Source organism: Ruditapes philippinarum, unplaced genomic scaffold, assembly GCF_026571515.1.
Source record: "Ruditapes philippinarum isolate M1 unplaced genomic scaffold, ASM2657151v2 ctg3064_1_1_1_1, whole genome shotgun sequence".
NCBI classification, from domain to species: domain Eukaryota; kingdom Metazoa; phylum Mollusca; class Bivalvia; order Venerida; family Veneridae; genus Ruditapes; species Ruditapes philippinarum.
This window is the reverse complement of record NW_026864571.1, coordinates 337,360-409,448: the sequence shown is the minus strand read 5'-3', so window position 1 is coordinate 409,448 and position 72,089 is coordinate 337,360. Positions and strand designations below refer to the sequence as shown.

At 31.7% G+C, this 72,089-nt stretch overlaps 1 protein-coding gene and 1 long non-coding RNA gene across 2 annotated transcripts; one reads left to right on the top strand and one right to left on the bottom strand.

Moving 5' to 3' along the window:
- Window positions 1-34,259: 34,259 nt before the first annotated feature.
- On the bottom strand, window positions 34,260-45,872 carry LOC132726116 (sulfotransferase 1B1-like). The gene is made up of 7 exons (XM_060711387.1): window positions 45,837-45,872; window positions 44,117-44,415; window positions 43,409-43,607; window positions 42,689-43,015; window positions 41,207-41,310; window positions 35,875-36,052; window positions 34,260-34,786 (listed from the first exon to the last, which is right to left on the bottom strand). The coding sequence occupies exons 4-7, from the start codon at window positions 42,903-42,905 to the stop codon at window positions 34,674-34,676; spliced, it is 612 nt and encodes a 203-aa protein (XP_060567370.1). The 5' UTR covers window positions 42,906-43,015; window positions 43,409-43,607; window positions 44,117-44,415; window positions 45,837-45,872; the 3' UTR covers window positions 34,260-34,673.
- A 4,283-nt stretch (window positions 45,873-50,155) lies between these two features.
- LOC132726118 (uncharacterized) lies at window positions 50,156-55,124 on the top strand. The gene is made up of 4 exons (XR_009625146.1): window positions 50,156-50,347; window positions 52,536-53,233; window positions 53,604-53,783; window positions 53,917-55,124. It is a non-coding gene; the product is annotated as an uncharacterized LOC132726118 (long non-coding RNA).
- Window positions 55,125-72,089: the final 16,965 nt, after the last annotated feature.

Sequence of the window (72,089 nt, the reverse complement as noted above, 5' to 3'; positions counted from 1 at the left end):
GCAATATTCTATTTTAACGCTAAAATTCATATTTTTAAAGTCACTTTCGCTCACTTTTGTCAAAAAGTCACTTTGTAATTTAGGCACACCGTAGTACATACTTCTACAGAGTACACACTACCTTTTATTTGCTTTCATCCATGCGTAATCTTATAATTTACACGTGTTCTGCAAAAGAGTGAAATTGAATCATATATCAAATATAATTACACATTTACATTAAAATACTGCAGTTAAGAATCGGAACAAGAAACTTAACCTCCAGACACTTCACGCCTCAAAAAGTGCAGACGCTCTACCCCTAAAGACACTTCAATATTGAATACAGATAACGTTTTCCACATTACCTATTGTTCAACACACATAATATTAAAAAATGGAAGATGAAAAAATATTGAGGAAAAAAATGATATCATAAGCGATACACAGTTTTTCTCAAAGTTATATCAAAGGTTTCAATTCATATTCTGACAATTTTGAGTGTGTTGTAGGTTTAAAACAAGGAGAAGTTATGTCCCCGTTATTGTTTCTTATTATTTGTTGATGATATTGACCTATTTCTACAGAGGACAGTGGTTTACCCCTAGATGATATTACTTTATTCAAATAATTTTTGCAGACGACATGATTAATTTTAGTGAAACCGTTTGCGGTCTCCAAAATAGTCTAGGTTTATTTTATACATATTGTAACAAATGAGCACCCTAAAAAAATAGTTCTCTATAGGAAAAGAGGTCCAATAAATCAAAATGAGAAATAAACATATAAAAATGAAAAAGTAGAAAGAGTTGGAACTTTAATTACCTGGGGAATGTTTTCAGTTATAAGATATATTGATGCATACTATAAAGGGACTAAAACTAAAACATAGTGTTATATGGCAAAAGTTAGTAAATATAAAAATCTTGTAGTACAAATATGGGTGTGTATGGTGATTTAGGGTGATATCCGCTTTACATCAACAGATATGTACGCATAATTAAGTCCTTGCGTAAAATTGTATCGTTTACTTAAAATATTGTTAAAAGATTATATGATAATTTTAAAAAATTAAATGTTATAAAAAATAACTGGGCATATTAAGAAAAATATCTGTTGGACTTTAATGGGTTTTCATATGTTTGGAACAACCCATCTTGTGTTAAATATAGGTAAATTTAATCTACTTGGCTTATAGATACTTTAAATCGAAACTTGTTCCAACATTGCAGGAATGTGAAATACTATTTAATATTAAGCAATTTAACACATAATTTAGATTCGAGCCATATTTAGATTTATTGCCATTCAAGTTTAGAAATGCTTTATCAAAATTAAGATTATCTTTACATAACCTTGCTATTGAAACTGGAGGCTATGCTTAAAACAGATTAAAAAGGAATTAGCATTTTTTGTACTTTTTGTCAACATAAGAGATATTAGAGTAAAGTACCATTTTGCATACATATCACGTTTGTTGTACGAACATTTAAAAAATACACAATATATTAAGGCTATTATTATAGAAAATCAAGTGTTATAAAGTGTACAGAGCTCAAAAGTGCAAAATTGTCAAAATGGACACACTGTTATAATAATGTTTTAGACTGTTTATCACACACAACAAGCAAAATTTTATACAAATATAACAGTATCCAATAATTCTATATGAAAGACACTATAATTTGAACATATTTCTTAAAAATGTGATTTTTTCATGTTTCTTAACTCAATGGGAAAAAAATGATAAAATTAACATGAATTTTGTAAATAATTAAAGATATCGAAAAATTTATTTCATAGAACTTTCTACATTTTTTAAATATCTTGGACTAGTGAAATTTTATGGTGAAATTAAAAATAAAAATAAAACTATAAGTTGACGTGTTTTTTTTTTTTTTTGGTAAACGGGTAGTTTCCATGGTTACCGCATATGACAACGATGAAAATAACCCCGTTGTCCTAAAACATATCAGTGTTATACCTGATGTATATACAACAAAAACATGTTGATTTTTATTTCTTTTGATGTTATATGAAGTAAATGATACTAAAATGTTTATTATTTCTTCACTCGAACTGACATACGAGAACAGTAGGCAAGTATTCAAGTGGCTACTCACTTTCGTCCATACCACTAGTGGGGTAAGGTAACGCGCGTGGAATCATCATGAATGTTGTCATATTAATGGTAGGAGACATATTTTATCTGGTGTTGTCTAAACGACCCTGTTATTATTTTGACCCGATCTCCTCCTTAACATTTAGAAATATTTATTCTGTCACAGTAGTAATTACACGTTATTTGTTTTGTAGCCGAAGTTTAATACAGTTATCCGAGTACTATTCAACAATTTGTTTTCTTTTTGAATAGTTAGTATCAGTGATTATGTCCCTTGGATGTACATTACGATGCGCACAAAATACTACCGAAAACGTCTTTAACTTGTAACAAATTAAATAGGTAAGCATTCGAATAAGGAAACAGCGGCAATAGTTAAAACTAATTTCATCGCAGGAATGTATTTCTCCTTCTTTTTGTAAAAGATTCCGGGCCAAAAGGGCCTATAAAACTTTAACATGCAACTCGAAATAGACGCATGATTTACACTCATACCTGTACTTCATGAACCGGAAAATTTATAACAGATTACCAACGATCCCCGCCTAAGGGAAATTTTACAAGAAACACAAAATTGTGCCATTTCAAAAGATTGAGGTATGGATCTGGACTTTAAGTGTAAAGGAAAACTTCAAGGAAGGAGTGAAAAGTGAAAAACATATATCAGAGGTAAACAGAATTATAACAGTAGGCCCAAAACAACAAAATTGAAAATGTTGCAGGTCCGACGTTTCTGACCGTACTGGAAAATGCACAACATCCCCCCCCCCAAGCCCCGGTTTAAGCAGAATAAAACATCTTACTATGAAAAAGGTGAAATTTTTAATGAAGAAACATTCGCAGATGTATTCGTACGGCATATTGTATAATTGATCTTTACGTCAACACTAAACACGCCAAAAATAGTGACGATATAATAAACACCGTTAATCCTTTGTTCAAGGATTATAAAAAATTTCAATACCAAAAGTCTTCAAAATAACTTCACATGACAGTTTCTAGGGAAATATAAGAAATAATTAACTTCTATCAATATGGTGGCTGATGTGGAACGCTTTTACGCGTCGTGTTGTCAGAGCGCCAAACGGCGCGTTGTCGGACTTAAGTCTTGTCGTCCTGTCGCTTCCGATATACACCACACGGTGCGTTATCGTGCAGCGTGTTGTTGTGATGTCGTTTCGCTAGCGTCATGACGACAAGACCATAGTGCGACAAGGCGCCGTTCTGTGCGTTTCGTTTTCGATAAGGCAATACCGATATTTGTTGTGTAGATGCTATCGACAACGTTACACGCAAAGTGTAATCAGCCACCATATATAAACGCTAATTTCACTTTATCAATAATATAGTGAACATCCGCCCGGACACATTTTTATGCCACCGCAATCTGCGATGCGGTGGCATATAGCGATTTACCTGTGTGTGTGTGTGTGTGTGTGTGCGTGCGTGCGTGCGTGCGTGCGTGCGTGCGCGTGTGTGTGTTATATAGATTATATAGTGAACTTAAAAAACCTTCTTGTGAAAAACTACTAGTCCAATTTCAACCAAACTTGGCAGGTTTGTTCCTTGGGTGAAGGGCTTCCAAAGTTGTTCAAAGAATTTCATTCCATGCAGAAATCTGGTTGCCATGGCAACCAAAAGGAATTATAAGAATAAAATCAAAAAATCTTCTTGTAAAGACCCAAAAGGCATAGAGCTTAGATATTTTGCATAAGGCATTGTCTGGTAGACCTCTAACAAGATTGTTCAAATTATAGCCCTGGGGTCAAAATTGGCCCCGCCCCGGGGGTCATTGATTTTCACTATGTACATGTAGTAAAAAATTTAAATACCTTCTTGTAAAAACCCAAAAGTCCTAGAGCTTAGATATTTTGCATAAGGCATCATCTGGTAGACCCTTACCAAGATTGTTCAAATTATAGCCCTTGGGTCAAAGTCGGCCCCACCCCGGGGTCATTGATTTTCGCTATATGTACATATAGTAAAAACTTAAAACACCTTCTTGTAAAGACCCAAAAGGTCTAGAGCTTAGATATTTTGCATAAGGCATTGTCTGGTAGACCTCTACCCAGATTGTTCAAATTATAGCCCTGGGGTCAAAATCGGCCCCGACCCAGGGGTCATTGGTTTTCCTTATATGTATATAGTAAAAATTAAAAAAAATTTCTACTAGCAATTGACAAATGCTAGAGGTGAGATATCTTGCATGAAACATTGTGTTGTAAACCTCTAGCTAGATTGTTCAAATTATAGCCCTTGGGTCAAAATTGCCCCCCCCTGGGGGTCATTGATTTCAATATATACATATAGTAAAAAATCAAAAAAAATCTTATTGTCTGAAGGTACAAGGCTTAGAGCTTAATATTTGTTAAATAATATCATCTAAAGGTACTCTACCAAAGTTGTTCAAATTTTGCCTCTTGTGTCAAAATTAGCCCCGCCCCTGGGAGCCATAGGTTTATCTTATATGTTAAAACTTAAAAAATCATCTTCTCTAAATTTACAAAGGATAGAGTTAAGATATTTTGCATGAAACATTGTGTAGTGAACCTCTAGCAAGATTGTTTAAATTATAGCCCTGGGGTCAAAATTGGTTCTGCCCCGGGGGTCATTGATTTTCATTATGTTCATATAGTGAAAAAAAATATATTTTTGTCTGAAGGTTCAAGGCATAGAGCTTTGATATTTGATATATAATATCATCTATAGTTCCTCTACCAAAGTTGTTCAAATGTCAAAAATTTGCACTTTTCGGGGGCAGTGATTCTCATTATGTACTCATATTAAAAACAGAAAATAAAACAAATGTTTTTTGAATGGGAGAAAGCTATAGCCTAGATATTTGACTTGAAATGTTGTTTGGCGGACCTGTATCAAGATTGTTATTAAACCCTTGGGTCAAAATTATGCCTTGCCCAAGGAGACAGTGACCTACTCTCTTGTCCTTTGATGCACAGCTATGAAATTTGAACCATGCGGTGGCATAGCATTTTTCGCAAATGCAATCTTGTTTAACAATGCCGTCCGGTCGGAAAAATGAAACTCAATAATAAATAAATATAATTATTATTAATTCCAAATACTCAACAAGAAACAGATATAAACGTGCGATTTGTCTTAAGTGACATACCAAACATTAACTTCCTACTTTTGTATTTTTTTTAAACTTGGTTTTACGCATTACAAAAGCCAAAAAGCCAGTTTGTCACCTTTTAAACATTTTTTGTACTGTAATAATCTCACTCGATTTGCATGGAGCGAAACTTGTCAAAAGAAATATTCTAATCAAAATTCTTGTAAGACCAATGAAATCAGAATGATTAGATTTTCTTAATATTCTATTTAATATAATTGTATCGAATTGTTAATAAAACATTTGATGCCTTTCTGAATTCTCATCAAGACATGAAGATTGAAGAAAAACCAAATATTAAAATTAATTAAAGATCATCGAGACTAAAGCGGTCTGCTAGGAACACAAAATTTCAAAAAAAATCTATTTGGTGAATCTTTAAAACAGATGATATTATTACAATTCATTTATTTATAACGGAACAAAGTGAGTTCGTGCAAGTAATACGCAAACTAATTTCCTTTCATTTTATGCTTAAATACCATTTTAAACGAAAATTCCCCAATATTAATTTTAGTATTAAATCTGTGTTAACTGAATTTCAGACGAATTTCTCATAAAAACAAGCTTTGAGCTAAAACATCTGTTTAAAATAACGTTAAATGGTAATGATATCATTTATTTTATTTAAAAGCTCTTTTAATAATAAAAAGAACAAAAAACAAAGCATTCCAGCTGAAGAAAAAATCACACCATTTGACCTTATTTCCGTTATTTTTGGCGGAAGTTACCAGGCTATGTCTAATATAGGCGGCGCCAATTTTAAAAATTGTGGTTTTCACAGGAGAAAAAAGTGTTTTATTCAGAGAGATTTCATTTGGATTTGTTAGCCATACATCTGTTTATAACAAAGCAAACTTTTTTGAGGATTGTTAAAGACATAATAATTGTTGACAGGTGTGTGTAAACATATAAAGCGACTAGGAATTAGGAAAACATGGACTTGTTGAACGACTGTCTTACGAACTTATTCTTCGGGCTGGTGACTGTCATTGTTTTTCGCATTGCATAAGACAGTTAAATATGCCTAGATATTATCAAGAGCAGTTGTGTACGGAATGTGGAAGAAAGTTTTTTTTTCAAACTGTATAAAATGAAACAAAACAATCATAGACGAGACGATATTTGGTAATTTGAATCAATTGAGGGAAGATTTTTAATTACTTTTGACATTTAAATTATTTATCTATTTCAGCTTTGCTGTTTCCTAAACAGCCCGTTCATGTTCATTTGTAAATATAACTTATCTCAAATTATTTTCAAACAAAAAAAGAAACACATATTCTGTCAAGACAAACAATAAAAAAGCAGTAATGAAAAGAAAAATTTGCTCCCAGTAGGGCTTCAACCCACATTTCATGCAAGGGACAATGGAAACTATTCAGAAAGATTAAAACACATACAGCTGATATTTTAGTTCTCAGCTTTACGGAAGCCAAAGCCGTGACAAATCAGTGTTAGACAAAAAATGGAGTCACAACACAACAATACCACGTTTATGATATGTCATGTTTTGTGCTGCACTGAATCTGAAGTGCAGATATGGCACGTGGTCTGTTCCGCATCGCTTTTATTTCCGTTAAATGGTTTTAAATGTTATTTGAATAAAAAGAGTGCTGAGGTCTACTGTTGAATAAAGAAAAAAAATCAGCATAACAATCGTCATAATGTGAGGTGCGAACAACCGCCCATGTCCATAGCACCGGCTTAAGCAGTATTCAACATTTCATCATCATGATGGTAATGGTGAAATTTTGAATTCAGAATAATCCGCAGATGTGTTCATACGGCGGTTATCATGATATCTTCAATGTGACACTTCAACGCCATTCCATGCAAAGTGACGTGTGGTCGTCTTTAATTAAATAAATGCGTGTCCCCTGAACGAAAAACAACGGGCGGAACTTAATAAAATGGAAAGTGGAAATGTGGTTATGAAACCTGCACATCACAGACAATGCGTCGAAAGACAGAATTAAAAAGCAAGCAACATATAAGGATGACTCAATATTATTCAATTAAGAATATTGGAATCAACAAACTAGAAGAGGCCAAAAAAGTAACAATTAAAAGAACCACAAACAAAGCAATAAAGTTGTGCTGAACTATATTTAAGGATCGGAAATATATCATCTCTGATTGGATGTTTTGGATGACTTTTTACTGCCTCCACTAGGCACAGAAACGCTGATGTGGCGATCAAGTACAGGAATATAAAAACCCCTAAAGAAAGTCCAAAACGCACGTATATATGAGGATGCCAATGATGTTTCAGTACATGCTCACTGGTTTAAAATAGAAAAAATACTTCATGTTTGTGACAATAAACGTTTAACTTTAGTTTAATTAAAACAAAGAAGCAAATAAGCGACATAACTATAATAGCAATAACATGGAATGAAGTATATTTCAAAAATCTCGCAAACATTCGTTTAAACTTTCATTGCAACCTATTTCATCAACTGTACAGATATAAAGATGCAGATATCCAGCAAACAGAGCATTGTTCGTTAAATATATGGCAGTTTAATATCAATTTAACCTGATACTAATATTTCATATGTATATGGATATTATTTCAACTGGTATATTTCTTTAAAATAAATCATTTTGAAGTAGCCGTCGACATTTAACAAGAATTATTTTTGTGGGTGTATTACTGAAGACAAAACTAATTTTAATGATATCTAGTTAAACAAAGGGAACATCAGACACAGAAAATATTTACAAATTTATCAAAATATGTTGAGTCTTCTTTTTATCCACATACATGTTTATTCTGATAAAAGATTATGTTATATTATGAGTCTAAGGAGAAAATTTAAACAGTTATTATGTAACAACTTGAGACAAAAATATAAAGATTGTTATATGTTTATGTAAAAATAGTTGTTTTCACACAAACTATGCTAAGTATATGTAAGTTTAAATGAATGAATGAATCAATCAATGAATGAATAGAATTATGAGAAGATTTGGCGATACTTAATTAATTAAAATGATCGCTTTTGATCTTTTACGGCACAATGTCATGAATTCATAAACGAAAAAGTGCATGTATTTGATTTCAATACAGGTTATACACTGACGAGTTAATGTCTTATTCTGAGATTCGCTATCATTACCAAAATAAAGTTAAAAATTAAAGCCTTGTTTGTCTTTGAATTAGAAACTACCTTTGTGTCCTTAAAAGGTCCAGAATCTTCAATGCAAACCCTGACACGTTCATTTTGAAATTCGTTATTAACTATTAATTCAAATTCATGGTTATAAAACATAATCCGCTGAGTTTGAATATTAAACAAAGCCGCCTTATATTTGCTTAAAATGAATTCAGAAGAATTTAACTCAATTTGGTTACAAAAATCCATGCGTGTTATTAACTTTGGCACAGAATATCTTCGAGATGAGCTAAGCATTGCTTGGCTAGAAGAAACTGTTAGTTGACTAGGTAAATTAATTATATGCTTTCGATTGTCGATATAGAGGAAGTCAGGCTTTCTCAAATTTCTAGACCTGAAGTCCCAAGTTGCAATATTTGACTCGAATGTGTATGTTTTGTTACCGTCTGTGAAAGTCCATGTTTGTCTGATATATTTTCTTATAGTTTCCATTATGCTAGTTATGTTAGTATACTGTGCAGCCGGTGTTTCTAAATATATCACTAAGTGTGTACAGTTCATATTAAACCGAGATACGATTCTATCTATAGAACGAATATACCACCTGTCTGGCCATGGTGACTTCAATACTTCCAATAGTCTCTGTTGTATTACAGTCACGTCAATATAAAATTCAGACGTAAGATTTACATACAAATAAAATATTTGATCGCGCCAAATGCTGATAGAATGTTTACAATTCCCACGTCGGTCAAACAATTGTCCCAATGGGCAGTGGATTTGCCGGCAGTCTGTTTCCTAGAATTTAAATAAAACTGTCATGGTTATTCATATTAAACGACATGTCAATTTTAGAAAATAGTGTACATGTGATTAAAAAAACTTGATGTTTACAAACTGTTAATATACTATTCAATTAAAATGTGAAAATGTAGTTATTTTGTTCACGGTCAAATCCACTCATTTGGGTCAAAACTGATTCTTCAATTGCAAATTAATCACAAATAAATATACAATGTTATTAAAGAGGAAACATTCGGGATTTGTATTAGAACTTAAGAAATAAACGGTTGAAATAAGTATAAGCAATTATATCTTATGTCAGGCTGATACGTGTTTTGATATACAAAAGTATTATTAAACAAAAAGTAAACAACAGTCATGACATTTTAAAAGAATAACGTCTCAATGTTATTCTTCGATGCTGACCTGTTTAACATGTGTTACAAGATTAGAAATTGACAACATTATAGCAAGTTTAGTTTAAGTAAGATTGGATGAAAAAAGTACAATTTTCATAATTACTTGTAAAAACGATAATAGATGTACATATAATATTAGAGGAGTTTAGGCTATGTAAAAGTTAATAACATCCTGAAGAATTAAAAATGTACGGATGGTGTTTGTTAGACTGTAATAAAACCGTTTACTCTCTATTATTTGTCGTTCATTTTGGCAATAGACAATATAATCCAAATTGTTTTAATCTCTACAAATCAGTAAATAAAGTAAAATGAAAAATAATGCTCATATGATTATTCCTTATCAGATGGTGGACATCTCATTCAGTTCAAAATATTTTTAATATGATGATGTTCCGCTTTCAAAGACATAGAAAGTACACATAAACCGATTTCTCAGTCTGGTCAAGTTACCTTCTAAGTTCAATGCATAATCGAAATACATCATGATGGTATTTACAGAAAAACGCAACTTACTGAGATACTTACATCTTGATTGCTACAAACGATACGTGTTTTCGTTTGTTTCGCAGAATTTGATTTAAACTCTTCCTTTAAAAACGAGTATGGGTCTATCAATCCATAGAAACTCGTATCATATTCTCTTCCGCCGTGTAAAATTGTATCAGGAGACACACTCTCGCAAAACATATCCTGTCCATACATGTATGGGTTATTACATATAAAACAAAATACATTTGCATACATTTTCCCTTCTCTGAAAGGTGACAATAACCCAGACGAACATGCATCAATTATTTCTTCTGCAGAAAGGTTAATCTTTTCTGGTATAATGATCAATTCTGAGACAGGACATGTATCGACAACATCTATATAACACTTCAGGGATTTTAGGTTGTATTTTTCAACCATGAAATTTACGTGACAATTATTCCAATTACCGTTATCATTACTCGACTCAATGTTAAGGAAATGCCTTTCCGAATATAAGTTCAAGGTCGTTGCCTGAGTTTTGCACGTGATAAAACTGTCAAAAGCTATACCATCTGTGGCTTTGTCAGCCATGGCACAAACAGTATTCTTGTAAATCTTATTTTGACTTGCCGAGTACACCGGAAATAAGCTGCCCCATAAGGCTATGTTTGTATCGCCACATTTTGGATTTCCAGGAACAGATGTTATCATAAAGTAAGGTTGATTAAGTAGTTGTTCTTCTTCTTTAAGTTGGTAAGTTGTTGTATAAAGACATTCATACCTATATCGAGATGTGATTTTAATGTTGTCTGCTGTGTATTTAGAGTTTGACGGATAGCAACAGTTACTGCTAATTTCACAATCTGGGTCACAGGAACAATCTGAAAAAAGTGTACACTTAAATGCATATATCATTAAAGATTCTATATCAAATAATAAAATAAAATTAGTATACACATTGTTAATACTGTCTACACTTGTCTTTTTGTTTCACTATTTAAGTCAAGAAATAGGAATAAATAATTCTAGCTGAGTTTTATTGAGTATCTCAGTGAAAGCTAAAACATAGCGAATTTTTAAAACTATTTTTTGCTGTTTGAACTCCTCTTTTTAAAGACTATCCAGTATAACTACTGTTGTGTTACGCATGTACTCTACACCGAATTTGTAGACCTTTGTTTGTTTCTATAATTGTTTATGTATTTGTTTATACACCGGCTTTTGTATATTTCCGTCATATCTCGGCAGGTAAGTTAAGGCACTTAGACCCCTTGACTTCTCGGCCCCTTATTATATTAAGATTACTTCTAGACTCCTTGACTCTGAGACCCATTTTTACATGACTTTTCGAACTCTAATGGGTAAGCTATTTCGAGCCCTTTATATCAATTTATGTACGTAAGCAGGCCAGTAAGTTACTAAGAAAACTAATTTAAAGCGAGTAGCAAATATCTGAATTATTTTCGTCACAAGATCCGACAAAATATTGAAAAGGTAATAAAATAACATTGTTTTTAATTCATATAATGTTTTGTTACATAGCAGTAATAATATATTTGTATATATTTGTGTGTGTGTTTTTTGTTGTTGTTTTTCTTGTAAATAAAGAAATCATAATAATTATTACATAATACATTAGGTCTAAATTAATACAAAATGTGAAAGAATAATAATTATGCGCAAATTGTGCACTGCGTTGAAGTTTATTGTCATTTTTTTATTTAAATGATTATTTCATTTTTTAAGGACTTACATTATAAAAAACTAAAATACCAATCGATCAATAATTTTGAATGATTAATTGGTTGTTATTTATCTAAACGTTTTTCGAGAATTACATTTAATAATTGTATTATGATATGTAAAGTTATACCAAGTCTTACACATGTATAAACTAAATAAATGGTATAGTCTTGTCTGTTTTATACTTTTTAACATAAGAAATGAAAGTTAATTTACAAAATGCTTTGTTCATAACGTATTTCATATATGAAATTGTGCTCTAATTCTTTTGCCTTAAAAAGCTTCAAAAGTAATATTTTCGGCAATAAACGGCAACAAATGAACAAATATTGAAATTATTTCATATCTTAATGTCATTCGTTCCTTTTAATCTTTATCTTAATCTTGTGAATACGCATGCAAAATGCACATAAGTTGATGAGTATATTATCATAATTTAATCATCAACGACACGCTAAATATCGGTATTTATTTACGTGTGTAAAATATCCTGCCAATCAACTACTAGTAAATTGTTGTTGTTTATAAATAGTCCACATACCAGTACAACAAGTCCCGACTGTGCCATACTTATCGTGTATTTTACCACATACATCTCCTCCTGAGCATAGATATGATAGAACATCCGGTAAATGCTCTTTGATTGATGAACCGTTTCCTGCACAATTAAGTTTGCCAAAGGTACAAACAAGTAGGAAGAAATTCAGCGTAAGCATAGTGTCCTAAAATTATAAAATACATACATATGAATTCAAGATATAAAACAACAAAAACACCAATCTATCTTCTACTATTACTCTCCTACTTTCTGGTTTTTGCTTAAGGAAGAGTATTGGCACCGGGAGAGTGGGGCGATTGATTTGAAGTAGAAAGAAGTTCGAGTTGATGTCGAAAGAAATCAGATCTTGTATTAGTGACTTCACTCGACCTTTCCTATAAAACTGGTATTCTTTATCTAACATGCCCCACTGTATACTGTCTGACTTATTCTCACGCCGAAATGTGATAACATTCAAGAAAGACAATAAACTGTATACATGAACAAATATGAAAATATGTCGATATGGTTGGAACCTGTTTAAATTATAACAATGAAGATAAAACAATAATGATTATTGAATTAATAATGAATACAATAAATTGTTATAAAATGTAATATCAGAATTCAAATGCCCAAACATGCATTAAGAAAATATATACTTATCAACTCTGCTCAACAACAGTTCTGTAGACAAATAATTCACTAACAGATATGCATACTGGTAATTTATATTGAAATCTTTATAAAGATTATATAGCTCACGTCTAAACAAATACACGCAGGAACTATTCTCCTTCTTTAAAGGCTCACAACGAATTAACAACTAAGTCTGTACCCATTCGACCAGTACGTCAGTGCTTTCTCACAAGGATGCTACAGGTACAGACCGGTATATCTAGTTCGAGGGTAACTATTTACGGTGTTAACGAGGCGAGTTCCCGCCAAACAGTTACCCAAGAGCTAGATATTCCGGTCTGTTACGAGTTGACGGCCGGTATTTGATTCTCTTATTTGCATATCATATAGTAATTATATTTCTAACAGAAATTACGCAGACTTTAATTTTGATTTAGTGCTTTTCTCTTATGTGAGGGTATAAATTTACACCTTCATTCATAATGGCAATATGACGTCATCCTAAGAACGCAATTCATTCTTAAATGGCACGCGGGTATGACGTCATTTGAAACACGTGACTTATCTTACTCGGTGGTTATAACACTATTAGAATCTTAAACCGGTTACCGAAACAGACCGGAATATCTAGCACGAGGATAACAGTTTACGGCAGTTACGAGGCTCTACCGAGTTTCCGCTTAACAGTTACCCAAGAGCTAGATTGTCCCGTCTGTGACCCAGCCGGTGTTTGATTCTTTTTCTTGCATATCAAATATTAATCATATTTCGGAAAAAAATACGAAAACATATGTTTTCATGTAGCATTTTTTTTATTATTTTAGCGTATGAATAAACAACATCATTAACAACGGAAACATGACGTCATCTACGAACGCAGTTCAATCATAAATGAAAATCCTGTCTGATATGCAAGAATATCATGATTTGCACCATTTGCTATTGAGTCATTTCATATGTGTCATGCGGCAGTGGTTAAATAATTGAAATACTCTCATCAAACTGATTTTATCTATACAATCTATACAAGTGCTCAGAAACTGCTCAAACTAATTTTACAGTGGAAAATAAGGTCATAGCGAGGCTTTAAAGAATATCTAAACGAATAGTTTTTATTAAGTTAAAATTTGTTTATATTTCAATGTTGATTAAATTTGAAATAGATTTGATTTTGCACCTAGACATATTGAATGTGGAAAAGTATTATTAAAATTATTACAGATTTTGGGAAACAAAATCATAAATGTCATTCTTATATTATTTTTAAGGATATATTGTTTTAATATATGATATTTGAAAATACTGTTAATCACGATACAGTCTCATTTTTATGTGAAATAAACATCTTTCGAGAACACAGAGAAAAAGATATGTTACGTTTTTTAAACTCTGCTGCAGTACGCATTGTAGGTTAACATTATATGAATACACCGTGTCATTACAAACTGCCATTTATTAATGAAAGGACCGAGTCAACTTAATTTGAACAGTACTAAATAGTGCAATAAAAAATGCAAAGTGCGTTTAATTGTTAAATAAAAATGTTCTCATTATGTTAATTGTTATACACATATGTATTTTATGTAAGAAAGAGAAAGTTTCGTTTTGCATTGTTTTAAGTTAGGCACAGTTCATTTTGATTTAGCCTATTTTATATATATTATCCTTACTGAAAAATGCATAACCACGTTATTTACGTCGCTATAATCTTTTGAAGGGGAGAGACCGCGATGATGTTGCGAAGTCTTTTGGTACCGCCCTTTGGTTTACTGTTAAGAAATGGTAATGCAAGTAATGTATGTGTATATTTGCAATGAAATAATATTAAATTTTATCTATCATTTTGTTTATTTATGTATCCCACCAAAACTTGATATCATAATAAAATGTTTCAATAAAAAAAATCTGGAGTCCCCTTTTTCATTCATAAAACGCTAAAAGTTTGATAAATTTGATTATCCCTTCGAAAGTATTTGGGGAACAAATACGTATAATAAATATCAAAATAATGTTACCAAAAAGAAAAGAAACACTTTTTCGAAATTCAAATATAAGTTATTAAATTCCTTTTCATTCAAATTAAATCAAAATTAATACTTTTACTAACTAACCCAGTCGTTATGAAATTATTTAAATCGAATTAAGAATTTTATTTTCTGAGGTAATGATATGGTCAGTAGATTAAAATCATTTGAAAGTAGAGTGGTTAGACGTATGTTTGGTGCAGAATCGTAACAAATGTTATGAACAATAAATATTACACAATATATCTTCTGAAAGTACACGTGTTTATTTAAGTGTAATCTGCACTTAATCTTGGAAATATTTACATTCAATACAAACATGACGTTACACAGTATTTGCGATGTAAAAAGAACAAGATCAGGTCTAACTATACAAATGCTCCGCGTACTGTTCTCGATCTATTTTGACACTGCTTACAAAACTTTGTTTCAAAAAAAATATTCAAACACATATACAAATAGTTAAACATTTCTTTTATATTTTCTAATAAACTAAATTTGTATATTATAAACCATGCGTTGTTGGGACACATGAATCAAGAAACGTTTCTTAAAAGCTTTAAGTTTAATTATTTCAGATTAAACAACAAACAAGGTATTTAGACAATTATGAAATGATTCATCAATATTTAATCTTGACTATAGGCTATGTTCGAAATTATTCCTCAGTAAAGCAACAGACGTATCACAACCAAAAAGATTTTCATGCATTTCAAATCAACAAATGTTTGCTCTCATTTATAATAATACCATGCATTGCATCTATCACAGCCGACCTAGTAATGTGTTTCATTAGTTGACAGTTTTCACATATGCAATCGCCATTAACTGGTCAAATTGTACGGTGAACAAAGGCTAGCTGTTAAAGGGGTTCAGTTGCGGTTTCCCATGAATATATTCTTATATTATAATAATTCTTGCTTTGTCAAACAAACATTTGCGTTCATTTCCCTGCTTCATATTTGGTGGCGCAACGATGACTTTTGCAAGGCTTTCGGGAACCATACCTATTTTCACAAGCTGGCTTGGAATATGTGTTTGCACAGTGTTGAAGCCACTTACTGAATCAGAATCCGTAGAAACAGAAATGGATGTAGCTGAATTTAGTGCAGTTTCCTTGACCCTGCGACAGGTCCGGCCACAGGTTTTATAACAGTCTTTTTGAAAGAAAATATGTTTCAGAGAAAGAAGGTTCAGTTGTTATTCTATTAATAGCCTGATAAAGTATTTTAGGGAACAAATGACGCGGTCGTGTACTTGTGGCATATCCAAGACCTGTTGCAAGCTGACTTACCTTTAATTTCTTTTTTATGAAAATAGACCACATCCATTGGCAGCAATTAATGCGATATAGGGCGGACGAAAAATAACTAATCTATTCTATTTTTCTTTGAAAGGACAATCATATTACCATATTTATTATATAACATATGCGACATATGATTATCCATAATAATAAAAATTAAAAAAACATGGGCGTTTACTGCCACGTGACTTAAAAAAATCTAAAGTACCTACTAGTATTAAATAGTCCGGTGTTGAAAAAGCTTGAGTCTGTGAATTTAAACTAACCTATCGCAATTTGTGACTTAAGATACATTTTTTGAAAGAAAAAAAAACACAACAAAACAAACAAACATTTGAGTTAATGATTGACCAAAAGCAGAAATGGCAAAGTTATCTTGACATGGCCAAACAGTACCATTTGAAATATGAATGCCGGTCGTACGTCTATCAAGATAGGCTTCCATTTAACCCAGTCTTATGGCAGGTGAAAATCCTTGTCATCTTCTTATTTAAGTTAATTACGAGACTCTTCTAGAAGTGTAAAGTATTAGTCCAGCTGACCTAGATGCCTACCTCTATGAACGTATGACTGTCAATTCTGGGTGCTATTTTTTATATGGACATTTGTTCAAGTTAAGGGTTTTACGTTCAGAATATCTCATACTCTCACAAGTTAAATGTCTTGTCATCCATTTATTCAATCGGTTACTCATTTCAGACATAAACAAATTATATGCAAACGTGTGTTTTCTTCTTCATTAGAAAGGATTCTGTCTCTGCCAAAGTATGTAGAAATCCCTTGTAACGCGCCGTGCATCTTTAAGGATATACTGTGATATTCTGTATCTTTATGACACTTTGTAAGCAGTAAGAGTTTCGGCTCTGGACTTCATGAACTGCTTTTGAAAAGGCAGAAGGATCATGTATTTTTGAAGCTCGGATATACTAATACAAGGAAATCGTAAAATCGATAGGAAAAAACCTTAATACTATACAGATACAGCATAAAATAGATATAAATATATTCATATCTAAGTTCATTGGGTGTAAAAGCCTGATTTTCAATTTCAATCAGTAAACAATGCAAAAAATAATTCTTTATAGTATCAGAAATAATCGGATATCATAAATTCATTATTTGTTTCATAAAAACAAACGAGACATATTTGGTACGGATCCTTATTTAAAGCAGTATGCTTGGATAATATATTTTTTAACTCAAAAAAATAAGCCAAATGAACCTACATTAGTATTGCTATAATTATCACGAACAAAATTTATACTTTTTACCTGGTAACGATCAGAAATGCCATTATTTTTATCCGCTTAGCAACTTTGGTTACGCCGCCTTTGTCTGCTGCAGGTATTTCACGTGACCGTACCGGATGTATAATAAACCGTAAAATTAAAGAAATTACGCCGTTCATAAATAAAGTTAGAGATTTGATTATTTTCCCTCCTTTAATTTTCGAAACGTATTTGCATTTAAATTATTTATTTCTTACTAGATAGTGACTGAAATTTCAAAAACATTTCGAAATTGGATTTTAATTACTGTATAGTTCTTTTCTATTGGTAATTCATAACTTTAATGTCCATCACCATCAGAAAATAAAATTCTTAAATAGATTTAAATAATTTCATAACGGCTGGGTTAGTAGATAAAAATATTAATTTTGATTTAATTTGAATGGAAAGGAATTAATAACTTATGTTTGAATTTAGAAAAAGTGTTTCTTTTTGGTAAAATTATTTTGATATTTATTATACGTTTTTGTTCCCCAGATACTTTCGAAGGGATGATCAAATTTATCAAACTTTTAGCTTTTTATGAATGAGAAAGGGGACTCCAGTTTCTTTGATTGAAACATTTTATTATGATATCAAGTTTTAATGGGATACATAAATAAACAAAATGATTTAAAATTTAATATTATTTCATTGCAAATATACACATGCACTACTTGCATTACCATTTCTAAACAGTAGGCTAAATCAAAATGAACTGTGTCTAACTTAAACAATGCAAAAGAAACTTTTTCTTTCTTACATAAACACATATGTGTATAACAATTAACATAATGAGAACATTTTTATTTAACAATTAAACGCACTTTGCATTTTTATTGCACTATTTAGTACTGTTCAAATTAAGTTGACTCGGTCCTTTCATTCAAAAATGACAGTTTGTAATGACACGTTGTATTCATATATACAATGCGTACTGCAGCAGAGTTTAAAAATCGTAAGATATCTTTTCTCTGTGTTCTCGAGAGATGTTTATTTTACATAAAAATGAGACTGTATAGCGATTAACAGTATTTTGAAATACCATTAAAACAATATAATCTTAAATATTTTGTTTCTCCTCCCGAAGGACAGCTTCAATAAGGAGTATCTGTAATTATTTTAATAATATTTTTCCACATTCAATATGTCTAGATGCAAAATCAAATATATATTTCAAATTTAATCAACATTGCAATATATTAACAAATTTCAACAAAAACTGTTCACTTGGCTATTCTTTAAAGCCTCGCTATGACATATTTTTTCACTGTAAAATTGTTTTGAACAGTTTCCAAGCACTTATATAGATTGTATAGATGAATTCAGTTTGATGAGATTATTTCAAATACTGCCGCGTAACACATATGATATGACTTTATAGCAAATGGTGCAAATCATCATATTCTTGCATATCAGACAGGATTATCTTTTATGATTGAATTGCGTTCGTAGATGACGTCATGTTTCCGTTGTTAATGAAGTTGCAAATTCATTCGCTAAAATAAGAAAAATGCTACATGAAGACATAAGTTTTCGTAATTTCTTTCCGAAGTATGATTTATATTTGACATGCAAGAAAATGAATCAAGAAAAGAAAAAGGCCTTGTAACTGCAGTTAACAGTTATCCTCGTGCTAGATATTTCGATCTGTACCTGTTACTGGTGTAAGATTCTTATAGTGTTATACCCGCCGTGTAAGATAAGTCACGTGCTTTAAATGACGTCTACCCGCGTGCTTTTTAAGAAAGAATTGCATTCTTAGGATGACGTCATATTGCCTTTATGAATGAAGCTGTAAATTTATACGCTTCGATAAGTGAAAAGCACTAAATGAAAATTTATGTTTTCCTAATTTTTGTTCGAAATATCATTATTATATTATATGCAAATAAGAGAATCAAACACCGCCTGTCGTAACAGACCGGAATATCTAGCTTTTGTGTAATTGTTTGTCAGGAACTCGCCTGGTAAACACCGTATATAGTTACCCTCGAACTAGATATTCCGATCTGTACCTGCAGCACCCTTGTAAGGACCGACGTACTGGTCAAATGGGTAGAGACTTAGTTGCCAAAGCAGGGTAAGAGATATTATGTTCTATTCAGGTATTTTCTTACCTGACAGTTACAGCGATATGACCTCATGGTCTTTGCTTCCGGTTGATTAACAATTTCCTGTGAAAACAAATGAAAATATGAATTTGTTGTAAGCCTTTCAAGAAGGAGAATAGTTGTTGCATGTATTTTTTTAGATGTAGGCTATTTTATCTTTATAAAGATTTCAATATAAATTGCCAGTAGGCATATCTGTCAGTGAATTATTTGTCTACAGAACTGTTGTAGAGCAGAGTCGATAAGTATATATTTTCTTAATGCATGTTTTGGGCATTTGAATTCTGATATTACATATAATAGCAATTTATCGTATTCATTATTTTTTATTATTTCAATAATCATTATTGTTTTATTATGATTGTTATAATATAAACAGGTTCCAACCATAAAGGCATATTTTCATATTTATTCATGTATACGGTTTATTTCTTTCTTGAATTTTATTACATTTCGGCATGAGAATATATCAGACAGTATACAGTGGGGCATGTTGGATAAAGAATACCAGTTTATATAGAAAAGGACGAGTAAGTTACTAATACGAAATCTGATTTCTTTGACATCAACTCGAACTTCTTTCTACTTCAACACAATCGATCCCACTCTCCCGGTGCCAATACTCTTCCTTAAGAAATCAAAGCACTGCAAGCACTGAGGTATACATTGCTTGACATCAAGACCATGTGATTTTAATCTACTGAACTCAATATAAGTCATCTTCTGGTTACAGTCAATTTCGAACACAAATCTAGGCTTATTTCTTCTCAAGTTATTAATAGGACAAGAAATAGGTGTTGTTCCTACAGACTAGCTAGTGCTGTGTTTTTCCAGGCAAGACTATAAGATTTGCGAAACTGAAGAGCAATACAGAAATCAGTTTGCAAAGACCGGTTTTTTATCTGCAGTATACAATGCTGAAATAGTAAAATAGAGTCTTCAGTGCTTTTATCTATTACTTAAAAAACAAGACCAACATGCGGGTTTGTAGTCTACAAATATGTGGTATTGAATCATTCAGCAAGACTTAAAAGTTAAGTGAACATTTTTGTTTACATGCAAAACGCATTCACTGGAAAAAATGCACTCCATAGTGCAATTATTGATTCAAAATAAAAGCATTTGTACTTGACAAAATTTAGGCATCAAAGCCCTAAGCTCTAGCCTTGTACATTCTTAAATTTTTACTACAAGTACATTACGAAAAATTAATGACTCCCCCCCCCCAACCCTCCCACAAGGCAAATTTTTATCCCAGGGCTAAAATTAAAACAATCTTGGTAGAGGTCGACTACACAATGTTTCATGCCAAATATCTTACCTCTAGTCTTTGTCAATTCAGAGGAGAATACTGTTTAAGTTTTTTTTTCTATACATGTATATACATTTAAGGAAATCCTAAGACACCATGGCGCCTGAGTAAACCTTGTACCTTCAGACAAGATTTCTTTTAAAGTTTTTTACTTTATACATACCATATAATGAAAACCTAAAAAGACTCCTTGGCAGAGCCATTTTGACCCCAGGGCTATAATTTGAACAATAGTGATAGAGGTTTACTACACAGGTAAAGGTTTAATGCCAAATATCAAACATCTAGCCTTTGTCAATCCAGAGGAGAATATTTTTTATGTTTTTTTTTTCTATACATGTATATACATTTAAGGAAAACCTATGACACCCTGGTGCTATTTCACTAGGGGCAACATTTGAACAACTTTGGTAAAGGACGTACAGATGATATTATTTACCAAGTATCTAAGCTCTAAGCCTTAAACCTTCAGATAAAAAGATTTTTAAAAAAGGTTTTGCTATATACATATAAGGAAAACCTTAATATATGACCCCAGGGGTGAGGCTAATTTTGACCCTTGGGCTGTAACGTGAATAATCTTGGTAGAGGTTAACTACCAAATGTTTCATGACAAATATCTAACCTCTAGTCTTTGTCAATTCAGAGGAGAAGATTTTAAGTTTTAACTACATACATATCAGGAAAATCTATAAACCCTTGTGCAGGGTTAATTTGACCCCCAGGGTATAATGTGAAAATCTTGTGAAAGTCTACCAGACAATGCCTTTTGCAAAATATCTATGCTCTAGGCCTCATTTAAGCCTTTGAACAACTTTGGAAGCCCTTTACCCATGGGACAACCCTGTTTGGTTGAAATTGGACAAGATGTTTTCAAAAGATGTTAACTATATAATGTATAAAACACACACATATTCACGCATGCATGCACACACACACAAAAGAGGGGAATCGCTATATGCCAACACAGCATCTACATGCATCAGACCAGCAGTCCAACACATTTTCAAAAAATAAAATGACAATTACATTGTTGATGTCTTGAAAGCCTTGTGAAATTTAATAAAAGCTTTATAATATCTAGAATAAACTTTCATTTTTTCATTCCAACTGTAAACAAACAATATGAGGTATGGTACATGTTATGGTCAACCAAGTGGATCTCATTGGAGCTAGATGGAGAGGAGTGTGGGAATCCAAAGATTAGTAAATCATGTTTGCTTACTGAGTGCATCAGAAAGTATTTAAGCACTAAGTTGAAATTTATATGGCATAATGCACTTTATGTGTGTTAATATGCTATATATCAAAATTAAATACTCAGTATCTTTTTTTTATGCTAACTATTACCTTAAAGAATTAATAAATTTCTTTTATATAATCTATGAATTCAGTTTATAGTATCTTTTTTGGTTTGACTTTTATCACAGTCTGTGCTTTTTGTGATACCATACTATTGTTTCCGGCACCTTTACTCCAAGTAAGCAAATGAAGTAATTAAAGACCAGGACCTTGAGTGTAGTAACTTTCTTTGTGAGTGGGGGATCTGAACATCACTGTCTGTCCTGTCCACCATGTCTCGATATCGGATTTGTCTTGTTACAGACCACCCTGTCTCGTGGTCTGCAAGGTCCTGCATGTATGGCCAGCTGGGACTGTTTAATGTCACCGAGGAGAACTCCATATAGTTTTTTGACAATCAATAAATATTTTACAATCCAATAGGAAAAAAATGATTCATGTAGTATCTTTTTTAGCTAAATCCTTTCAAGCTATCATCATCGTGTACAATAAAACTTACTGGTAAGGAGTTAATTAAGGGCTTCTCCCCCTAATACAAAAAAGGTTAAATTAAGAAGTAGTACTGTTACAATGCTTTATCAAAAATAAAGTCACATATATAGACAATAACTAAATATTTAACAATATTGATTTAATACAAATAAATCATTATAATATATGCAGTCCAGCCAATAATGAGCTGAAAATATTTATCAATTTCAAAGAGTGAGAAAATGAAATGCAGCCTGACTAAAACTCAAACCAGAGACACTCAGAATACCACACCTCAGCACTACCAAAAAACCCAGAACCCTTGGAATACCATACAGCAGCTCTACAACTTAAATATTTTCAGTCTCATAGTTCTATGCATTGACATAATCCACAGCATATTGAATTTTTTCCTTTTTCATTGGCACACTTAAGTAACAAAGTGAATTGACTTATGATTCAGTTATGTACCATCATAAACATATATTGGACCCTAAAAGTAACAGGGTGAAAATATCACAGGGTGAGAAAAATGTGCAGTTTGACCGGAATCAAACCTGAATCAGAATATTATACATGTATGTGGGCTGTACTGACTCACTCAGCTGAGCTATTTAGCTGGCAATGTCAATAATCTATTACACATGGGCATAGAAGTCAAAGAAACATTCATTGATAATGACCCATTATTTAAAGTAAATCATATCAGAAACATCCCTTGAAAATGATATCATTTCATTTTTGACCCACAGTTATTACCACTACCTCCTAATGGGCCTAATGAAACTGAGCCTGCAGAATTTTATAATTTTGCTGTCTGTCAGACATGGCAGTTTCTTATGGGTTTCATCTTTATCTCCATTTGAAGGGATGTAACTCATGTTTACTAAATAGTTTGTTCTTATCTGTCTATCTTAGCCTTTACAGACTATTCTAGCTGTATATAATCATAAAAAATCTTTTATATTAACAAACAGAACATAATAAGACGAAAAATTTACCAGTTGGAGAAATTCATCAAATGAATGGAGGTCCAGGAATGATGAATATGGATAGAAATATTTTTTTGACTGGCTTTATGTACCTTCTAGTTATTGTGGCAAGGAATTTTATAATTATTCAGTTAAACCTGGTTTTTCAGTTAAGATTTCATCATAAAAAGATCTTCAGGACTCTAAATAAATTCATATTTGTGGTATCAGGGGAAATTAATTTACCATTTGTGCTAAATCTGATCATAAACATCAATCTAAATATTTAGAATGTACCTGTGTTGAGTGTCATATTTCACTCTTCACTTTGGTTATCCCAGGTCAACCCTTTTTTTACTAATGGCTTTAATATTACCTGCCCATGCAATCATAAGCTCATATATGGCTAATAATTTTACCTTATATATATCAATAGTCTAAGGAGTTATGGAAAAAATGTTAAGGGTGGCTCAGCCTGACTGAGTGATTTGATTGTAAATAACATATTTCAAAATATATTTCTGGACTCAACATGCTTTCAAAACTCTGTAAGAAAACTGTCAAATGATGAATATTCATCTGGATTTGTTACCCAATATCTGTGTGATTCTAGCACTTCATTTTTTCTAGGATTGCAATAGCTTTCTATTTTGTCAAATAATTTTTTCACTTTCAGTTTATGTTCTGCATTTGCCCATGTAAATTGATAACTTTAGGTCCAGCACAGTGTAATAGGATATTTACTTGTATCTTTTCATCTTTCTTAGCATTTCCACTGGCAGTCAACACTGGTAAAGTAAATTTCCATTGGCGCTTCCATTTGATAAAGTTATGTGATATGTTACCATTTTCAACATCTAAATGTCCAGGGGGTCTAAACGTATCTGCCATGATTGTCAGTTCGAATAATACCGATTACGAAGGCTAAATTCGAATAATATTGAGTACAAATCCTTAGTTCGAATAATATTGAGTACGAATCTTCCCCTTCCCGAAAATGGCTTTTGGCCGATATATTTCACTAAAGTGGCAGAAATACTTCACACTGCAGGTGTGAAACAAATAATTGCATACTCCTCCGATGCCACCACGTTGATAGGGTTCTATTATATGCAATTATATGACAATACGTTTTCAGAACGTAAACTTTCATCCATTCATACAGACGCTTACAATGTTACATAACACTAAATAAGACATATATATATGTATATGCTCGTTTTCTAAAACAGTTTGAAGTAGAAAAAGTATGCAAGTCTATATTTAAAAGTAAATAAGGTTTACTTGTTTGATTTAATATTAATTTTGGATGTTGGACATATTTTTATACAGAGTCTGTCGTAATTCATTCATTCTTGCACGCGCATGCGTGGATACGAAGTTTGAAGCGTAGGTTTACACAATGCTTTTATGAATGAAATAGAAATTTTCATATTTTTTGCTTTCATGTTTAGAAAATGTTTATTTAAACTGAAAGTGCATAGTTTTGAACTTGCAAAGCTTATTGACCACTATGCAAACAGTATATTAATAAAAAGTGATCTTAATGTGACAATCCTGCAAAATGAGGATCTACTTTTATCGAGGTTTCATCTGAAGGTGGATGTTGTTCAGCAAAACAGGTTAGGTATACTAAATCTGAAATACAGCTATAACTCTGTATACATTGCAAGCAATGTATACAAAAACCAGAAAGTAGGAGAGTATTAGTAGAAGCTAGATTGGTGTTTTTGTTGTTTTTTATCTTGAATTCATAGGTATGTATTTTATAATTTTAGGACACTATGCTTACACTGAATTTCTTCCTACTTGTTAGCACCTTTGGCAAACTTAATTGTGCAGGAAACGGTTCATCAATCAAAGAGCATTTTTCAAATGTTCTATCATACTTATGCCCAGGAGTAGATGTATGTGGTAAAATACATGATAATTATAGCACAGCCGGGACTTGTTGTACAGGTATGTGGAATACTTATATTTACTTGTTTAATATCATATTATTTATAAAAACATATGCATTGCATATACAGCGTTGGGATGTACAGTGGATAAGCCAACACAAAATTTATACTTATTTTAATATTTAATTTTCGAAAAGATAACTGTCCATAATTATTTTATTTCAGTTGATGATATGCAATAATATGCTTAACCAATCGATGCAAAATATTAAATAATTCAAGTATTTATAAATATCATTTTAATTGCGTCATTGTTATTCACTATCGCTTTATTCTGTTCATTCTTGAGCAAAGGAATCTCGCCAATAGGTTTCATGCACGCACGAGTTATTTTTATTTATATAACTTTACTTAATTTATCATTTAACACTATTTTTTTCTTTCCTGCCTCCAACATCCTTGTGTAATCTATATTTCAAAAAACTTGTCATCAGTGTTCGGCCAGAAATGGCCAGAAATAGATAAAGATGTTTATTTTCTAATGAAGGCCTTAATGTAATTTAATCTAATTTATAATATAATTATGATTTCTTTATTAACAAAAAAAATACAAAAGCACACACAAATATATACAAATATATTATAACTGCTATGTAACAAAACATTAGATGAATTAAAAGCAATGTTATTTTATTACCTTTTCAATATTTTGTCTGATCTTGTGAAGAAAAAAATTCAGATATTTGCTACTCGCTTGAAATTATTTTTCTGAGTAACTTACTGGCTTTCTTACGTACATAAATTGATATATAGGACTCGAAATAGCTTACCCACAAGTATTAAATAAGTAATGTAAAAATGGGTTTCAGAGTCCAGGAGTCTAGAAGTAATCTTAATAGCATAAGGGATCGAGAAGTCAAGGGGTCTAAGTGCTTTCATTGCTGGTGAACTACCCGCCGAGATATAACGGAAAAATATACAAAAGCCGGCGTATAAACAGATACGCAAACAATCATAGAAACGAACAGCGGTCTACACATTCGGTGTAGAGTACATGCGTAACACATCAGTCGTAATATTGGAAGATCTTCAAAAAGAGAACTTCAAACAGCAAAAAATAGTTTTAGAAATTCGCTATGTTTCATCTTCACTGAGATACTGAAAACTTAGCTAGAGCTATGTATTTCTATTTCTTGCCTTATATATTGAAGCAAAAAGACAAGTGTAGACAGTATTAATAATTTAATAAAACACAAAAATTTCTTCCCGTGAAATACACGTGCTTATACTGCTAAAAGTCTGGTTTTATATTAAAAAATATTATTGCGAACTAGCACGTCTGAGGGTGTCCTCACATAGATTACATATTGAAACTGGTAGATGGACGAAACCAAATAGTACACCTATAAATGAAAGAATCTGTTATGCATGTGGTATTTTAGAAGATGAATTTCATTTTATATTAGAATGTAATGTATATGCTGAATTGAGACAACGTTTTATCCCGTCCTATTATTGGAGACGCCCGAATATGCAAAAATTATTTGAATTGTTAAATACAGATAAAGAAAAATTAACTCGAAAACTTGCAAATTTTGTATCTAGAGCTTTTCAGATTAGGAGAGAAATTATATATAGTTCGTAAGCAGAGTTAAAAAGTTATATAGATTTATAGTTATTTATAGTTAGTATACAGATATTGTGTATGTTTCTTGATATGTGTATGTTTCTTGATATGTGTATGTTTCTTGATTTGTGTATGTTTTCTTGATATGTAAAACAGGTAAAATTGATAAAGTATTAATGTATTAAAGATACACTAAAGTGATATAAATTACATAAGTTGACTTTGTGTTTTTAATATTGACAAGGTCAACTTTATCATACCAGTTAGGTACTGTATCTTACTAATACACAATCATTCTTTTTGCTTTATATCTTGATTGTACCTGGATTGATATCAAATGTGTAAACAAACTTTTATTTCGTGTGAATGTAAAAGTAATATGTTGATCTTGTGTTTCGTTTCGACAAGATCAAGATATTATTATTGACAAGAATCCCTCACTTATTTTTGATGAAATATCTTTTGAGAGTTAAGTATATAGTATAGGTGCAGTTGCGTGTATTCATAGTAGTTATTTTTTCATGTAATGGGGTGAGTTTGTTATACTATATATTGCATGTTATTATCAAATGCTTATATAATTTAGACTAAATGTGCTTATAGAATATAGTTTCGATTTTCATTTTGTGCAATGTGAAATTTCACATGGGTATATGTTACATTTTCCTCGAAATTAACATTTTATGCGGTACAGTATGATATAATTTTCGATTGAAAGAACCGTAGATATCTTGTTATAAAATATCTGAAAAAATTCTCATAGTAAAATTAAAGTTATACCCAAGTGGAATTTGGTAAGAATATCTGATGTCATACTAATTAAGAAGACATTTAATTATTTGTAAACCTTCTCCGCTGTTTAAATTGTTTTGTACATTTATGCTATATACTGTCTTGCCATATTAAAATGCATTGTATATCCTCATGGGCTATATAGCCTTATGGAATATTGAAAATAAACTTATCAAACTTAACTTATAAAGTTCCGCAAAGAATAACAGAAATAAGGACGGATGGTGTGGCCTTTTCTTCTGCTAGAATATTTTTTTATTACTTCAAAAAGCGATCATTTATATTATTTAAATACAATAAATTATATCATCAACATTTAATATTAATTTTTGAACATATTATTAAGCTCAAGACTTCATGTATTTATAAGAAATTTGTCTGAAAATTGAGGGTTTCCAATGGAGAAAACAGATTTAAATATTCAAGGTTATATGGAGGAAATTTCATTTAAAATGGTATTTAAGCATAAAATTAAAAAAAGAGTCTTTTTGTTGCTGTGTAAGTTGATATTTCATTTCCTCTCGTGAACTTTAATGCTCCCTCGATGAAATAAAATTTCATCTTACATAAATACACACATATATCCTATATATCTTTCACACGTTGTACTTAACAATCAAGCAATTCAGACAGCCATCTATTCTAGAATATAAATATAATTGATTGTTTAAAAATAATGATAAAAAAATAAAAATAAAAACGAACGAACTCACATTGTTCCGTAAATACATAAATAAAATGTAATTAAAATCGTCTGTTTTATATTTTAACCAAATTAAATTTTTTTGAAACTTTGTTTCTCTAGCTTTAGTCTCGGTGATCTTTAATTAATTATTTGTTTTCATTACTCTTCATGTCAAGATTAGAATAAAGAAAAGCATTAAAGATTTTATTAACAATTCGATATGATTATATTAAATAAAATAGTTTAGAAAATCTTATCATTCTGATTTCATTGGTCTTACAAGAATTTTGATTAAAATATTCATTTTGACAAGTTTCGCTCCATACAAATCGAATGAGATTCTAACAGAAAAAAAACAAAAAAAGTTGAAATGTGACTTTTGGCATTTGTAATGCGTTAAACCAAATTTGAAATAAATACAAAATTAGAAAGTTAATGCTTGGACAAATTGCATGTTTATATCTGTTTCTTGTTGCGTATTTGGAATTAATTATCACAGTTTATTATTGAGTTTAATTATTTCGACCAGACGGCATTTATTGAAAACATGTGTCCGGCCGATGTTGAATCGCTATATTATTGAAAAGTGAAAGTAGCGTTTATAGAAGTTAATTATTTCTTATATTTCCCTAGAAACCGTCATGTGAAATTATTTTGAAGAGTTTCGACAGTGAAATTTTACATAATCCTTGTGGAGTAAGGATTATCCGATGTTTATTATGTATCGTCACCATTTTTGTCGTATTGAAATCCCTTTCGGTATTTTGCTGCGTGTTTAGTGTTAACGACAATGTGCCGTATGAATACATCTGCGTTCAAAATTGCACTATTTTCGTGGTTAAATGTTTTATTCTGCTTCATGTACCATCCATGCGTGCTCAATGAAACAGAACCTGAAAAATTATCAATTTTGTTGTTTTGGGCGTTCTCTAGTAATTCTGTTTTCACTTTTTACTGTTACTCACAAACCCATGTGTTATTTATTTTATTACCGCGAACAAAATACTGTGATGATCTGAAATTGTCAACTAAATCTAACTGTTAACAAAAATAAACCAAGAGTAACAACTTACTTTTTATGTTTAAAGTGTATTGAGAAGTTTTCTTTTTCTTTTATTCTATAAGCAAGAGATAATATCTACTAGTCATAAACATACAATAAGCTGTGTTTTATTTAGAAAAAAACACCAACCCATTTATACGGTTATGATCTGTGAAATCTGATACTTCTGTTTCCAGAATATTCTTTGCATGGTTTTTGACAACAGAATGACATGCTATTCTATGTCTGTCCACCATATCTGTAACTTTTCCCTGATTAAAATTGTTAAATAATGCTTTGTTGCATTCTTAAATCGTCTGCATACCTCCTGTTCAAGTTTGACACATAATTATTTACATTGCAATTATTTCCGTTGAAAACGGATGTTTACTTTTTCACTATTCATCAAAAAGAACACCAGGGTGCTAACAACTAAATTTTATAGGTGTCATAGTTACTCCAGAGAAGATGTTGATGTCCTATCGGGGTTAAACGTCGAAAATAAGAATGAATCGAAAAAAATGGCGGCCATTTTATTTCATTTTATTTAGAAAATAGACCACGTGATCAGATTTTATACTGAGAAGAGAATAATTCCAGAAATAGTCACGCTAGAGCTATGAACCTTGTCGTAATGATAAGAAATATATATTTGAATTTGAAGTAGATACCTTAAAAAGTAAAGAAGTTATAATATTTCTTATATAAAACCCAAAGTTCAAAGAGAGATAAATCTGTAAATATTGATTCAGGAGTTATGAACATTGTCACATAAAATGTCATTGATGATAAGAAATAAGTATTTGAAGTTTGAGGTAGATACCTTTAAAACGAAAAAAAGTTATAGTAAAAACAAACATTTTTCTAGTAAAAAAAATCTAAGTTGATGGGGAGATAATTCTTGCAATATTGGTGCAAGAGCTATGAACCTTGTCACATAAGATGTGGATGATGATAAGGTACATATATTTGAAGTATGGAATTGATTTCTTAAGAAATAAAAAAGTAACAGTAAAAAATAGTGTTTTTTTTCAGAAAAATTCTAAGATTAAGGGGAGATCAACCTTAAAATATTGGTGCTACAGTTATGAGTATTTTCATCTAAAATGTAATTTATGAAAAGGAATAAGTATTTGAAGTTTGAGGTAGATACCTTTAAAACTAAAAAGGTTATAGTAAAAATAACATTTTTCTAGTAAAAAAATCTAAGTTTACGGGGAGATAATTCTTGCAATATTGGTGCTAGAGCTATGAACCTTGTCAAATAAAATGTGAATGATGATAAGGTACATATTTTTGAAGTATGAAGTTGATCCTTTTAGAAATAAAGAAGAAACAGTAATAAATAGTATTTTTTCAGGAAAATTCTAAGTTCGAGGGGAAATAAAATATGATAAACAAGATCAACAAGGAAAGGCGGCGTTCAATAAACCTAAAAATATTGGTGCTAGAGTTATGAACCTCATCACATAAGATGTGGATGACGATAAGGTACATATATTTAAAGTATGAAAGTGATCCCTTAAGAAATAAAGAAGTAACAGTAAAAAAGGTATTTTTAAGGAAAATTCTAAGTTTTTTTGTTTTTGTTTTTTTGAGGCCCCAACTGGGTAACCAGAAAAATTCTAAGTTCAAGGGGAGATAAAAATAAAAATATTGGTGCTAGAGTAATGAACCTTGTCACATAAGATGTGGTTGATGATAAGGTAATATCAGAAAAATGGACGCGGACGCGGGTGCCGACGCCGGTGCGAGTAGGACAGCTCTCCATATACTTCGTATAGTCGAGCTAAAATACTGTTACCTATGTCACAGTACAAAATTCTTAGTCACGTTGTACACTTGCATTAACAGTAAGAATAACTCCAAGAGGCCTATGGGAAATTAACATTACGAAAAAAGTGAGGGGTTATAATATAGTATGTATCTATCGCTTATTGCATGTTACGGTTTTATAGTCCCTTTTAGCCCAGAATCTTTTACAACAATACATGCAATAGGAGAAATACATTCCTGCGATGAAATTTGTTTTAACTATTGCTTTTGTTTCCTTTTTCCAATGCTTAGCTATTGGTTACAAGTTAAGATAATTTTATTAGTACAGTATATAATGTAAAAATAAAAAACTAAAATATAGATAGAGATGTCCAACCAATCACCAATACGAAAGTCTGGAAGTCGACGATCAATGTTCTGCCTCGGAATTAATCAATGTATTACATGGCATTAATTTATCTAAGGAAATATATACACATAAAGTTTGCTATATTTGCAATTACTCTTCCAAGTATAAACAAGAGTATCCGTGTCAAAAAGGGGTGTCAACAAACCAATGTTTGGCTGTATTTTGGATGTGGCCAATTAGGACAAGGAAGTGCAATTATTACGATGTTTTCTCGAATATATGATATTCATTTATATTATTTATTAGTCAGATAACTAACGGTCTTTGAATTAAACTGGGACATAAACGCTTTCAATATATTCCGACATTATGTGTGTGCTTTATATGATTAAGTTTTGTACTATTTGTTAATATGTTATTCAGTTCGAGGCAATCTTTTCGATTGTACATGTTGTAGACGTCGAAATTCCATGTGTAGATGAAATAGAACTGAACACGCCTGAAGGCATGTCCGTCGCAAAAATGTGAGTTTATCGTAAAAGACAAAAAATCAATGGTGAAAAAATAATTTAAAGATATATTTCGTTTTTGTAACTCTGAAATTCGTTTTCGCAGTAAACAGTTCATACTTCAATTCATTTGTTAAAAGTAATAAATTGCTTTTAAAAAATATTTTGGACTTTGAAAAATAATAATTTTATTAGCATTGACACTCTTTTAAGGAAATTAAAATGAACGCGAAATTGGATTGCCGTATGACATATTCTCAAATCGAGTATTCCTAAATTGTACATAACTGCTTTAAAAGACTATCATTATGAAACAGTGTCGAATTACACTCACTTAGACGATATTGTTTTAACGAGGAAGACGCAAACAAAAATATTGCCTGAAAATATTAAAATAAAACAAATATCTCATAATATCGAATCAATAGACTGGTAAATAGAAAACTGAAAGTAAATGGGAAAGCTTACTTAACATGGAGTTTCCATGGAGTAAAATATGGTGCCACGTTTATAATTCTTTTTCTTCATGCAAAGCTGTCAGTTTCAGTGGAAATTTTTACACAATGTAATTTATACAGAACACAAACTGTCTCTAATGAATTTATCTGATGGTAAATGTTGTATATATAAATCTCACAGAGAAACTTTGTTTCATCTCTTCTGGGATTGTGATTTTGCAAAGAATATTTGGACATATGTAATTTAAAAACTTAAGTCCGCTAAAATCTTGGAAAATGATTTTTCAAATTTCCAATCTACTGCACATTTTGGTCTTTTGAACAAGCAGTTAATAATAAATTGATCAATACTGTTATTGAATTGAATTTGAATACAAGTGTAGAAATAAAGACGATACTGTGACAAAACTTTTAAACATATTTGTAATTTGTATGAATATTATCTTTAATGTATGGGACGTAACTCAATTGAAATTATAGACTTAATTCATAATTATTTATCTAATTAATTCGCTTTTTCGACCTTGTCAATTTTCGTTTTTCGGAACAGAGAATGATACCTTTGTGAATTTTTATATTTATCACATTATCTGTACTGTTTCTTATTTTGTCAGAAATGAAATATATACATGTATTATTGTAAGGCTGGTAGGAGGATGCTGGTCATACCCTATCATGCCAATGACGGGAAAATAAATGGGGTAACGCCTTGACTGGGCGCCCGAAACTGAAAAAAAGGTGAAAAAAATAAAACAAATTGAAAATTTGCGTCACTCAAAACCAAAGGACTATTGTAAGTTTTTTTTTCGTAGAAAAATGAGAGGGTGTCATCTTTGATAATGTATTTGACATCCACAGATTTCGGTAAAATTCTGACTGAACAAGTGTCTGACAATCATAATCAATTGAAAAAAAATGTTCACTGGTGTTAAATTATAACCAAATCCGAATAAATGTCAACACGAAGACATTTTTGTACTTTCGGTTTCTTCAGATAAATACATAAAGAATGTACTATTTACTGTAATATCTGTAAATTAAATTAATTTAGGCGGACTTTTACCAAATATATTGGTAAAAATATAGTCTTCAACTACTAGCCTTAAATAACAATATTTTGTTTATAAGCATAAGTTAATCAGAAAAAACGTATCCGTTCTGTGTATTCTTGCTATTGTGTTCGAGGTTCTTATATGAAAGGACAGGGCCGAGAAAGTGCGATTTGTGTAAATGTGATTATAAGCAACTTCTAATTCCGATCACTGAGATAAATTGAAAGCTATAACAATTCGTCTTACATATATTTTGACCTTGAACAAATTAACGTATCTGATAGCATAATTGTTACTCTGAATTGAAATACAAATAATGAGTTCACATATATATATATAATACGATGTACTGATGTATATATTTTATTTTACGAAATAAGTTAATACAGCAACGATCGCACACATAATTCATAGGTACATTTTGATTAATTGCTTATTAAAATCATTACCCCCATAGCATACTTTATAACTATGTTCTGCATACCAAGTAGCCTTTACAATTTGTAAAAACAGTGAGTAAGTTTAATTAATTGACATAAACGTTATAATATTTGTCGGTAACATAAATGGAATGCCTGTAACATTGTCAGTATCCTTGATTCTAAGGCAAGTGACTGTGTCCACAGAAAAGGTCTAACTATTCGTAGATGTGACACAGCGAGGTGTAAAAGAAAACAATGAACAACTTCCGACACAGCCAATGATACCGAGATATGGGAATTTTGATTCACTGGAACAAAGGCAAATAATACTAAAATCATTTCAATTCCAAGCTCTATAGTTGAATATACTGCCTTTCATTTTTTCATCTGCAATTGCCTCAAACTCCTCGTTTTGTGAAACTGTAAAATGATTCTTCCAGTCACCAATGATACCTGACAAAATCAAAATTGAATTGTATTTCGCTTAAAGTACAACACGTTGATATTTGGGCATCTCTCTTAATGGTAAGAAATGTTTCAAATAATGCAATGTATATTTTCTACTGCAAAGCAGCATGCCACCAGATTCATGCATATTTTAATGAACATTTTGAAAATACATGTAAATTAATTTTAAAATATAGTCGGTAAACAGAAAAAGTAATAAACACATTGCAAACGGCAATTTACAATCCACGTTAATTACGAAAGAGGTTAAAAATATGCAAAAAAGCACTTACTGCGTTAGAGATATGTTAAATATATTTTTAAAAAATCATTCATTATTCACATATATCATAAAAAATATCATTCGAATATTTCAATCTTAAAATCTAAATACATTTTTCTACAATTTAGATTTTTTATAAATATTTTTGGCTCATCTAGGCATGTAACTCATTACAATCATGTCATTACTTAATATAATAATTCCACCTCTATACCATCTGACACAACTAAAATAAATTAAATTAAAGTATCAGAGACCTATCTATTGGACAAAACACATTTAGTTTATGTTATCTAATAATCTAAATTGCTACATTGAGTGACTGTTTACATTGCCCGTATTATTTGGGGCCTGGCACAAGTTGAATGAAAATTTCCAGTAAACAACGCATGGATACTATCAATAAGATTTCATTTACTTAAATACCCTTTACTACGAAAGCCTTATAGTATCAAATTAAACCAAATAAATATTAGTAAGGCGTTATAACGCGAATCAAATGGCGAGATAACACGAATAAGATTCTCGTTATAACGCCTTTACATTTTTAAATTTTATTTTGTTTGATACTTTTGACTTTCGTACTGCTCAATGATTGTGTGATAAACATATTCTGTATATCAATTCTCGGAATACTGTATCTTCAAATCATATGAAATAGACTTCACATACAATTTCAAAATTTATCAACACATTTTTGTATGATCAGACACTGTCAATGATTCATCATTATTTATGAACATCATACATTGCATCTTGGGACAGTTAAAAAAAACTAATTAAGTGTTATAGAAATCGTTTAGGCGCGTACCTTTCCTATAAAGCGCCGACTTCCCATTGTTATCTATGAGTTGTGTTTTCAGCTTTCCACTGTCTACGTCATTCCTCAAATTATCGATAGAACATCTATTTATAACTTCTTGTAAACGCTCATCAGAGTGATTTAAACCAAGATAATTTTGTATGCGGCGTACCTCGTTTAAAGTGTTCTGTGGTAAAAAGGAAACTGATTCAACCTCGCTAATCATATATTATATACAGCAAACATATGTGTTTTATAAATCAAACAAATGATGTAAACCAAGAAAATTATGTATACGGTGACATTTGTGTTAAGTGAACTGTGTTCAACCAAGATAATTGTTCATGTATAACTACCGCTAGCATTTGATAAATTGTTCTATATAGTAAATATGTATATCAAGTATAACAAAAAGAACGTGATTCAACCAATGATAATTATTTCGACGCCAGATGGTGAGCGATGTCAATAACTCATCTGAAAGGCACAATATGCTTTAGAACTGCTTATACTTTTATTTCTCAAACGCTTTTTTATTTTTGGAATACTTTAAAGGTTTCAAAAATGTTTTTCATTGGCAAGTTATCTAAACCATCGTCTTCTTTTGTTGCTTTTTGGCAATTAGTACATAGTGATAGTGATTTAATAATTTGTATTGAAGTCAAAATATTAACTTTGTTTACAGTTTGCTAGTTTAAATGACAAATAATTTGACAATTAGCGCTAATTTCTTCAGCTAGGATTCATCTTACATTCTCTAAACTAAATCATTATTTAACGTTAGTATTGTTATTCTAAAGAAGATGAAATTCGTTACATGGGCATAATGCGCCTTTTCGCTCTCTGTGGTCTGGTATGCTTAAAAAACAAGAACTATTTTTTATGTTTCATCTCAGGTGCACATTTGTGCCTGAAATAATGCATAGAAGGACACCTGAGATAATTTTTCAACAGTAAAGCTGGAACGTCGCAATAGGACCTATACTGTGTTGGTGTGACGTAAAACCCAAATTAATCAAACAAATAAATATTTTTCAAACAATTAAGAAATTTTCAGATATGACGATACTCAAATCCCGACCGGAACTTCCTTTTCATGTTTTCTGACACAATTCTTTCATGTGAGGAAGGTATCCAGATAGCTTACGTTAAGTCGATGGATCTACTCAGGTGCTAGTTCATGCCTGAAATAATGCACGTAAGGGCAACCGAGGTCGTCTTCCACCACTAAAGCTGGAGTGGACTTATACTGTGTGTTGTGACATAAAACCCAATCAATCAATCTAACAAACAAACATGATTCAAACAATTAAGAAATTTACAGATACACACGAAACTCGAACGTATATCCTATACAAATATTAACAAGAGGGCCATGATAGCCCTGAAATCGCTCACCTGTATATAGGCCCTTGGGGCTGTGCTAATTTTAACCCAGGGGCTATTTTTTTTAACCATCTTGGTAGAAACCCATTAGAAGATGTTTAATGATAAATATCTTAGCTCTAGCTCTTGGGTTTTTAAAAGAAGATTGTTTTCTAGTTTTTACTATAGACATATAATGAAAATCAGAACGCCGTGGCGGGGCCAATTTAACCTTGGGTCTTTTATTTGAACAAATTTGGTAGACACTAACTAGAAAATGTTACAAGAATATTTTAAGTTTTTACTATAGACATATAAGGAGAATCAGTACCCCCGGGGCGGGTCAATTTTGATCCCAGGGCTTTTATTTCAACAAACTCGGTAGACACTCACCAAAAGATGTTTCATGCTTAATATCTTAGCTCTAACTCTTTGTGTTATTAAATAGAAGATTTTTTAAGTTTTACTATATACATATAAGGAAATTCAATGACCCCCCGGGGTGCGACTAATTTTGACCTTAGGGCTTTTATTCGAAGAAACTTGATAGGCATTCACTAGAAGATGTTTCATGCCAATTATTTAAGCTCTAGCTCTTTCGGTTTTTTAAAAGAAGATTTTTTAAGTTTTTACTATATACATATAAGAAAAATCAGGGCCAGTTGGAGCAGGGCCAATTTTAACCCAGGGCTTTTATTTGAACAAACTTGGTAAACACTCATCAGACAATATTTCATGCCAAATATATAAGCTCTAGATCTTTTGATTTTTTTAAAAGAAGATATTTTAAGTTTTTTCTTTTAGTTGCCATGGCAACCAGAGTTCTGCATGGAATTAAATTCTTTGAACAATTTTTAAAGGTGACTGCCAAATGACCATTCCTGTGAAGTTTGAATGAAATTGGCTTAGCGGTTTATTAGGAGATGTCGTTTAAAGTAAAAGTTTACTGACGACGGACAGACGGACGCCAGACAGAAAGTGATCACAAAAGCTCACCATGTCACTTTGTGACAGGTGAGCTAAAAAGTTCACTGTTTTTCTATAAATATATGGGTAATATGAATTTTACGATTATGATTCTGCAAAAGGCGAACATTGTTGACAGTAATTTGTAATGTAAATATAGTAAATAACATGTGAATAATTCAAACAGAAATCATTACGCTGACTGCAAACGTAAAAAGGTTACTGCAAATAAGCATTTGAAAATGGTATATATATATAATGCAGTCATGCATTTACACACTACACATATTTACAACAAGATTGCATTTGAGAAAAATGCTATGCCACCGCATTAATACAACACTAAATAGTAGTGTGCATTAATACAACACTAAATAGTAGTGTAGGAACAGATATTTTTGTTTCTATACAATTGAAGATTGTCATAATGCATAGATCCCTGACCTATCTAATTCTTATCAACAGATTAGTGGTTGAATCTATTGTTAATCCAACAAAAGATCAGAGTAGGAATATATCAATGCACTTGAGTCTTGTTAATTTGGTGGTGAAGGTCATATTTCTCACAGCCTAAATTTCATGACTATATCAAAGGACAACACAGTAAGACACTTTGTTAAAATCTAAGTCAGCTAATATCAAAGTTCACTTTACATCTTAATCTGTGCACATGGTTCAAATTTCATAGCTGTACATCAAAGGACAAGAAAGTAAGTCACATCATCAAAATCTAGATAACCTGATATCAAAGTTCAATTTTACAACTTAAACTGTGCACATGGTCAAAATTTCATTGCTGTACATCAAAGGATAAGAAAGTAGGTCACTTTCCCCTTGGGCAAGGCAAAATTTTGACCCAAGGGTTTTATTCAAACAATCTTGATACAGGTCCACCAAACAACATTTCAAGTCAAATATCTAAGCTGTAGCTTTCTCCCATTCAGAAAACATTTGTTTTATTTTCTGTTTTTACTATGTGTTCATAATGAGAATCACTGCCCCTGGGCAGGGCCAATTTTGACACCAAGGGAAAAATTTGAACAACTTTGGTAGAGGACCTATACATGATATTATATAGCAAACATCAAAGCTCTATGCCTTGTACCTTCAAACAAAAATACTTTTTTTTTTACTATATGTACTTAATGAAAATCAATGACCCCCGGGTCGGAACCAATTTTGACCCAAGGGCTATAATTTGAACAATCTTGGTAGAAGTTCACTTCGCAAAGTCTCATGCCATATATTTAACCTCTAGCCTTTGTCAATTCAGAGAAGAAATTTTTCAAGTTTAAACTTTATTTTTTTGTTTGTTTTGGGTTTTACGTCACATCAACACAGTATAGGTCATATCGCGACGTTCCAGCTTTACTGGTGGAGGAAGACCTCAGGTGCCCTTCCATGCATTATTTCAGGCACGAACGGGCACCTGAGTAGAACCACAGACGTTCCGTAAGCTAGCTGGATAGCTTCCTCACATGAAAGAAACCAAAGTCCCTGTAGGGATTCGAACCCACAGCGGTGAGGGGCAAGTGGTTTGAAGTCAACGACCTTAACCACTCGGCCACGGACGACCCAACATTTTAACTTTATACATATAAGGAAAACTATCGCCTCTGAGGCAGGGCAATTTTAACTCTAGGGGCATACTTAAAACAACTTTAGTAGAGGACCCATGATATTACATACCCAATATAAAATCTCTTAAGCCTTAAAGTACCTTCAGACAAGACGTTTTTTTTACTATATGTACATAGTGAAAATCAATGACCCCTAGGGGTGGAGCCAATTTTGACCCCAGGGCTATAATTTGTACAATCTTGCTAGAGGTTCACTACACAATGTTTCATGCAAAATATCTTAACTCCAGCCTTAATAAATTTAGAGAAGATGATTTTTAAATTTTACTATATACATATAAGGAAAACCTATGGCCCCCGGGGCGGGGCTAATTTTGACACTAGAGGCAAAATCTGAACAACTTTGGTAGAGTACCTATAGATGATATCATTAACAAATATTAAAGGTCTAAGCCTTGTACCTTCAGACAATAAGATTTTTTACTATATGTATATATTGAAAATCATTGACCCCCGGAATGAGGCCGATTTTGACCCCAGGGCTATAATTTGAACAATCTTGCTAGAGGTTCACTACACAATGTTTCATGCAAAATATCTAACCTCTAGCATTTGTCAATTGTTTTTACTATAAGTTTTACTTTATACATCTAAGGAAAACCAATGACCCCCGGGGCGGGCCGATTTTGACCCCAGGGCTATAATTTAAACAATCTGGGTAGAAGTCTACCAGACAATGCCTTATGCAAAATATCTAACCTCTAGGCCTTTGGGTCTTTACAAGAAGGTATTTTAAGTTTTTACTATATGTACATATAGTGAAAACCAATGACCCCCGGGGCGGGGCTGATTTTGACCCCAGGGCTATCATTTGAACAATCTTGGTAAGGGTCTACCAGACAATGCCTTATGCAAAATATCAAAGCTCTAGGCCTTTTGGGTCTTTACAAGAGGGTATTTTACGTTTTTACTATATGTCATATAGTGAAAATCAATGACCCCCAGGGCGGGGCCGATTTTGACCCCAGGGCTATAATTTGAACAATCTTGGTAGATGTCTACCAGACAATGCTTTGTGCAAAATATCTAAGCTCTAGGCCTTTTGGGTCTTTACAAGAAGATTTTTTAAATTTATTCTTATAATTCCTTTTGGTTGCCATGGCAACCAGATTTCTGCATGGAATGAAATTCTTTGAACAACTTTGGAAGCCCTTCACACAAGGATCAATCCTGCCAAGTTTGGTTGAAATTGGACCAGTGGTTTTTCACAAGAAGATTTTTGAAGTTCACTATATAATCTATATAACACACACACACACAAACAAACAAACAAACACACACACACACGCACACACACACAGGTGAATCGCTATATGCCACCGCATCGCAGATGCTGCGGTGGCATAAAAAGGGTTCGGGTAAATGTTCACCTTTTTTAGGTTTTCATACTGTACAACAAGAACATCCATCATTGGATTAGTTTTGAGTTCCTCTTGCCACTTATTGTAGTAATCAAAGAACGAGCCAAATAAGACTGAAATGAAATTGTTATAATCAAATTTACATGTTCATATTTTGATCACAGTCAAAGGGCAAACTGAAATTAAACAATTAAAGTAGAATTTCTAGTTTTCATACCTAAAAATAGCATAAGACCCTTATAATTATAATGATTAAACAAAGTTAATCAAATTAAGATGCACACAATTATTTAATACAGATGCATTAAAAATATCCACCCGAAAAATCAAGACACAGTCGTTCGGATGCGCATCATTATATCACTCGGCTATGCCCTCGTGATATAATTCGTCACCCTCGAACTCCAAACAGTGATGTTATTGAGGAATAATATTTCCTTTCAATGTAAATGTATGTATATATCAGAAACCGTCCGTGAAACTTTCATTTTTGTTTTCATGTGACTTACTATCCAGAAATTGCTCTTTTTACTTACTACACATCTGCAAAGAACTTTAATACTCTACGGATGATCTTTCAGCAAGATTTTTTTTGGACTTCTTTCATAACAAATGTCAATATTAAGCTTGGTTTTGTGTTTTAGTGAAGAAAGAAAGCTTACTTTCAATCATTTTGGTACATAATTATACCGTCTCGTGTGACTTACTAAAGCTACATTTGCAATGTTCACACAATTCAAACAATGTTCTCAAAAACCATAAAACGTAGGACAATGCAATTGGTATTTATATTTAAAGAAAGTATAACCGTGCATATGATAGGCTAGGTCTAGTTTGATTTAGGAAACTTTTCTCATCTAAATGTATAAAAATAATGAAATTACCGAGGCTCAGAAGTCGCCATTACTTGTTTGTATCACTATACAAAGTTACTCGATTCTCCCCCCCCCCTCCCCTCTTGGTAGAAGTAATTTTTCTGACGTCATTTTTTAATTGACATCATATCTGATGTCATCTGACGTGTACGCATTACTTTTTACGCTGTGTATATATTGTGTAATAATGTGCTTTTAAAATTACCCTATCTGTTTGATCGAAGAATAGTGTGTTCAAGCATTTTAGAATGCATAAAAACACACATTTTCAGACCTTCTATGTTCAATAGGGAAACATGCAGGTCGTAATATGTTCAACTCATTCTATTCAGTAGTTTTGGTTATATAAACTTGCACACAAAAGGTTAACCATAGTGTGACGAGACTTCGGCGCCAGTGTTAATGGTTCTCCCAATTCTTCGAACAGTCCAGCTAAAATGATTGTTCTGAAGAAATGAGAGTTAAGAAATGATCTGAAAATTTGCAAACAAGCTCTTGGCTCAGTCGGACATCAAAAGTGAATAATTCTAAAAAAAACAGTTTAGAGGAATCCTTTAAAGTCTAACTTTTTACCAAAATATTTACGTTCAATATTAAATATTGTAAAGAAGCATACTTTTCCCTTCCAGCCAGTATCTTAGAAACTGGTTCCATGATATATCAAAATCACCAACAATTTTCTGTTTCCGCATCATGTAGTACATTGAGACTGCGGAATCTTTAGGATTTCTGAAGACAAGAATAGTTTTCCCGCCATTAGCAATATGGTCTGTTGGTAGATATTTTGGTGGTAAATGGGAAGATATCAGTCTTCCATCGTCTACTTTGTCCATGTACTATTTGTCAAATAGATCTATTAGCCAACCTGAAAGTGATACCTTTTCTTCTAAGGGACCGTCAGGCTGGCGAAGGAAGTGTACAAGATTGGCTGCCCAGTGATTTCCTAGAAAGATTTTGTATTAAACAGTTTTTAAAGTGTTTCAGTCTAAAATGATTGCTAACGAAATATTAAAACATTTTTTTAATGTATGTTTTTCGTTCTTATTTTTATCAATGGAAAATTAATTTGAAATAAAGTTCACTAAAATAACATTAGTTCCAAAGTCGCAAAGATTTCTGTACACAAATATAACCTGATTTACCATATGTTAATTAGGCGAGTTTAATCTAAATAAATCACTAAGTGTCAAAACATCTTAAAGTTAACGAACTTTCAGAATGGGATGTGAAATAAGAGTTTGCCATCTATAATTGTCAGATATGAAGTTTAAAAGAATCATTTTTATTATAATATTTTACATCAAATCTGAATGACATCCCTTGTTCAAAAACTTGCCTGTTTTCGGATGACTACATATCAATACATCACCACTTTTGTACTTGAGATTCTTCACAATGGAGAGTCTATTTAGTACAGCTTCTTCACCATCGAGAAATGGCATAGGGAAAATAATACCATCAAGTTCAATCACTTTTATTTTCCCACCATCTTCGCCCTCAAGATACATTTGCTTACTTGTTTCTGTTTTATCACGCTAGGAAAGAAAAAGCATGATACAGATGAACATACTATAGAACATAATAAGATAAATGTAAATATACGACAGCTAGACTTTTTAGTCTTTAACAAGGTATAAGCAAATAATTGTGATATTAACTAAGTTATAATATGCTACGATAGAGTGGATATACTGTGGATGGAGTATGGTTAAACTTTTCAGCTATAGAAATTCGACTATGGGTGTTGAGTTATAGTTGAGTTTAATTACAAAAATCCCTAATATATATAATAAGATATTGTAAATAAATATTTTTTTTAATATATATAGCTTTTTACCATGGACAGTTAAAATGATAATATGTGTATAGATTTCACTTGAAACATCAAACATTGGGAGAATTAAATAAAATTCCGTTGTCCTTTAAATTTATCAAAATCTAAGAGCTCGGTCAATATTGACACAACAAAAAAACATGTACACAATCAAAGGCTTATTTATGATAACTTATCACATTCATATATCTGGAAAACAAAATGACTTACCTCAGTGGTAGCCGTCATAATTTAGTATAATTAAAGGTTGTTTATGTCGTTATCTAATTTGACCTAGATAGGATGAATATTTACTTCATGTACTAAGTGCACTCATTCCAATTCATGGTGTGCACGTTTTACCCCATTCAGCACTCTTAACTAACATATAAGGCTTGTCTGAGCTTCATTTTAAATTGGACCGATGTCTTTTCAGGTTAAAATATACGTGCGTGTTCTTCTCTGTCTTGTAAGCCACTCACTGGAACTACTTCTCACGACAGGTAATTATATAAAACTGATGACTGAAACTAAATAAAGTAAAATTAATTTGATTCATGAACTGATAAACATTTAAACAGTGATTGCGTTTTGACTTCTTGATATCGTTCACATCATCAGAACACTGTTATGTGTGTGTATGTGTGTGTGAAGGTTTTTTTTTGCGTCTACGCAAAAATCATTGTCATTAAATACGCAAAACTTCAACAGAAAATAAATATAAAATTATATGACTATTGGATTTATATTATTTCAAACGTTTTTAAAAATTCCACGTCAGATCCGAAAGGATACAAAACAGAAGTTTTTTCTTTTAAAATAACGAGTCATATTCAGGATATTCTGTCCTCCACCGATATGACTTTTTTAGAACGTAAAACGAATATAACATTATAACATTTTTATTTATGGACCAAAATTTACGATTTTTCATGTACATGTAATTACATTTTATTATTATAAAATATCGTATCTAGAAAAAAACAACAGAAACTCTCTAAAATATAAATCATATTCGGCATCTTCCGTAAGTTCTATCCGTGAGACACGGATATGACTTTTATAGAAAACGCAACGAAAATAACTTATAACTTTTTTATTAATGGACCAAAATTTACTATTTGTTTATGTTATTACATGTTCTTATTATAAAATATCGTATTAAGAAGGGAAAAAAATCAGAAAATTAATAAAATATAAGCCATATTCGGTATCTTCCGTCCTTCACGTATATGCCTTTTATAGAAAACGCAACGAATATAACTTACACTTTTTTATTTATGGACCAAATTTAACGATTTTTTGCATATTATTTCATTTTATTGTAATTAAATATCACATCAAGACAAAAAAAAAGACAGAAATAACAAAAAACAAACAAACAAAAAAAGTCATATTCGGTAACGGATATGATTTTTATATAAAAAAAACGCAACAAATATAACTTAAAACTTTATTTATTGACCAAATTAAACGATTTTTGTTGCATGTAATTTCATTTTATTATTATAAAACATCGTATCAAGAAAAGTAAATAAAAGAAATAATCAATTTATAAAATATAAGTCATATTCGGTATCTTCTATCTGCTACGGATATGACTTTTACATCTAACGTAATTCGAATAAAACTTAATTTTTTTATTTATGGACCAAATTTAACGATATTTTATATGTAAAATCATTGTATTATTATAATTTTTATAATACATCGTATCAAGAAAAAAATAATAAAAAATAATTACTTTATGAAATATAGGTCATATCCGTTATTTAAAGTCATATCCGCAGATAAGAGTCATATCCGGCATTAAGTCATATACTGTATACGCGAAAACACATTACAAAAAATCTTTACCGAAAAAGAAAACACTGACTTCTCGTTTGAAAATTACATGCTTTTAAAGGACACACACTATATAATTCTGTATCATACAAAAACAGATGCAAACCTTTTTGGCCTTGTTAACCTTCACGTACGCAACAAAGGTAGCACACCACAGTAATGTAAGCCACAGCTTCGAATGGCCAGGGAGGATTTCTTGGATATAGTGAATATTCTGGATTTAAATGACTGGTTGTCTTTAAAATGCATTTTCAGCATAAAATTTGTTTTTGTGACATCTAATATGATCACTGGCAAATTCGAAAACATGGCCAGAAATCACATGCTGTTGATTATGAATGTCAAGGCAGCCATTTTTTGTAAACATTGCTTTTATACAGCATGCACGGTAAAAAGAAGTCATTTTACAGGGGGGTACAAACTTTTAGCAGTAGCAAAAAATCTACAAGGTTGAGGACTAGTTTCTTTGTGATATTTTGCATGTATAGGGAGTTGCTAAAGCAGAGACGGTGTTCCTTTAGCCTGTATATTTGCAGATATTTTTTGCCAGAGGGTCGAAATGTGTTGTTTTGGGTCTCGGGCCACTGTAGATTTTGGGCTTCAACGGAATGAATTGCAATTTTTTTGACTGCCTGCCTATTGCAGATGGGATAATTTCTTTGTAGATTTGCAATCTTATGTCATATATGTTCTCAACAAAATGTGTTTTCTTTTTCCAGGTTGTGTAGTTTGGTATCAGAATTATTAGACGTATTGCTTGCAGGACATTGACGGCAGGAACTTGAAATTAACTGTGGAGTGCTACCAAAACTGAATCTTAAATGGCATGACAAAAGGCGTCTTAACAGGAAAGGGCAATAACTTATACAGATTTACAGTTATATAGCTCCCCTTATTAACAATATCAAGCTCATTATTTTCATTGTCAAGTTGAAGCAAATTGAATATTTATTTCAAAAAGTTGAATGTTATATTGGTGATTAACAAACAGTTGGTATTGAAAAATGTCCAGGGGTAAAATATAAATCTGCCTTAAAAATAAAAAGACTGCCCCATTCTTTCCTTAAATTGAGCGTTACAGGTAAAGTCCTTAATAATTCCTTTGGTCACGTGAATTTCTTATTGCTCACGCGATGTATATTGTAAATTAAAAAATTATGACAGAAAATTTAAAAAAAAAATGACTTATTTTAAAATTTCATCTGTCCACTGATGATAAACCCTTAAATGGGAAAATGTCACTTATAGTAAAAAATATATAAGAATTTTGTTACTGCACATACACAAGTGTACTATTAATTCTTATAAATGTTGCAAACAAAAGTATTTGTGAATTTTAATATATCATTGGACAAGTTTCTAAATTATTGGCTTGAAGGGAAAAGTATGTCATTTGTCAATATGTCGTATTTAATAAAAGAAGTACATTTATACGTATAACAAATAGTTATTCTATATAGTTTATAAAGTTTATAGAGATTATAACAATTGCATTGCAAATACAAAAAGGCGTGTAATTTATGTAAACAAAATTTTAAAATCATTCTTTGTCATTATTTATGTTTTTCACATTTTACGAACAATTGTGCAATATTTTTTGGTTATGTAGTTTTTTTAGTCTTATTTGGATCCGTTACTCTTTGCTACCTAGCGAAGGGTAGCGAAGGGTAGAGGAGCGACAGTAAAGATATGATTTAAAATGAGATTGACATTAAATTGCATTTACTTAAAGTAGATGTTACAGTGTTTCCGTTTCTACACAATGTATGCAAGTATAAAAGTGCATCATTCCTTTATAGGGCAAATTGTGCAACACCACGTTTTATTAACTTATTGTTATTAGTCTTTATTTATTCAGAATCTTAAGTATAAAATTTCTTAATAAGTGGAATGTTGAGATTGCGTGTACATTATTGTAACAACATTCTGACTTGATCATTTCTTGAGCGGAAAGTCTAATTCTGCAGAGCTAAAAAATTCTATTAGGAGCAAATATAAACTGTATTGTTAAATTACCAATGTTTCTTTTGATGACAGTGCATTTGTATAAAAAGCCTTACAAATTTTCAACCGTCTAAAATTTGCATCTAATTCTCAATTTACGGAATTGAAAACAAAACAGGCAACATATATTAGAATTGTTCAGTCTTGATTTAGAAAATCGAAAAAAAAACCGGGAAAATTAATGAATGAATATGCTCTTACAACCTTTACATCCATTATAAGCGCTGACAATTTCACATTTTAGAGACCTGTTTACTTAAATGACAGCCCTTGACAAAAACAAAGCTAAAAAGATAAAATATATCACAACAAAAACGTGAACAAACCAGCATTTAATATGGTATGGTGCTTTAGTACGTCTACACTTGTTTGAGCAGTCATTTTTAGTAAACTGACGAAACACATTCTGTGTGTGACATTATTATATCGACATTTCAATAGTTTATGTTATATCAAGAAGTGTTTTACAGTTGATAGATAAGGTTAAAATGTAGGACAGAAAATCTCGCTGCTACATAAACAAGTGAATTTCAAGGCTTTATCACACACACACATGAAATAGCAGAGTAAAGTCGGAATAATTACATATACACTTCATGGAAGTAGCGGAAAAGGTGGGACTTTCATTTGATTATCTTTATCATTTATTTATTATATCTTAAAGTAAAACAGAAAAAGTAGTAGTGGTAATCATTTCTTCCCGGGCAATCTTTGTTCCGGGTCAAATTTGATTTTACAGAATTAATTAATTTTAATACAACTTTTATAATCATTTGCGCCGCTATATTTTCAAATACCTGCTATTTGTAAAACTGTATTACAAAACTTTATCTTAAAACGTATTTCGTGCAAAGTGGAAATATATTGAATTTTCAAATGAACACATTTGAAACCGCTATGCTTATTTGTTTTTTTTTTACTTTATGGAAGCATTATGCAAACATCTAGGACAACCCTTGCATTACAATATCATAAGAAAGACCTATCCTTTTACGATAGATTTTTTTTGCCTGCAGTGCAAAAAGTTTCTTCTCTTATCTATCAAACAATGGTTAAAAGGCGAGCGGATGCAGGTTTTATTTATGGTCTTTATGACGTTCGATTTCCTTTGAAATATCTTTCAAGAACATATTCTTCTTTTTTTCATAATACCAATTATTTTTCAACCTTCATAATTACATAAACTATTTAACTAGTGAGACAATCATTTAAATAATTAAAATATAACTAAAAGTGATAACTTTGTTAGCGCCTGCTTTGTTTTTTAACATTAAAAGGCTGACAATTTAGATAATAAATTCAAACGCACACACACATGACAGGGCTTATCACAAACGCAACATAGGTTATCCGCCGGTTCTGCATTACTAGTACTAAATGTTGATAATATTGATACACATGCATAACAATATTTTATTCAACTCCTTCTATATTCAATAAATTCATTATTGAACATAAACTTGCTGTTCCAATATCCTGTATAAAATATCAAATTTGCAAGCTAAAAACAATTATCAGAATTGATTAACAATGGCGACAAAGGCGCTGCTTTTTTAACATTAAAAGGCTTTAAATGCAATGCGAACAGAAAATTGTTTAAAACGATTGACATATTTAAACATTTAAGGTGACTGACCGGCCTTTGGAAGAAGAAAAACACACGCTGCAATAAAGTTACATTTCCAATTGACAATAACAATCTTACAATTTAAAAGGTAATTTGCGTTGTATAAAAAAAGAAAAAAATCATCGTATTAATTTACAAACTTCTGATGGACAAAAAAAATCAAAGTATATAACTTTCAACTAGAAAGGTCACAGTGGTTTAACATGTGTACTTTTTATCTCATATGGACGTACACGTTAGACATACGCATGGGAATATATCCTGAATATCTGAAAAAATTATTATATGAAGTTAATATACTAGACGAAAGTGCATCTCTGTAGGTCTCCCTTCTTGTGCAGTCGACGCTGCGATTTCAATATGCATCATAATTAGTTTCAGTATACACTCCTTTAGCAGTTCCGTGAATACAAACAGCGACCGATGCGCAGTGAGAAGAGTAGTGTCAATATTGCCAAACACGAGTTGATATAAAAATATGAAAATTAAGAACGAAGCTTGCATAAATAATGGAAGCAATAAAAAGAACGAGTTGTAAAATGTATTGGTTATTAACCGACATATAAAAGAACATACCTAAGCCAAATCCCCGGAATCGAGTTTTATTCAGCTGTACATGTTTTTCTGCGACGATCATTTTAAAGCGTATCTGTGATTTATCATCAGACTGATATACTAAAAATGTGCAACTTTTTTACCGTATTCTATGTTTTCAACTTTTATGTGTAAATACAGTTTTTCCTTTCTTTACCTTCATATAAAAAACAAATTAAAATACTTATTTTAGGTCAAAGATGAAGACGAGTGTACAGGTGGAGTGACAATACTGGAAGATGAATACGGGAATCAGTTTAAAACTGTAACCCTTGATGAAGTTGTCCTCCCATTTGAAATACTGAAAGTTGGAGCAGAAAAAAGACTTTCTTATGTAAAGAATTTTCATTATGAGGATGGCGATGTTCTCTTATGTAGCTATCCGAAAACAGGTATTACTAAGTTACGTGAATTTCCTGCAACTTATTTTTTTTCTTAAGTCATTGTGTACGTAGTTAAAAATTTATTTGAAAATGTATGTATCTTTTCTTACTTATTTTGTAAAAAAATGAAATGACAGGATGGCATTAAATGCTTTTTCAAGAATGTTCTCTGAATTTGCATTCATATCTTCTTTTTGTTCAACATGATCATTTGTTGTATATTTATTTATACACGTGTTTGTTATAAACAACTCAACTTTTGCTAAGCACCATAAGTTAATTTGTATATTATCACAAGTATACCTTTCGCCAGGTTGGTGCAGCGCTCACCGTTATCACCAGAGCCTGGGAGAGGTACCAGCTACATGGTACACTCGCCAGGATGCATGCTGGAGGTTCGCAAAGGGTCAAAACACCAGCTCAAGATCAGTTTTTGGTCGTTCAAGCACGGCATCCGACAGCAACTTCTCTTAGAAATGACCTTGCTTATGCTGCGGGAGTCCGTGTTCCCATGCAGACGGTACGTAGATGGCTGCATGAAGGTAATTTGCGGTCGAGAAGACCTTGCATACGTATCCTCTTGACGGGTCGACATCGCCAGACCCCTTTTGAATGCACCATGGAGTATACACGGTGGACCATGCAACTCTGGAGACACGTTCTGTTTACTGATGAGTCCAGGTTCTGCCTAGACTTCACAAATAGGCGGGCTAGAGTCTGGATAAGACGAGGTGAACGGTTTCAGGCTGCAAATATTGCCGAGCATGACCACTACGGAGGTCGGTTAATTATGGTGTGGGGAGGCATCAGCTTGGATGGACAAACCGACCTGGTTGTGCTCAATAGATGCAATTTGGCATGTTAGCGATACATAGACGAGCCAAGTGGTTTAGGTCGTTGACTTTAAACCACTTGCCCATCACAGCTGTGGGTTCGAATCCCGACAGGGACTTTGGATTCTTTAATGTGAGGAAGCTATCCAGCTAGCTTACGGAACGTCGGTGGTTCTACTCATGTTCCCGTTCGTGCCTGAAATAATGCACGGAAGAGCACCTGAGGTCTTCCTCAACCAGTAAAGCTGGAACGTCGCTAAATGATCAATACTGTGTCGGTGTGACGTAAACCCCAATCAAAACAAAAAAATACATAGACGACATCTTAGGCAACAAGGTTAGGTTAGGTGGTATACTGGGGCAGTCGGCGATCATTTCATTCGAATGGGCGATAATGCACACCCCCATAGAGCCAGGGTGGTCCAGGACTACCTAGAGAGGAGCCTATGGAGCGCATGGACTGGGCGGCTCTCTCACCTCACATAAATCCAATATAACATATGTGGAATGAGCTGCAGGTTAGAATTGCAGCTCGTCAGCTGCAACCCTTAACCAGCCAGGGACAGTGTAAAACTCATTTATAGGGTTAAACTTTTAACTGAATTAATAAAACAGTAAATCAACATTCAAAACGTTTCGCACGGCGTCAATAAAACTATCCAAAAAATAATCACACTCAAACATATTGTGCTAAGCATACGTTGAGTAGTATATTTGTATACTCACAAATGAAAAGGCATTTACCCGTTAAATGCCAACAAGGTCTTTATTTTGAACTTATCTGCAATTGTAAAAGAGCGTTTATTAAAGTCAGTAATTTTCATCCATCTTGAAATCCAAATCATTATTTGTTCCGTAATTATGTAGTCGTCTAAAAGCACTTAAAACTTACATGTTATCCAAATTTTATGCAAGGATGCATTCAGTCCCTTTAGAAAATAAGTTTACTTTTTGCATCAGATTCCTGACTTAGACTTATTTTGCAAGGTTTTAGGGATACAAACAGACGTTTTACAGTAACAACTTCGAAAATAAACTTGACTAATTTTGTGTGAACTGAGAGACATTAAAGTAAATGTTTGAACCGTCATTTAAGCCAGGGAAAAGACATTTGTCGAGTTCCGCATTACAATTATTTTATATTTGTCATTACTGATATTTGAGCTCAAACGGTGGAAGATATTTATGATGAATTGTTTAAGTCGTATCATTAAGATTGATGTTTACAAGGTAAGTGCTACATTTGTTTCTTACTGATCAAATAGATACAAGATATATTCGGTTAAAATGTCTTACATCTTGAGGGATAAAGGTTTATCTTGGCACATCAATCTGTTTATTGAAACCTATTTTCTCCGTTTAAGGTACCCACTGGACAGCAAACTTGTTACATTATTTAATGTATGATGGACCACTGGATGATCTTGTTTCACATCCGCCCTGTCTTATAGATCTCTTTGATATGGATTCGGTGCAACAGCGAGATGGCAGACGAATTGTAACATCACATTTCCCGCCCAAAAATCTACCAACCGAACATTTTGAAAAGGGCGGGAAAACAGTTCTGGTGTTCCGTAATCCCAAAGATGCAGCCGTTTCGATGTATCATCAATTAATAAGATTCAAAATGTTAAGTGAATGTAAACTATCCTGGAAAAGTTACATTGATTTCTGGGTTGATGGGAAAAGTAAACAACTTTAAATGATAATTTAACAACAAATGTAATCAATTAAGAAGAACTTTATAAAAATCTTAATCAGAAATTTATTGTCACAAGATATCAAACTTTAAGAATATTCAGTCTAAAAAGATCAAAATAAATTGTGCACAATTCAATTTAAATTAGTATACGCTGGCACGAGAGTTTAAGCACTTATTTATTTAGTTCAAAAAACCTTTCTCGATGTCTAACTTTTTTAACTGATTCAGTAATAATTATCTAAATCTGAATTTCAGTGTTGATGGGGTTTTGTTTTACTACTTCAACAAGTGGCAAAGGTTGTTAGAGGAGAAACCATGTCTTGATGTACTAATCGTCCAATATATGAATACCTGAAAATGGTTTGTTTATATAAAATAACATTTTATGTTACATTTTTAATGCAGGGAAAAGAATGACGATTCATTATTTTCAAAAATATCTTATTATTAGTGTTATGAGTTGGTATCTGCGCATTCTATATTTGCTTTCGTATTCTATCTTTATTTCTCTCTATTCTATCTGACATTTTATTAATTTTGATTTTTACGTTCACAGTTTCATATCGTTTATAACCATCTAAATGTAGGAAGTAACTCAATTTAGCATTGAGTCTATTTGCTTTTCTGAAGAAACATAAAAAATAACTTATTTTTTGTAAGAATAAATGATATGAACATGACTTCTCATTTTGCAAAGAGCACTAAATTTGTATGTGTTGTTTCAATCTAGGATAGTCTAAATCAGTTACGTCGAATTCAGACTTACCCCTTGGACTCAGCCATTCTAACGAAAGACTTCAAGCCGTTTTAGATAAATGTTCGCTAGGCAATCTCAGGGCTGATGTAGAAAATGGTAAAGTTAAAACAGTACTAATTGATGAATCAGGAAAATCAATTCTCTATAGGAAAGGTAAGTAAAACAAGACTTTCTTAAGTTTTGATATCTTTGTATGACTGTTGAAGATTTGATATTTTGAGATATTTCTTTTTTACTCAGAGGACTTCAATGCATAATATAGATATAATGTTATCATTTGTTACAGGGATAATCGGGGACTGGAAGAACCATGTTACTGTTGCACAGAATGAGAAAATAGAAGCCGTGGCTGGTGCTAAATTTAAGAACAGCATATTTCACTACAAAGCTTGGGTTTGTTTACATAAGCTTATTATACATTGATTCGGTCTATTCTATTGGAATTTTGAACAACAATGTTGAATCAAGTTACTCAAGTACTAAAAGGCAATGTACCTCTGCCTGAAACTTTATCCAATACTTTATAAACTCAAACATTGGTGTCTGACAAAACAAATTAAATTTAAAACGCAGATAACTACAGGGGATGGGGGCGGAGTAAACAAACGTTGTATATTCATAGTTTGTACATATATTCTAATACATAATCTACCAGTTACAATTTTCATTGTTTGAATACAAAAATATATACTTCATTTACACGAACAGAACAAACCATGTATGTCTGACTAGAAACCTGTCAACTTTAAATGTAAATGTACTTACACATTGATGTCTTTTGTATATCAGCACATAAAAAATGTGTACACAAACGATGATGGAGTGGAACTTTTTTGTACAAGTTTACAGTTTACTGTTTCTTTACTGAATAGTTGTTTCTTTTCAAAGTTTATCTTTTCTATTAATAACTTATTTGTCTGCTTTTGTTTCTGTTAATATGCTCAGAATATATGGATCTGTAAGTGAGTAATTTAAAAGACTCCGAAACAGATATACATTATAACAACAACAGCAGCAGCAGGAACAACAGCATCACACCGATGTCTCCTTGTGCAAGAAACGCTACACACATTGCTCAGTACTGGTTGGTTCCAGGAACAGATACGAGAGTGTATCTATAGGTTTATAAATATCTACACAATCGAACTAATATAAATTATGTATGAACAGAAAAATAACGATAGGATTCTTAAATGTATAAATATGTACTCACATGCTCTTCTATAATGTCTTTTTTGCGATCCCTTGCTGATGTGCGAGTAAGCACGTTTTTATCTGAATATACATGTAGATAAATTAAAAGCATGGACGAGAAGCATGCAGCTGATGAAAAAGACTCTGAGAAAGTTTCCACTGGGCAGTATAACTATTCGGATTCATTTTTCATTTTTTTCATTGATTTAAGTTCGAGTTTAACCAACGATAAGGAAGGCCAGTTTAACTCCTCTTTGATTGAAATGCATGGAATACAACCTTATTTATATAATGAAATTATTGTTAGGGTGCCGTAGCTTTCAAAATAAAAAAGTTATTCGTATTATGCGCCTTTATAATTAATTTAATAACACAGATAAAAAAATTATCGCAAAGGGACAAAAAGGATCACGGATTATTCACAAGTATTTTGCTGAACTGTAAGCAATAGCACAAGCTAATACGAATGAATGAGAACAAGAAACTGGATTTTTTAGATCTTTTAATGCTTTTTAACTGTTATTGTTGGTCTGTTATAGATTGCAAAATAAACGAAGAACGTCAAAAACTATAAAACATATGCCTATGAAAGTGAAATTGACGCCAAATAAGTTAAGCCGGTATATCAATGCAAGAAAGAGCTCAATGATATAAGCAGAGTATAACATATCGAAAGCAAGTAACGGAAATTGTTTGATACAAAAATTTCCCAAGCATATACATATCGATGTAAGTGTCTTCGTTTACGATTTTAATTCATTAAAATAATGAAATTCAATGGTCTGCTTTTAAGCAATTAACTCAAACCTATCAGTCGTACATCAAAAATATTTACAACGAAAATTGTTTTCGTTCTCTTCACAAATGTTCATAATTTCTAGAGAAAGTGAAGAAAGATAGATAATTTTATTGACGTAAACAGTACAGTTTTTTACAGTTTCTGAAAAAACATTAAAGTGAAGTAAATGCCTTCCATTGGCACAGTTAACAAAGCAAAGACTTCATAAATAAAGGCATTGAAAATAAATTTTGAACAATTTCTTATTGTTGCTTGATTTTCACTCTTAAAAAGCTCTGTAAATTTACACTTGGTCGTCTATAATAATAGGTCTTAATGTATTGTCTTTTAAAATGTTCGTACATCAAACATGAAACGTATGTATGCAAAATGGTATTCATCTCCAATATCTCTATTTTAACAAAAGGTTCAGAAACGCTTATTCCTTTTTAGTCTGTTTTATTGTAGAATAGCGTCCAATTTCAATAGCAACGTTATGTGAAGATAATCTTAATTTTGAAAAAGCATTTCTTAACTTTAATGGCAATAAATCTAAATATGGTTCAAACCTAAATTCTGTTTTAAATTGCTTAAAAATAAATAGTGTTACTTATTCCTGCAATCGTTGAAACCAGTTTTGCTTGAATGTATCTATAAGCCAAGCTTAAAATATTGCAAGCAGCATAAAGTAACTATGCCGGAAATACGGCGTATAGACATCGCCGTTAATCTACAAACAAATAAATGACATTCAGTTTAACTATCAAATTAACTTACAAAACAAGATAACACAAAATGTATATGAGAAAATATTGTTTTATTGATGTTTATATTGATAAATGCTCTTTATATTTCTTTGAGAGAATCATGTTTAGTGCCTGATATTCTTTTATAAACTTGTGAGCTTGAAAAAAAACGATTATGATGTCACTTTTTTCTACCGTCAATCTGAAATCATTCTAGGAATGTCTGAGGGTCATGTTTTGTCTTGGGCAGAGTAATTTAATGTTTTTTTCTTGAGTTAATAAAATTCCCAATGTTAAGCTTTGTTAAATCAATTAAAATTCGAATTTTCGAACAGTTTTGAGCATTTGAATTTCCCAAGTAGTTGGCCCCGGAAAAATAAAACGCATACGTATAACATGTAGAATTGGATAAATACCGTCCAAGCTCAAGGATTTAATGTATGTGTTTTGTATTAAATATACATCATGAATCTTTTTTTAAAATTTTATGCTATTATAGCGTCAACGCACGTTTATTTCGTGTTATAAAGTCTGCAGAGTCCCTCGGAACTGTTGGAGCCCTCGCCCTACCGGGCTCGGGCACCAACCGTTCCTCTGGACTCTGCAGACGTTATAACACAAAAAAACGTGCGTTAACCCTATAATATTACATTTACACAAAATATCATATAATCTGTTTAATAATATATTAAGTGAACGATACAATTTGTCTCAAGAATTCAATAATGCGTACATAACTGTTGATGTAATGCGGGTAGCGCCCTCATTCACCATACACACCCATATTTGTACTACAAGATTTTAACATTTACTTACGTTTGGAATATAACACTAGTTTTTATATTAAGTCCCTTTATATTATTCACCAATATACTAAAAAGCCCTAAGGCCTTTGCAAGCCAACGTTTCTTGGTTTAAGATGAATGTACCGTATAGTTGAAAACAATCCCCAGGTAATTAATGTTGCCAACTATTTTTACTTTTTCATTATTATATGTCCATTGATCATTTTGCTTTACCTCAAGACAACTTTTTTTGTTTTGGAGGTGTTTACTACTAGGGCCCATTTGTTACAATATGTATAAAATAAAATAAGTATATTTTGGAGATCGCAACCAGTTTCACTTAAAATAATCATGTCGTCTGCAAAAAGCATTAGAATAAAGTAATATCATCTTAGGTTAAACCACTATCATGTCCTCTGTAGAAATGGGTCAAGATCATCAACAAATAATGAGAGCAATAAAGGGAACATAATCTCTCATTGTTTTAAACCTAAAGCACGCTCAAAGTAGTCAGAATATGAATAACAACCTTTGATACAAACGTTAACTTGTAAATACATATCCCTTAATATTCTAAATAATTTTCCATCTATACATGATTTATGCATCTTAGCCATAGTCAGTTTAAATACACACTATCAAATGCTCTTTTCATATCAACCACATAACAATATAAACGTTTATTTTAATCAAAAAGCTTATGTACAACAACGTTTTATACAAATGCTGCATCCACCGTAGCACGACCCTTGCGAAAAACTGAGCATCGCTCATGATATCATTTTCGGACCAATCATTCAGCCGTTTGTATAACCTTTCGAAAACAACTAGCAAGTATGATGCCTTTGTAATTCCGTACATCGCATGGGTCGTTCTATTTAAAAATAGGCTCTATTATACCGTTAGGCCAATCAGATGGAAAATGTCAAGAATTCAAAACTGCATTAAAATATCTACCAAATGTGTCGATAGTATATCATAACACTAAATTATTCGTTTATTAGATTATCACTACCACAAGCTATATTTCTTTTTAGTGTTTTTAACAATAAATTCGACTTCCGTTTAAATTGTGGTTGGTTTATCTTACTCCACAAAACTACTCTTATTTGCACCAAAATCTTATCTGAAGAAAATTTATCAGCTTCATTTTTCACAGGGGTTTGCTTTTCAATTCGCCAACTTGAAAACTTTAAAAAAAACATCTACAGTAAACATCTAAAGTTCCATTTCCTTTCTCATTTTTCTACGAAACAACACTTCCAAAATGCTTTTAGTTTTGAGTGACGTTGTTTTATTTTTCACTTTCAATCTTTTGTCTTTTACGATTTACTCATGATTTTGCGACGGACCCGTCCTCGGCAGCGTTCAGAGCTATTTCATCTACATATGGAACTTCGACGTCTAGAATCGAAAAATCGAACCGAATAACATATTAACAAATAGTACAAGGCTTAATCATATAAAGCACACGCATAATGTCGGAATATATTGAAAGTGTTTATGTTCCAGTTTAATTGCAAGGACCGTTAGTAAATAAACAAACCAATATCATATATACGAGAACAACATCGTAATAATTGCAGTTCCTTGTCCTAATTGGCCACATCCAAAGTACAGCCAAAACGGGTTTTATGAATAAAAGTCGGAAGCAGAAATAGTAGAACGATAAATAATATATAAAATCGTAGTCATATTGTTTTAACATAGAGCAAAAATGCAAGTAAAAACATAAAGAGTTATTATGCTCCCCGAAAAATTTCGTCCCGAATTCGTATCTGGCCCGTAACTTCGTTATTTGAAGTCAGATTTTAGAAAAATTTCACAGAAATGATCACAATAATGAGACGACGTGTAGCGCGCAACATTTGGTTCGCTACCTTGAAGGTCAAGGTCACAGCATAACCTTGCAGCAAAATCGTGTCAGGCACTTAACTTTGTTATTTGAAGTCGGATTTTACAACTATTTCACAAAAATGATTACCATTTTGAGACGATATTACCGGCGAACATTTGGATCGCTACCTTGAAGGTCAAGGTCACAGCATGACCTTGCAGCAAAACCGTTTTCGGCCCATTACTTCATTATTTGAAGTCGGATTTTACAACTTTTTTCACAAAAATGATCACCATATTGAGACGATGTGTCCCGCGCAACAATTGGGTCGCTTTTTTGAAGATCAATGTCATAGCATGACCTTGCAGCAAAATCAAGTCCGCCCATTACTTCATTATTTGAAGTCGGATTTTACAACTTTTTTACAAAAATGATCACCATATTGAGACGACGTGTCGCGCGCAACATTTGGGTCGCAACCTTGAAGGTCAAGGTCACAGCTGACTTGTAGCAAAATCGTGTCCATAACTTCGTTTTTTGAAGTCGAATTTTACAACTATAAGACAGCCTTGATCACCATATTAAGACGACGGGTCGCGCGCAACTTTCGGGTCACTACCTTGAAGGTCAAAGTCGCAGCATAACCTTGCAGCAAAATCAGGTCCGGCCAATAACTTCGCTATTTAAAGTCGGATTTTACAGCTATTTCACGGAAATGATCACCTTATTGAGACGTGTCGCACGCAACGTTTTGGTTGTTTTTATACTTTGAACTTTGTCTGTGACATAACTCTGACACTACAAGAGTATCTTCCTGTGTCCAAAAGTAGTTGGGGGAAAAACAAACAAAAAAAAACACAAAAAGTATTCTCCATGTACCAGCACTATTTTTATTAATAAAATTGTATTATAGTAATTTCTGACCGATGTACAGACAATTCATACCTCACAAACTTCATCCTTGGCCATTTTTGCAGACACTTTACCGCTCTGACAATTCACATATATTTTTAAGAAATTTGATTGAGACACTTCATCCTCCATTTTTTTTTGTGTTGAACAATCATTAATGTGGAAACATTAAAATTAATGTATTCAATATTGAAGTGTCTTTGAGGGGTGTAGCGTCTTTAAATATTGAGGCGTGAAGTGTCTGCAGTTGTGCAAATTTTACAATTAAAAGCGTAAATTATACAATATCGCATGTGTCAAAGCAATTACAAAGTACAGTGTACTCTGTAGCAGTATGTACTACGATATGACTTAAATACGAAAGTGACTTTTTGACGAAAGTGAGCGAAATTAACTTTAAAAATATAAATGTTAGCGTTTAGATAGAATACATGTGTATTACAATAAAATTCAGACTATTGATGTATATTATCTGAAATCAATAAAAAAAAATTTTCAAAAATAATCATTGATGACGATTTCACCGCCATTTATTTGTAATTTTCTCAACATAAGTTCAAACATCTTCCTCTCGCTCTCATCGAAAAATACGAATTTCAAAGTGAAAAAAATATAATATAATGTTTCAATTAAAAATTAATACTAATATTGCAGTTTGTAGACGTATATTATCAGAAATTAATTATATTTATTTTGAAAAATAATCATTATGATGGTTTAATCTCCATTTATTTGAATTATTTCTATACACAAGATCAGAGATATTCCTTTCGCTCACATAGAAAAATACGAAAATGACTAATAAAATAAAAACATATCATTTAAATTAAAATTCATACTAATATTGTAGTTTGTACACGTACATTATCAGGTATTAAAAATATTTACTTTCAATAATAATCATCAAAAATAAAGATCTTCATTTCGCTGATATTGAAATGTACGAAAGTGACTTCAAAACTATCAAATATATCGTTTACTTTGATTCATATTTATATTACAGTTTGTAGACGCATACATTCAGAAATGAATAAAATATATTTAAAAAATCATCATGGTAGTTTAATATCCATGTCTTTTTATGTTTTTTCATAATTTACATTTACCAGTCCAGATACCTAACTTCCGCTCACATTGAAAAATACGAAAGTGACTTATTCGGACGAATCAATGACAAAAAAGCATGTTGAAATAAAGATTTTTATTTTTTTTTATGTTTATGTTTGAAGTAAATGATACTAAAATGTTTATTATTTCTTCACTCAAGCTGACATACGAGAACAGTAAGAAAGTATTCAGAAAAAAAAGAAAATGAAAATTGGAACATTTCTTGAATATTGTTTTAGTATTTTATTCATTTCTTTTAAATATACCATTTTAAACTTCTTTGTCCACTTGTCTGCCAGTAATCAAGTGGCTACTCACTTTCGTCACTATCACTAGTAGGTAAGGTAACGCGCGTGGAATCATCATGAATGTTGTCATACTAATGGTAGGATAAATATTTTATCTGATGTTGTATAAACCCTGTCATTATTTTGACACGATCTCCTCCTTAACATTTAGAAATATTTATTCTGTAGTAATTACGCATTATTTGTTTTGTAGCCGAAGTTTAATACAGTTATCCGAGTACTATTCAACCATTTTTTTTTCTTTTTGAATAGTAATTATCAGTGATTATGTCCCTTGGATGTACATTACGATGCGCACAAAATACTACCGAAAACGTCTTTAATTGTAACCAGGTAAGCATTCGAATAAGGAAACAGCGGCAATAGTTAAACCTAATTTCATCGCTGGAATGTTTTTCACTTTTTTGTGAAAGATTCCGGGCCAAAAGGGCTTATAAAACTTTAACATGCAGCTAGAAATAGACGCAAATATAAATCTACACTAATACTTGTACTACAAGTCCCGGAAGTGTCACATTATAAACAATTTTTTTTAACAGATTACCTACGATCCCCGCCTAAGGGAAATTTTTCAAGAAGCATAAAATTTCAAAAGATTGAGGTATACATCTGGACTTTCAGTGTAAAGAAAAACTTCAGGGAAGGAGTGAAAAGTAAAAAACATATAAACAGAGGAAAACAACAAAATTAAAAATATTGCAGGTCCGACGTTTATGAACGGTACTTGAAATTGCTTGACGCCCCCCCCCCCCCCCCCATCCCCTGTTTAAGCAGAATAAAACATTTAACCATTAAAAGGTGAAATTTAAAATTTAGAAACATCCGCAGATGTATTCGTACGGCACATCGTGTTATTGATCTTTACGTTAACACTAAACAAGACAAAAATAGTGACGATATAATAAACAACGTTCAAAATAATTTCACATGACAGTTTCTAAGGAAATATAAGAAATAATTAACTTCTATCAATATGATGGCTAATTTGGAACTCGTTTACGCGTCGTGTTGTCGCAATAGCATGGCAGAGCGCCAATCGGACTTAAGTTATTCTATAACTGTTTTTTAACTTCACGACATCACAAAAGCAACATCTTACATAATAAACAAACTATTTTTCTCTTAATTTTATGCTCAAATACTATTTTAAACGAAATTTACCCAATATTAATTTGAGTATTAAATCTGTGTTCACTAAATTTCAGACGAATTTCTCATAAATACATGAAGTTTTGAGCTAAAAATTATGTTCAAAAAAACGTTAAATTGTAATGATATCATTTATTTTATTTAAAACTATAAATGATAGCTTTTTTGATAATAAAAAAACAAAGAATTTCAGCTGAAGAAAAAGTCACACCATCCGACCTTATTTCCGTTATTTTTGGCGGAAGTTTATATTTAACCGGGTTTTGTGTAATATAGGCGGCCGCCAATTTTAAAAGTTGTAGTTTTCGCAGGAAAAAAAATGTGTTTGATTCAGAGGGATTTCATTTGGATTTGTTAGCCATACATCTGTTTATTACAAAACAAACTTATTTGAGGATTGTTAGGATTGTTAAAGACAATAACAATTGTTGAAAGATGTAAGTAAACATTCAAAAGCGACTAAGAATTAGGAAAACATGGACTTGTTGAAAGACTGTCTTACGACGCTGGGTTGTTTACTTATTCTTCGGGCTGGTAACTGTCATTAATTTTTCGCATTGCATAAGACAGTTTAATATACCCAAATATCATCAAGAGCAGTTGTGCATAGCATTTGGAAGGAAATCTATTTTTCAAACTGTATAAAATGAAACAGAAAAAACAAAGACGAGACGATATTTGGTGTTTGGTATTTTGAATCAGTTAAAGGAAGATGTTTGTCCTTTTAATTACTTTTACATTTAAATTATTTATCAATTTCAGCTTTTCTGTTTTAAAACAGCCCGGTCAAAATTGAAAGCAAAAATTAAATTGAGGTACCAAATGGGGAAATCTGAAAAAAAGGAGTCTTGTTAAAAATGTGACATTACATTTTAATGAATTTTACTTTGAAATAATGAAATATAATTTTCACGGATAAATCAGTTAAATCAAAAGCATAAATGTGGTAAGAAACAATTAAAGTTTTGAAATGAAAGATACAAAACCAAAGCATATCTAAAAACAAATGGTTAACTGATACAGGAATTTGTTTGTTTGTTTTTTTTTGCTTCATTTTCCTTTTCCCAACAGTATTTCAGTCATATAGGCGGGTAGTTTCCTAACCATCGTTCCTGGAGAGATACACCAGTACTAGGCTACCTTCCACCGCGATAAACTACCAAAGCATCTCCTTGGATCGAACCCACGCCAGAGAGGTAACTGGATTAGAAGACATCGACTCTAACCCCTCAACCACGGAGGCGGTTCAGGAATTTGTAAAAACGAGAGAAAAAAATCTGTGAAAAAGAGAGAAAAAATCTTAGTGGGCTCAGAAAACTTGTAATATTTGTTATCTATGGGGAATCTTAAAATCTTCATATGAAAGTTACTAACATCCAATTCGAATGGTTTACTACCCAACGTTAAAATAATAAACATTTGAAGTTGAACAATGGTCTATATCATTTAACATTAAAATACATATGTAAATATATATTACTTCAAATTATTTTCAAACAAAAAAAGTAACACATATTCTGCCAAGACAAACAATAAAAAGCAGAAATTAAGAGAAAAGTTTGCTCGCAGTAGGGCTTGAACCCACATCTCATGCAAATGACAAATAAAACTCTTCAGAAAGATTAAAACACATACAGCTGATTTTTCAATTTCTAAGCTTTACGGAAGCCAAAGCCGTGACATATCAGTGTTAGGCAAATAATGGTGTCACAACACAACAACACCACGCTATGATATGTCCTGTTTTGGTTTAAGTGCTGCACTGACTCTGAGGTTCAGACATGGCACGTGGTCTGGTCCGCGTCGCTTGTTTTTCCGTAAAATGTTTTTAAAATGTTATTGGAATAAAGAGAGTTCCACTGTTAAATTAAGAGAATTAAGAGAAAAAGAACGGCATAACAATCGTCATAATTTGAGGTGAAAATAACCACCCATGCCCAAAGCACCGGTTTAAGCAGTATTTCAATATTTCATCACGGTAAAGGTGGAATTTCGAATTAAGAATCATCTGCAGATGTGTTCATACGGCGATTATCATGATACCTTCAATGTGACACTTCAACACTATTCCATGAAAAGTGACGTGTGGTCGTCTTAAATTAAATAAATGCGTGTGCCCTGAACGAGAAAACAATAGGCGGAACTAAATAAAATGAAAAAAGGATATGTGGTTATGAACCTGCACATCACAGACAATGCGTCGAAAGACAAAATTAAAAAACAAGCAACGTATCCTAAGGATGACTCAATATTATTCAATTAAGAATATTGGAATCACCAAACTAGAAAAGACCAAAAAGTAAGAATTTAAAGTACCACAAACAAAGCAATAATGTCGTGCTGAACGATTTTTAAGGATCGGAAATATAACATCTCTAAATTGGATGTTCGAGATGGCTTTTTACTGCCTCCAATAGGCACAGAGACGCTGATGTGGCGATAAAATAGAGAAAATAAAAATCCCTAAAGAAAGTCCAAAACGCACTTACATATGAGGATCGATTTTTTTATATTTATTTTCTATCACGTGTATGCAATTAGTGAATTGCAGCAGCAATAAAAGAAAGAACATGACAAAATAAAATGACATTAAACGGTTACTTATCTGGCTTCCAAGCTTTAAGTAAAAGACACGCTACATAAAAAATCATGAATATGGAAAATATGGAAAATCATATGGAAAACAATTACCGAAAAGGATCTTTCAAAATGCCAATAATGTTTCATGTACCTGCTATCTGGTTTAAAATAGGAATAAAAACTTCATGTTTCTGATAATAAACGTTTTATTTACGTTTAATTAAAACAAAAGGAGCAAATTAGCGACATAAGTATATAAGCAATAACATAGAATGAAGTATATTTCAGAAATAACAAGATATTAATATCCCATAAATAAATAAATATTATTTCAACTGGTATTTTTATTTCAAAGTATTTCATTTTTAAGTAGCTACCGACATTTTTACAAGACAAGAATTATTTTTGAAAGTGTATTACTGAAGACAAAATTAATTTTAATGACATTTTTGTAAAAAAAGAAAAAGATACATGATACACAGAGAACATTTACAAATTCATCGAAATATGTTGAGTCTACTCTTTTTCAACATACATGTTTATTCTGAGAAAAGATTTTGTTATATTATGAGTCAAAGGAGAAAATGTCAACAGTTATTATGTAACGACTTGAGATAAAAATATATAGAATGTTATATGTTTATGTAAAAATAGTTAAGTTCACACAATATATGCTAAGTATATGTAAGTTTAAATGAATGAATGAATAGAGTTATGAGAAGATTTGGCGATATTTAATTACCTAAAATGCTCGCTTTTAAGACACAATGCCAGGAATTCATAAACGACAAGGTGCATGTATTTGATTCCAATACAGGTTATACACTAACGAGTTAATGTCTTATTCTGAGATTCGCTATCATCACCAAAATAACGTTCAAAATTAAAGCCTTGTTTGTCTTTGAATTAGATACCTTTGTGTCCTTAAAATGTCCAGAATCCTCAATGCAAACCCTGACACGTTCATTTTGAAATTCGTTATTAACTATTAATTCAAACTCATGGTTATAAAACATTATCCGTTGGGTTTGAATATTAAACAAGGCAGCCTTATATTTGCTTAAAATGAATTCAGAAGAATTTAGCTCAATTTGGTTACAAAAATCCATGCGTGTTATTAACTTTGGCCTAGAATATTTTCTCGCAGATACGTCCCTCATTCTGTGACTAGAATAAATTCTTAGCTGACTTGGTAAATTAATTAAATGCTTTCGATTGTCGATATAGATGAATTCAGGCTTACCCAAATTTCCAGACCTGTAGTCCCAAGTTGCAATATCTGACTCGAATGAGTATGTTGTGTTACCGTCTTTTACAGTCCATGTTTGTCTGATATATTTTCTTATAGTTTCCATTATGCTAGTTATGTTAGTATACTGTGCAGCCTTTCTTTCTAAATAGATCACTAAGTGTGTACAGTTCATATTAAACCGAGTTAAGATTCTATCTATATAACGAACAAACCATCTGTCTGGCCACGGTGACATCAATACTTCATAAAGTAGTCGCTGTTGTATTTCAGTCATGTCAAGATTAAATTCAGATGTAAGATTTACATACAAATAAAATATTTGATAGTGCCAAATGCTGATGGCGTGCTTACAATTCCCATTTTGGTCAAACAATTGTCCCAATGGGCAGTGAATTTCCCGGCAGTCTGTTTCCTAGAATTGGAAAAGAAACTGCCATTGTTACTCATATTAATTGACATGTTAATTTTCAAATTAGTTTATATGTGACTACAAATTACTTGATGTTCACAAACTGTTAATATACTATTCAATTAAAATGTGAAAATTTAGTCACTCTGTTCAAAGTTAAATCTACTTATTCAGTTCAAAACTGATTATTCATTTGCAAATGAATCACAAATAAATATACAATGTTATAAAAAGAAACATTCGTTATTTTTTATTAGAACTTAACCAATAAACGGTTGAAATAAGTAAAAGCAATAATATCTAATGTAAGGCAGAAAGATGTTTTGATATACAAAAGTATAATTAAACACAAAGTAAACATCAGTCATGACATTTTTAAAGAATAGCGTCTCAATGTTATTCCTCGATGCTGACCTTTTTTTACATGTGTTACAAGATTAAAAATTGACAACATTATAGCAAGTGTTCAGATTTGATGCAAAAAGTACAATTTTAATAATTAATTGAAAAAATTATAACAGATGTACATATAATATTAGAGGAGTTTAGGCTATGTAAAAGTTAATAACATCCTGAATAATTTAAAATGTACGGATAGTGTTTACTAGTAATAAAACCATTTACTCTCCATTATTTGTCGTTCATTTTGGCAATAGACAACAATATCCAATTTGTTTAAATCTCTACAAATCAGTAAATAAAGTAAAATGAAAAGAAAATTCTCATTTGATTTTAAGATATTCATATTTCTTAATAAATGGTGAACATCTCATTCAATACAAAATAACTTTTAACATGATGATGTTCCGCTTTCAAAGACATAGTAAGTAAACATTCACCGATTTCATGCTCAGTTTGATCATGTTACCTTCTTAGTTCAATGCATAATCGAAATACATCATGATGATATTTACAGCAAAACTCAACTTAATGAGATACTTACATCTTGATTGCTACAAATAGTACGTGTTTTCGTTTGTTTCGCAGAATTCGATTTAAACTCTTCCTTTAAAAACGAGTATGGGTCCATCAATCCATAGAAACTCGTACCATATTCTCCTCCGCCAAGAAAGGTTATATCAGGAGTTACACTCTTGCAACGCATCTCATCTCCATACATGTATGGGTTATTACATATAAAACAAAATACGTTTGCATACATTTTCCCTTCTCTGAAAGCTGAAAATAACCCAGACGAACATGCATCTATAATTTCTTCTGCAGAAAGATTAATCTTTTCTGGTATAATGATCAATTCTGAGACAGGGCATGTATCGACAACATCCATATAACACTTTAAGGATTTTAGGTTGTATTTTTCAACCATGAAATTTACATGACAATTATTCCAATTGCCTTTATCAGTATTCGATTCAGTGTTAAGAAAATGTCTTTCCGAATATAAGTTCAAGTTTGTTGCATGAGTTTTGCACGTGAGAAAACTGTCAAAAGCTATACCATCTATGGCTTTGTCAGCCAAGGCACAAACAATATTCTTGTAAATCTTATTTTGACTTGCCGAGTACACCGGGAAGAAGTTTCCCCATAAGGCTACGCTTGTTTCGCCACATTTTGGATTTCCAGGAACAGAAGTTATCATAAAGTAAGGTTGATTAAGTAGTTGTTCTTCTTCTGTAAGTTGATAAGTTGTTGGATAAAGACATTCATACCTATATCGCGATGTAAATTTAATGTTGCCTGTTGTGTATTTAGAATTTGACGGGAAGCAACAGTTACTGCTAATTTCACAATCTGGTTCACAGGAACAATCTGAAATAGTACTCTTATATAATTTTTCTCATAATAGATTCTAGTTAACAGTAATATTTTGAAATAAAAGAAAATTAGAATACAAATTGTTAATACTGTGTCTACGCTTGTCTTATCGTTTTCAGTATGTAAGACAAATAAATATGGAGGGCGTCAAGACTTGTAAAGTGTTCCTTATAAGGATTACTTTTGAAAATGCAAAGGTGTATGCCTAGCATTACTTATTTCAACTGACATAACATGAAAAATAAAAACAAATTAACGTGTTCGTATCTTCCCATTGCATACTATACAGAAGCAGATCTGCACACTTAAAGTCTGAGACAAGACAAATGTATATTTGTGAATCTACTTTTGTTTTAGTAAACATGTTACTGGGTAAACGTGTTCTTGTAGCTCTGCAACTGGTAGGACGTTTTCTAAAGCTCTATTTTCTTTATTCTAATTTAACATTTCAATTGTATATCAATTTGTTTTGTTTTCGTTTTTTCATGTTAGACAAGTTGTTTAGATTTATATGTAAACGTGTTATTTAAAGCGAAAAGTTTCGAGTAAAAGAAACATGAATAAATAATTCTAGTCAATGGGTATCTCAGAGTTTTTTTTTTTTTTTGCTGTTTGAAGTTTTCTTTTTGAAGATCATCCAATACAACTACTGATGTGTAACGCATGTTTTCTACACCGTTGTTTGTTTCTATGATTGTTTGCGTATCTGTTTATACGCCGGTTTTGTATATTTCCGTTATATTGAGTCTTAGACCCATTTTTAAATGACTTTTCGACTTCTAGTGTGTAAGACATTTCGAAAACTGTAGCAAGTTATGAACGGTAAGAAGGCCGTTAGTTACTCCGAAAAATAATTTAAGCTCCGACAAAATATTGACAAAGTAAAACAAAAACAAAAATAACATTGCTTTTAATTCATCTTAAGTTTTGTAACATAGAAGTAATAATATTTTTGTGTGGGGTTTTTTTTTGTGTTTTTTTTTTTTTCAATAAAAAAATAATTAGGTCCAATACAAAATATGAAGGAAAAATAATTTTGCGCAAATGGTGTACTGCGTTGAAGTGTATTTTGATTATTTTTATTTAAATGATTATTTAATTTTTATAGAATTTACATAATGAAAGAAAAAAAAATTAAAATACCAATCGATCAATAATTTTAAACGATTAATTGGTTGTAATGTATCTAAACGTTTTTCGAGAGTTATATTAACAATTTTATTATAATATGTAAAATTTTGATAATACATTATACATTGTACATTTGTACATGTATAAACTAGACAAACATGATATAGTCTCGTCTGTTTGATATGATACTGTTTACATAAGATGTGAAAGTTAATATACAAAATACTTTATTCATAACGTTAAAATCTCGCATTTCATACATAAATTTGTTCTCTCATATTTTGTCTTAAAATGTTTCAAATGTAATATATTCGGCAACAAACGACAATATGAACACATCTTAGATGCACATGCCAGACACACATCAGTGAATAATTAAATTAACATAATTTAAAATTCAACGCCGCGCTAAATATCGGAATTTAACACCTGTGTAAAATATCCTGCCAATCACTAAATTGTTGTTGTTGTTTTAAATACTAAAACAACAACAACAACATTTATTTAGCAATTAAGCATAAAAATGTTTTAGCCATAATATACAATTGAAATGAAGTAAGAAAAGAAAAATGACACGAAATATCATCAGCCGTCCAAAACATTTTGCAAAGAAAAGCTTACACAGTGAATAAAATGTTTTAACTTAAGTAAATTTAAATTATAATGCAAATATTTATTGATCAAATTTATTAAGAGTTTGCCACATTTAAGTTTTTTTCATATTATCAAAATATTTTTCAAAATTGATTTATACGTTACACACCCAATTATCAGAGTTTTATACATTTGAAATTACAGAATGCAAAAAAATGAAAACACAATCGATTGTGCTTTTCCCTTTTTGAAATCCGAATTGAGTAAAATCAATTTTCTCATATTGTATAGACCATTTTAAATAAATAAAATAATATTCAGGTCTTGATTTGAAAATAAACATGTACATCCACTCCTGACCAAGCACTCAAATGACTGATGAAAATGTTGATAAAAATATAAAATAGAATAGATAAGGCAATTGCGTGCATGAAAGAAAAATAAATGTTGCTAAATATTGAAGTAAATAAGATGAAATAAAAATAATTCGAGCGTGCATTAAACATTTTGACGCTATTTCTTTAATAAAGAAGAAACAGAAAATAAATAGGGATTACAATGACGAAATAATGAAGTTTACTAATACATAATTTTTTTAAAGTATTGGAATGAAATCACAACATCGATTGGTTATGGCATATCATTGTATATCATTCACTGATATAAAATGTGAAACGTTATCATTTCGAAAACTAGAGGATCACTTAATTATATATTAGTAAATGCGCTACTACATTAAATTTTGTGTTGTCTTATCCACTGTGCATCCCCACGCTGTATATGCAATGTCATTATAAACAATGTGATATTAAACAAGTAAATATAAGTATTCCCCATACCTGTACAACAAGTCCCGACTGTGCCATTCGTATCATGTATTTTACCACATACATCTGCATCTGGGCATAAGTATGATAGAACATCTGGTAAATGCTCTTTGATTGATGAACCGTTTCCTGCACAATTAAGTTTGCCAAAGGTGCAAACAAGTAGGAAGTAATTTAGCGTCAGCATAGTGTCCTAAAATTATAAAATACATAGATAAGAATTCAAGATATCAGAACAACAAATGAAACAATCTATCTTCTACTATAATTGTGCTAAGTTCTTGTTCTTGCCAGAGGTAGGGTGTTGGCACCGGCAGAGGGAGAGCGATGGAGTTCAGGTAAAAAAAGACTGAGTTGTTGTGGAAAGAAGACAAAGCTCGTATTCCTGACTTCACACGTCTTTTGCTACCAAACCCTGTGTCCTCTATCAAACCTTCTATTTGGATTGTGAAGAGGTTGAGCATTCCTCACTGTATACTATCTGGTCTCTTCTTACTCCGAAATATAAGACAATAAAATCTGTACATGAAAAGTAACAATACAAAATGATAAAATACAGTATCAGAATTCAAAAGCACAAGCATGCATTAAGAAAATATATGCTTATCGACTCTACTTTACAACAGTTCTGCAGAGAAATAATTCACTGACAGAAATTCCAACTGGCAATTTATAGTAAAATCTTTAATTATAAGGCCCACATTTTAAAACATGCATACAGGAACAAATTTTCTTCCTTAAAGACTCACAACAACATAGTTGTTAAACTAAGTCTTACCACTCCTTACTTTTGTATAATTCTAATTTCCCATAGGCCAATGGGAGTTATTAAAAACTTTTAATTCAAGGGTTTCATGTGACAAAGAAATGTGTACTGTTACAGGGTAAAAGTAGTTCTTATATAGTATAAAATTTTGTCACATGGTCTATTTTCTAAAGAATAAAAAAAGGTTACCCGAGGCATATTTTCTTCGGGATGTGTTATCCACAAATTCATGTGTTATTTATATAATAACTCTTACCATGCTGTACGCAACCAATTATACTCATTCGATCAGAACAGTAAATTGTCAA

Excerpts from the sequence above, each read along its gene's own strand:
- LOC132726116 (XM_060711387.1), bottom strand. The coding sequence starts at position 42,905 with ATGGACAAAGTAGACGATGGAAGACTGATATCTTCCCATTTACCACCA. Across the intron at positions 41,311-42,688 it reads ATACTGGCTGGAAGGGAAAA|TCTTATTTGGCTCGTTCTTT; the intron begins GTATGCTTCTTT and ends ATTTCATTTCAG. Across the intron at positions 34,787-35,874 it reads GTCGGCGCTTTATAGGAAAG|GTATCATTGGTGACTGGAAG; the intron begins GTACGCGCCTAA and ends TGATTTTGTCAG.